The sequence below is a fragment of the Phocoena phocoena genome, chromosome 18, assembly GCF_963924675.1.
Source record: "Phocoena phocoena chromosome 18, mPhoPho1.1, whole genome shotgun sequence".
In the NCBI taxonomy this organism is placed as follows: domain Eukaryota; kingdom Metazoa; phylum Chordata; class Mammalia; order Artiodactyla; family Phocoenidae; genus Phocoena; species Phocoena phocoena.
Window position 1 is genome coordinate 76,591,293 of NC_089236.1, and position 72,089 is coordinate 76,663,381.

Genomic DNA, 72,089 nt, shown 5'->3' on the forward strand with positions numbered 1-72,089 from the left:
TGCTGATGCGGATGGAATCACCAGGACTGCGTTGCAGTGATTAGAATTGAAGCTTGCAGTGGGTCAGCATCCCAGCAAAATGTCTATCTAAACAAAATCAGTTTCTAGATTTGGGGCAGGGAAGGGTCTGTTAAGATGGTAGAACAAAATTGGGCATACAGATGCGTCAGACTTCAGAGGCCATACATCTCACCCCCATCATTTTACTTCTCACATTTAATAAGCAAAATTTCAAATAAATTATTAAAAACGTGTGCAAACTCTGCTTTATTCGTTTTTAAAGACAGAGAGAATTTCATAAGTAACGTTTCCTGCATGGATAGAATTAATCCTTTCTCCCAACATTTTTGAGATGGTCAAATCTGACCAGGTATTATTTGAGTGCCCCTCTGTGTCAATGTGTATTGTCTGTGTCATGCATGTAAAGTAGAAAAATTAGTTGATGTATATGAAATAGACAGATGATCTGACACATATTCATCTTAATGCTAATGAAAATATTCTCGTAAGTATTATAAAGGTAAAGAATAACAAACTAAATTGCAATTTAATTGAAAATAGTATTAAACAGAAATTTCTTAAAAACACACACTTAAATAAACACTCAAGAGAATTAAATCTGAAGGCAGTTACACTACAAATTGAGGACAATTCACAAGTGAAACTGAATTCTTAGCGGATTTTTTTTTTCCAAAACTGACAAAAATTAAGCTCCAGTGAATACATACACACTCCTCATTTGAATATAACTATTAAGAAATAAAAGTCAGCATCGCAGGGACTGACATTATTTTTTGTATAAGAAATGACCAGTGTTGTCTATGTTTAAAATCACACCATTACTTCCTGGTTCAGTTTCACAGAGCAAATAGCACTTGGCCTTCCAACTCAGGTTTCACTATAATTATAATAGCAACTGACTGCATGTATATATTTCTACAGGAAAACAACATGATTTTTTCTGAAATTAATAATTATTTGCATCAAGCCATTTTCCATATTCTGAGCACCTGAGGAAGCCAGTTTTACCTAGGTCTATTTTAGGTACATATGCATTTCTAGAAGAGCTGTTGTCTCCATGCTTGAGTTGTCCAAATCCTTATGAAAGACACTTTTTTCCTCAAAGAAATGGGTAAAGGATAGATTTCTCAAACCAGCCAATTCTTTATAGGATTGTTAAGCCAGAAGTTTAAAATTAAGCTTTCTGAATCTTTTTGAGGTTGTCACTATAAGAAGCAAGCAGTCAGAGTAGATGTTTGTTTTATGCTGTGTTTCATCCATCAGACAAACTCCTGACTTCAGTTCTTTTCAAATATACTCTCCCATGTTCCTGTCTACTCTCTCCTGAATAGATGGGACAGGGAACGTGGGACTCACTTTGTTTATTCACTTTGTTTCAGCTCTGTTGCAGGAGAATGTTTTACACTCCAGTTGAGAAAAAGAAGTGGCTGAAAAGGAGCTGAACCATGGAAGAGAACTGTGGCTCAGGTCCAGCCCTAAATAAACGTGAATGTGGTGAGCTAGTCAGTGACTATGGACGTGCTTGCTATCTGTTGAACAGAATTTCAGTTAAATTATTGTCACACCCTTTCCTTTGCAGGAAACAGATCCTTGATTGATGGAGTAATAACTTCCTTTTGTTCCTCTACTAAGAAATTCGAGAGCACATAAATGCCACTTCGTTTTCTACCTGTCTTCTGAGAAACCGCATCACGTGATGGCTATGGAGGACATCACCTGGCCATGTCCAGTCTGGGCCAGCTGCCCTGCTGCCTTTGGTCGAGGGAGAACTAGCCCTCCTCTGCTGCGGCTGCCCGCTGGTGGTCCAAGACCAGCTCCTGGTTCCAAACTGGCCGCAGGCAGACTGCTCGGTGGCTCTCCCAGGAGAGCAGCTGAAGGCAAAGGTAATTCCCTAAAGCAAGTTATTCCCTCTCTCTTGAGAACTTTTACAGCAGAACACGGAGCGGAGTGGCCTGCCAGAAGGGGAAGAATGTCCACTCACAGAAAGAAGCGGTGGCTGCAGGTGTCCAGGGTGGAAAAGAGAGTAATTGGTTTCTAGCACTGCCTTGAATTCTTTTATTTCTCCATGTATTTAGGTACTAAGAAGGCACACACTTATAATCTGAGAGAGTTTCAATTACTTTCAGTCAGAAAGTAATCCCCAAACTAATCCTTTTGTAAAAAATTGAAATGTTACCTAGTATGTTTTACCGTGATGATCTGGAAACAAGGACTGTCACAAAGGAATTGTATTACAGTAAAGAGTCTGCACGCTTACTTATAGACGACAACTTCCACCTGAGAACAGCTAACTGGGGTGACCACGGGAATCACTAAAACCTTTTTTTAAACAGAAAAAAATTTTAAAGTCATTTTGAAAGGTCTTGGAACTTGCAGATGCAAAGGAAAGAACAACAATCCCAAGAGGTAAAAATGAATAAGGCGGATGACATCGCACTTAGTGAGACAAGGACGAAACAGGCGGTCCTGGGAGGGAGCTCAGAGACACCCGGTCAAGGTGACTGTGTGCTCTTCTCCAGCAGGTGTGTGCAGCTGTGACCAGGGGACAGGTACAAAGACGTCTATCGCAGCACTGTTTGTAAGAATGAAAAAGATTCCATGGCCTGAATAAATGAAGCATTCTGTTCATAAAATGATTGAATGAAATAGATTCCACATGAATGAATGGAATGAATGAAAAATGGGAACATCTTGAAGGTCGCTTGTTCTACATTCCTGTAAGTCTCCTTACAGCTCTCGGGGACAGTTATCACCCCATCCAACAGATGAGGACACAGAATCTCAGGCGGGATTGGTGTCCTTACAGCCACGCCACGTCCAACAATAGAGACTTTTTTTAAAAATTAATTTGTTTTTGGCTGTGTTGTGTCTTAGTTGCAGTGTGCGGGCTTCTCACTGCAGTGGCTTCTCGTTGCAGAGCACGGGCTCTAGGCGCGCGGACTTCATTAGTTGTGGCTCATGGGCTTAGCTGCTCCGCGGCATGTGGGATCTTCCCGGACCAGGGCTCGAACCCGTGTCCCCTGCATTGGCAGGCGGATTCTCAACCACTGAGCCACCAGGGAAGCCCGCAACAATAGAGATTTGAAACTAAATTCTGTCTGGGTCGAGTCGGGTCGTCTTGTATACAGGTTAGATTGGAGCAGAGTCGGCCTAATGTGGACGAGCAGATAAGCTGCTTTAGGGAAAGAGCAGTTAATGACGGGACCCAGGCATCTGGAGCCGAGCTAAGACCGATTCTCCCCCAAATGGTGTCAGACGGAGCAGGGACTTGGAGCTCCAGAGGTGGGGACAGCAGAGGTGGGACAGCTCCTGGGGACTGGCCATCCTGTGGGTGGCTGCCTCTCTAGCAGTGAGTCCCAGGAGGAAGAGGATTACTTAGAGTCCCTTTCAAAATGCATACACCTGCACATAGAGAATCCCCTGCATACCTAATCTAAGTAGGTCCCCAAAATTGAGGCACTTCCTTCTTATTCCATTACTAAGGTGATAGTGGGGACAGTACTCCCCAGCGGACTTTTATGCCTTGTCCAAGGACATTTCATTGTATTTCCCACTTAGAGACTGTTACTAAATCACTCTCCAGCTGACTACAGTTCAATGCTGAAGTACTTAGCTTATCTGACCTTGGCATTCATTAATTTTATCACACCAGCAGGAACTTATTAATATTCTTTTCCCCCTTCCCTACAAAGCCACGTGGCCCCAAGTGGACCCAGTTCTCTCCTAATGCCTGAGGGGGAGTTCCTTAAACACCTTCCTATCTTAAAAGTTGTCTGTAGTGTGCTGGTCCAAACCCCCAACTCCTTGCCGTCAGTAGATTTAAGGGGCCCTTTTGTGCATGAGTGTTCTGAGATGCCATTAAAATTCTTACAAAAACTGAAAGTGAAATGAGGAAGACTGATTGGGCAATCACATAGAAGGGCGAATGCCAGGAAGACCTATCATACAGTAGGGGCAGAGATGCGGCCGGGCAGAGAGAAGAAAATTCAGGAGAACTCTCCGGAGGGCGAGCGCCGGGCTGGGCCATGTAGTCAATGTAGGACATCAACAAACACAGATAACAGGAAATGATCCATTCTCTGTGGTCACTTATTCAAAGGGCCCGAACCTTCAAAGTTCAAGGAGGGAAATGGATGACTCCACAGGGGAGCAGTCACGCCTTTCTCGCCTTAAGACCAGAGACGAAATGAAACTGAAGGAGACAGTCTCCATCCTCCCCCAGAAGGAAAGCCCCTCTGTCCGCTTCTCCAAAGATGGAAAGCTGCTGGCCGTGACCCTGCTGCTGGCCCTGCTGTCCTGCTGCCTCACGGTGCTGTCCTTCTGCCGCCTGGCTTCCCTGCAAGCAGAGCTGGGAAGGCTCCGGGCGGAGCTGCGGGAGCTGCCCGGCGCCCCCCAGGCTGGAGCCGCAGCCCCCAGGGCCGCCCTGGGGGAGGCTGCAGCCGCCACCTCCGCCCTGAAAGTGAGTCTGCGGCAGCCCCAGCCCCATGCTCCCGCACCCAGACGCCCTGGCAATAACGGGGGCCTTTTCTCTTGGCAGGGGAGCTTTGCACTACCAGCTCCAGGAGAAAGCAACTCCAGCCAAAGCAGCAGGAGTAAGCGTGGCCTGCAGGATGCAGAAGAAACAGGTATGTTCGGGGCACAGAAGCGGCTAGGAGTCAGGGATCCCAGTTCACAGGTGAGGAGCAGAGGGGAGCCAGACAGGACGTGGAAACTTGGACACGTGCCAACTTGCCGTCCCAGCCGGGTGTGGCTCCAGGGAAAGCCAAGTCCTGGCCGATGTAATAGGCCGACAGCACGTTTTGTCCTACCGTGAGGAGAGGTATTTATCTGTGCGGCACTTTAAAAAAGGGGAAAGGGGCCCACATTTCCCCTCCAATAGATAGTTCACTCCTACGTCAGGAGCGTCGTCTGGCAGTGCAGGAACAAAGCACCACGTGCCAGTGTAGAATGAGCTTTCGTCAGCGAAGGGCAGCCAGACAGCATCTCCTGGGGGGCGTAGCCGCCGTGAAACCACGTGTAGATCGCCCCGGAGGCAGGTGCATGTTTCTGCTTTATTTGGTGTCTTGCTTTTTTAAAAAAAAGCTTATTGTACACACACACTCACACACACACAGAGATTTTAATGCTTTTCTTTAATGTGTGCTTTTTCCTGGAGCTCCACACACGTTTATAGCCTCCTTGTAATAGTTCCTTAGCGATCGCTACCTTTCTTCCTGCTGCGCATGTCCCACAGAACTGTGTGCGTGCCTGACACCTCAGGTTTGGTGGGGCCTCCCAAGACGTGATTCAGCTCTAGTTCCTTCATCTCAAGGCTGAGAAAGAGCATTTGAATGGCACTTACTAATATTGCAATTTAACAAATCCTTGGTGCTGTTTCCCTTTTATATTGAAGGAACCTTTTCTTGAGCCCCTAGAATGTGCCAGGCAGGCTTGTACTAAGAGGTATCGTCACACCTCCTGTTTCCTTTCATCTTCACGGTGAGTGTGAGTCAGACCCAGCAGGTGTAATTATTTACATGTATTTGTACTTCTGAACAGAAGTGCATGAGAGACAGAATAGGTGTCCTGTCACACCACACACACACACACACACACACACACACACGATGCTCCTTCTGTAAACTTATTTTTCACTAAATGCCTTATTCGTGGAAAAAATTCTTCCTCGTTTTATACAGCTGTAAATTTTGTATCTGGTTATCATATCTTTGTGCCAATTATCAGAAACAAATGGGTTTAAAAATTTTAAAACTGGAAAACACTCATATTTTTACTATGCTTTAACACATCGATTATTTTCATATTTTGCATTTTATCATCTATATTTTTTTTACATAATTGAAAAAATTCAGTATATCTACTGTGGTATATTACACAATAAATGTTTTCCTTGTTTCTAGGTAATTCTCACACATCCATATTTATTTGTTATCATACAATTATTTATCATGATCATTTCCAATTTTTTTGATAGAATGGAACATGCCAAAATTTTTGTGCAGATCTCTTTGTTTCTGAGGCATTTTATGCATATATTCAATATAAATTCCATACATGGAATGTCTGAGCCAAAGGGGATGAACATCTTTAGCACCCTTGCTACCTGTTGCCTTACTGTTTTCAAAATGAACTACAAATGTATGTAATCAGAAATGCAGTGTACAAGTTCTCCACATTCTTACAGCATCTTATCTTTAAAAATATATTTTGACTAGTTTAGTAGTTGTAAAAGAATGCCTCAAATTTAATTTTTTGCTTGCTTACAAATAAGAATTAACTTATTTCTGCATATTTTGATAACTTCTAATTTTATCTTCTAATTTTTATTTATAACTTTCCTCACTTGTCCTATTTTTAAAATAATTTTGAATAAACTCTATATTAGGCATATTGTTTATCAAAATTTTGATGTAAATATTTTCACAATATTTTGCAGGTTTTTAAACTTGTACAGAGATTTTGCATCTGTATATTCAATGTGATACACTTTTAAAATTTTCTGTAATACATCAAAGCTAAAAATATATTTGTTCATAATCTCTTAAGTAGTTTATTCTTTTCTCTGCCATTTTGACTTTTTTTTGTAATTTAGTGTTGTAGTTTGGTATTTAATCCATTAGTCCTGGAGTTTATTTTGGTAGGTCATGTCATACTAACTTCCTTTCTTTGGAACTTCCTTCCTTCCTTCCTTAACTTCCCCTTTCTTCTTTTACTTTTTCCTTCCAAACTATTGCTAAATATCTCGGCCAAGTTCATTAGATGGTTCTTTTTAACTCATTTGCATTGGAATGCTCACTATATTATATTAAGTTCCTCATTTATAGTTGAATCTATTTTGAGACTTTTTTTTTCATTGATTTGTTTCCTATTTGTATTAAATATTTTAAGTAATTTTATAATAAAATGAGCTTCAGTGCCTAGTAGGGTGAGGATGCCTCAATCTTCTTCAACCTTGTCTGCTAGTATTCCCCTGCCTCTATATATTAATATTAAAACGAAACCCTAACTTTTCCATTCCAAAGAGGATGTAGACTCATTACATCAGATTTAAGAAGGAAAGAATTGAGTAAGAAATCAATAACTCCCTGAGTCCCACTTGACCAAAATATGTTCTATTAATATTTTAAAATTTCCTCCCATGTGAGTATTTTTTCATATTTGTGTTACTATGGCATCCAAAAATTGTATACTGACAAAAATTTTCCCCCCCAAATTTGCAATTTTTAGAAAGTCTGGAGAATAGCAGAAAGTTCTAACCAATGAATCAGAATGCACCTGGTTTCCATAGCCCAGATGTCGTCACTATGGTCATTGTCATGGTTTGCCTTAGATTTTTATAAACCCTGATGTAGCATATATATGGTGTTTGTGTGTGTATATATATATATATATATATGTACACACACATATATGTATTGTATATATAGTGTATATATATATATACTCTATAAATATACTTAGTACATATATATCTCTAAATCTCTCTCTACATATATTTATAACATTCATAGATCCCACATGAAGGGTTTGAAGACCAGAACCTTAGTGATAGGTAATATCAGTTATTCCCGGTCAATGAAATTGGCTTGAATGTTGTTTTAGACACTGTCCCTTTGTGCAGGGAAAATTAATTTTGTTTAGCCTTACTCCAAAATTAATGCATATATATATGCCAAGAAAGTTGTCTGAGACTCCATGATTTTCGTTTGTTTTCGGTTTGGTAGGGTCCTTTTTTTGGAATTGAGAAGATTCTATTCAGTTTGAATCTAGCAAGTTTCTTTGGTTTTGGTTTCCATTCTAGTTGTTGTGATTTATTTTAAGTAAAACTCAAAAGCCAGAGTTATCCCTTTGACTTTCAAAGCATTAGTTTCTATTTTATTTATTCATTTTCTATAAACGTTTTTGTTGGAATTTTAGAAAAACTGTAACTCTGAAGAAGAAAATGAATTTTCACACTTTGAATTGATATATTCAAGAATTTTTAATATATTAAATATAGAATTTTAAATTTCACAGTAAGACAGTTTTCCGTATATAGGTTTCACTATTCTTTCATAGTTAAATGAAAAAGGGTTTATTGCTATGAGGAGTCTTAGCATTTTCAAATAGCTTGTTAAACTGCTAAAAAACATCGAATTTGCAGTAAATGATTTAGTATTCGATCTCACGCTTATTTTTAAGCCACATCAGTAGTACACTCAGTGGATCTATACTTAACAGATTTATAATATTATTCTAGACTTTGTCTAAATTACTCTGCTTTCTGTATATACTCCTCAACATCAGGTGGTCATTATTTTATAACTGTGTCAAAAAGGTTCACAGCTGAATATTGCTAAGTAACATACCAGAATGTTACTCGTTCTTATTTTTCTATAAATCCAACCCAGATTTCACCAGGCATCTCAGTTTTTATTGTGTGGATATTCAGTTTGTAAGTAAATTCCAGTATGCCGTGGGCTAGAAAGTCGAACCTCCCCAGCACACAGCAAGCCTAGTTTTTGCATTGGTATTTGATACTCATCCCATGTTACCCAGGAAGGTTGTTTTCTTTTCATTTGTGTATACCCCGTCTGTTCAGCTAAAGAGTAGAGACTTCTGTGGTCTGGTCCTATTTCTCCTTTTGTATATTCATCATGACACTTGCACCCTGTAGGTATTCCATGAATATGTGTTAATCAATTTTGGGCTCAATATCAAATAAGATAGAATGATTTGGCATCATTTTTAGGGGGAAGGGATTTTCCCATATTTCTTCATTTGTCAGGTTTTGATCAAAGGCCATCTTATGAAATTTTTTTAACTTGACCTTTAAAATAACTAATGAACCAAAGAATGAACATGATCATAAGGCTAAAGTCGCAGGGGCAGCCTGGAGACCCCTCGCCTCAGACTCTCTTGGTGCACCAGGTAGAGGCACTGTTTGGGCTCATTGAAAAGTCATAGAGAAGCTCCCATATTCAGCAACTTCTTTCACTATAATTTCCTGGGTTTCTAGCTTAATTTTTAAAAATTTTAATTGACATATTATTTACACACAGAAAAGGGCGTGCATCTTCAGGACACAGGTCAGTGAAATTCGCAAGCTGAACAGCAGTACGTGAAGGGCAGACATCACCATCAGCCTACACACCCATTTAGTCTTTCTTGCAGACCACCCCTGGAGTAAACGTGCTGCTTTTACTTCATTCTAGAATTTGGTGCTGTGGCTCCAGTTTTGTTTTTCTTAATTATGTTGTGTTTCAAATGAAAGTCTCAGTAAGTTTCATGTGTTTCATAAGATAATTTATGATTACAATATAACAAACAAATGTGGGGAAATCCAGGGTTTAAATTGCCAAATGGCTTACAATAGCCAAAAATTCACTTTTAAGCCCATAAGTGTATTTGGAGATAGTCCCAATTAGAAAAAAAAAACAAAAACAAAAACCCTAAAGTGACATGGCTTTGAAAATATTACACATGAAAATTTCTTCACAGATGAAATCATGATGACCCATGTTTTGAACCTGCACTTAACTATAATTCTATTCATTTCAAGAATCTAAAGATAAGCATCTTCAGAGTCCACCAAGAAAGTGAATTCTTCCAAATGCGTTCCTACTGAATTAAAACAGTTTATTAATAAAATTAGGTGACCTTTCATTTTTTCCCTTGTTATTCAGTAGGGAGTTTAAGTTATCAGAAACCCATGTATTTTAGATTATAGAAAGACAAAAATTATTTTTTATTAATAACGTTTATTATACTCATCTCAACTGTAATATTAAAAATAGTGGTGAAAGGGACTTCCCTGGCAGTCCAGGCTTAAGACTCTGTGCTCCCAGTGAAGGGGGTGCAGGTTCTATCCCTGGTCGGGGAACTAAGATCCCCGTGCTGCATGGCACAGCCAAACAGTTAAAACAAAAAACAAAAAACAAAAAAAAAAAGTCATGAAGTGGTGAAAGCGTGAGCATTTCAAAGAAATATAAAAACAAGAGCAGAAAAATTTGCCCATATTTTATCTTTCAAATATTTATTGTAAAATTCTGACCAATCTACTTTATTTTTCTCCATTTTTAAATAAACGTTTTAGTTTGAAATTATTTTAGAATTACAGGAAAGTTGCAATAACAGTGCAGTGAGCTGCCATATATCCCTCATGCCGTTTCCCCTAATGTTAACATCTTATGTTACCATGGTACCTTTGTCACAACTTAGAGACCAACATTAGGATTTAACTGAACTCCCGACTTTATTTGAATTTCACCAGCTTTTCCGCTAAGGTCTTAACTTGCCATGTTCCGGGAGCCGTCCAGGACACCAGAATGCATTTAATAGTTTTTAAAAATCAGAGTTTTGAATATAATGCACATAAGTTAACACCTAATAGTATAACTAAAGTATTTCTCTGGGGTAAACACTTTTGTTGTTAAACATAAAGATATCAATACTATTAATATATTTGAAATATTAATATTTCTTTCTTGAAATCCATAGTGCATTTCCTTTGCAAGAAAAGATGGGGTGTCTGAGGGTCTGTAACATCCAGTAACATCCAGTCTTTGCTTCATCGGCATTTCGGGCTCAGCTGTAACTTACAAGGCTGTAAAGTGAGTGTTAAAAGCATGCAGTGTATAACTCAGCCATCCAATTTGTCCCCAGATGAGGCTAACGGCAGCCTCTTACCCAGCAAGGGTGTGTTCCTTCCTAGAACAGAAACAGCTGGCTGCTGTCATGGTGACCTTTGACCAGAATCTTCCCTGAGTGTTATTTTTCTTTTCCCCTGCTTTAAATAAGGAGAGCCTTCTTTTCAGTGTTGCAAGAGCTGGATTCTGTTCAATTTCCACAAAAGTATTTTAAATGGAAATAGTGACCTGGTAACCAAACCTTTGAACCCTGTTCTTATCAAGTTTAAAGTTTTGGGAAACAGAAGAGCCAGGAAGCGAATCAACCAGTGAAGCCAGAAGCGATATTGTATTTCTTCCAACCTTCCCTGACCTATAGGAGGTCCAAGCGCTGTTCTAGTTGTTGGGTATCGATTAGAAGACAAACAGATAAAAGTTTCCCGTGCATTGGAGATTACATTGCAGTGAGGTGGAAAGCCATAGAAAATAATCAATAAACATAATTAATGAGGAAATTATAATACTAGAAAATGTCAAATACATTGCAAAAGTGAAAAATTTAGGGCAGGGTTAAGAGAACCAGCAGAGTTAAGGGTGAAGAAGGGTAAGAGGACATGTCTGTATTTTAAGTAGGGAGGCCGGGGTAAGTCTTTCTATCTAATCCCTGAAAGCTCAATAATTCTTTATTGTTTCAACATTAACAAAAATTGCAGACATTCTAGGTATTTTAACAATAAATTCATAACGTCGAGGGATGCATTCTCATTAATAGTTCGTAGAAATGGGTGGTATTAGTTTTAACGGTTAATGATGCTTTTTATAGGTCAAGTCCTACTTACAGGATCTGCATTGGGCAGCTGCTCTTTTGTTGTGGTGGGATTTTCTTTGACCTAAATAGACATTTCTCCAGAGAAGGTATACAGATGGCCAGCAAACACATGAAAGGATGCTCAGCATCACTAATCATTAGAGAAAGGCAAATCAGAACTACAATGAGGTATCACCTCACACCTGTCAGAGTGGCCATCATCAAAAAATCTACAAACAATAAATGCTGGAGAGGGTGTGGAGAAAAGGGAACCCTCTTGCACTGTTGGTGGGAATGTAAATTGATACAGCCACTATGGAGAACAGTATGGAGGTTCCTTAAAAAACTACAAATAGAACTACCATATGACCCAGCAATCCCACTACTGGGCATATACCCTGAGAAAACCGTAATTCAAAAAGAGTCATGTACCACAATGTTCATTGCAGCACTATTTACAATAACCAGGACATGGAAGCAAACTAGGTGTCCAGCAACAGATGAGTGGATAAGGAAGATGTGGCACATATATACAATGGAATATTACTCAGCCATAAAAAGCAACGAAATTGAGTTATTTGTAGTGAGGTGGATGGACCTAGAGTCTGTCCTGCAGAGTGAAGTAAGTCAGAAAGAGAAAAACAAATACCGTATGCTAATGCACATATATGGAATCTAAAAAAAAAATGGTTCTCATGAACCTAGGGGCAGGACAGGAATAAAGACGCAGACGTAGAGAGTGGACTTGAGGACACGGGGAAGGGGAAGGGTAAGCTGGGACGAAGTGAGAGAGTGGCATGGACGTATATACACTCCCAAATGTAAAGTAGGTAGCTCGTGGGAAGCAGCCGCATAGCACAGGGAGGTCAGCTCGGTGCTTTGTGACCACCTAGAGGGGTGGGATAGGGAGGGTGGGAGGGAGACGCAAGGGGGAGGGGATATGGGGATATAGGTATACGTATAGCTGGTTCACTTTGTTATACAGCAGAAGCTAACACACCATTGTAAAGCAATTATACTCCAATAAAGATGTTAAAAAAATAAAAATTCCTAAGGACATATCAAAAAAGAACAAAAGTATCCCCATTTCTGAGGAGTTAGAGAAGAAACAGACTTCTCTCAAATTAGAGGAGACACCTACTGTGCAAAGCTCTGAGGTAGTCTCTCCAGAATATGCAGAAAAGGGGAGAGAAATGAAATGAAATTAGCCGAGTACGGTCCGTGTGAAAGCTCTGGGTTAGGCCCTGTGGACCTGTGATTATCATTTGCCCTCTTCGTAACCCTGCAGTGCTGGCATTATTGTCTGCATTTTAGGTGAGAGAATTGAAGCAGGCACAGCCAACCCCTCTTTTCAGAAACCCAGTACTGAGTTGGAGAAGTTTTAAAAAAACTAATGTAAATTTCAAGATAATAAGTAATTAAAAAATAACAATGTCTTTTGCCTTTACAAAACACATGCAAATTATGCCTTCAACTAATTCTCACTATGAAATAGATACTGTTTTTTTCAGTTTACAGATAAGAAAAAATATTTCAAAATTGTGTCAATCTCATGATTAAATAGCTAATTGGTTTAAGAACTAAGGTTGAATTTATTATCTCGACTATAAATTCTGAGCTTTTTTGATCACGTGAGCTATATGTGCCTAATGTTCAAATAAAGCACCAGTTTTGAGAAAAGTTATTGGATCCTGGAGAAGCCTAAATTATTATTAATATTATTACCAGTGAGAAGGATAGCTAGTTACGGAATCACAGGGTGTCAGTAGTGGAGATCACAGACTGAAAGATCATCTAGACCATGGTCGAGAAGAGCTGAGCTGGGTTTTAAAGGTTGAGTAGATGTGGGTAAGAGGAGAGTGTATCCAAGGTATGGTAACAGTAATAAAACAGGAAATAGAAAAAATACAAGAGACCTTATTATAGTAAGCGGCCGTCTCCTTGGGGATTTTTGCAAATGTTGACTGATTGAAGTTCAGGCTTTCCTCTTCTCTCCATCCCTCTCCTCTGACTACCCTGTGTCAGGTAGACAAAGAAATGGAAAATAACTGCTTCATGGTATCTGCTGACACAAGTTGTGAAGCTACACTTCAGCTCATCTTTTTTCTCTTCTATCTACTACCCTAGAGCTTCTTCTGGCAACTAGAGAGTAAGAAATTCTAGAGAAATAGCACACAACCATTTACTTTTAAAAATATTATAGCGTGCTACAGTTCTATGGATGACGTTTCAAAAACTTACTGAGATTATTCGTTATGAAGAATGTTTTCCATAAAACCGTGGACCCAAAGATTTATTGTTACAGAGTTCAGACATCATGGACATAGGTTTTTTTTTTTTTAATGGAACCTATTTTCCCTAAAACATTAATTTAATTTGATTTAACATGTCTTATAAATTTGGATGTAAGGATGGGGTTTTTAAAAATTATTTGGAAAGGTTAGACGTTGGTATGATGTCTTTCTTTTCTAAATTGTTCCACAGATTTTTTTTTTAATGTGCTGCAAATGAGACACTGCAAATTTGTAAATGATGGACCTTAATGTGAAGTGACTCACAGTCTAGGGATGGAAGCAGTTATAGAAACAATTAGTACATATAGTGAAATGTATTTCAATAGATGTACGTACAAAGTGTAATGCTATCAAATATTTAGCTAGAAGGATCAGGGAAAGATTTGATATGTGACCTGAGCCCTGAAGCATGAATGAGGTTTCACCAGTTGGAAAGGTGAGGAATATTTAGCCGTAGGTAATGGCAGATACAAGGTCCTGGAAACATGAAGCCGACCTCCTGTTCTGAGAAGGTGTGTTTAAGTACAGTGGGGGTGGGAGAGGAGGGTCATGAGGCTGTGCAGGTAGACTTGGATTTTGTGTGCAAAGAAATCCTTTGAAGGAATTATAAACATGAAAAGGACAAGATAGGATTTGGGTTTAGGAAGATAATTCTGGAGGAAATGCAAGTGATGGACTAGGAATTGTAGAAAATGGAAGAGGCACAACTAGGTAGACTAAGGTAATTGTGAAGAATGGTGAGGGTAAAGATCTGAATTTAGGCTACGATGCTCTCCATCTTACCATTTCTCTCTGTCTCTCTTTCTCTCTCTCTCTCTCTCTCTCTCTCTCTCTCTCTCTCTCCTTCAGCCAAACTTGCCACCATTCAAAGAAGCCTTCCTCATTGGATCAGACATCTAGGCACTGTATCACTCTTACAGTTGCAATTTTAATTCTGTTTTGGTGCTACTCATTCATGCCTGTTCTTCCCACTAGATTGTAATCTCCATGGGGGTAGGAATTATATCTCCTTTTTTTGGTATCCCTAAGTGCAACATGTGACACAAATCTAGTGCTCAGTAAAATTGTTGAATGGATGAATGAGAGATGAAATCTTAATTGAATGAAAGTTAAAAGTTCAAACCATTAGAACTTGGTTATTAGTTGAATTTCAAGATTGAGGAGGAAGAAATAAGGCATGTTTATAAAGTTTCTAGTTTGGGCAACTCAGAGGACAGTTATATATCCACTAAGAGAGAAAACAGAGAAGGAGTGAGAGGTGAGTGTGTGTGGAGAAGATCAAGAAATAGATTTGAGGCAGATGAAACTTGAGGTATCACTATGGCATTCAGGTGGGAATGTCCAAGTGGGAGTTGAAAATGCAACAGCCAACTGTGCCATTTATTGCTACCTTTCTCCAGATATTCAGGTGTATTTCTATTTTTGGTTTTACCTTCCTTGACTTCAGAGCTGTTTGCACGTTGTGTTATGAAGCCAATGTCCTTCACTGGTAAGTTAGTGATACCCAGTGCCTTCTGAGTATGCGTCATTAATAAAGTGAAATATCCTGGGCTTCCCTGGTGGTGCAGTGGTTGAGAGTCCGCCTGCCGATGCAGGGGACGCGGGTTCGTGCCCCGGTCCAGGAGGATCCCACATGCCGCGGAGCGGCTGGGCCCGTGAGCCATGGCCGCTGAGCCTGCGCATCTAGAGCCTGTGCTCCACAACGGGAGAGGCCACAGCAGTGAGAGGCCCGTGTACCGCAAAAAAAAAAAAAAAAAAAGTGAAATATCCTAAAATAATGCAAAGAAGTCATGACCGAAGAAAAAACATATCCTATGGAGATGATGACAACTATAAAATTGGTAATTTTAAGTTAAAATATTTGATCATTTCCAAAATTAAACAACATTAGATGAAGATGGTATTTTTGGGGTTTTTTTTATCTTTGTTACTTTACTCTTATGAGGCTATCCAGAGGGCTGCCATCTTACATATCCTGCCTTACTTTAGTCATAGAACATGATTATATTATGAGTGGTACATGGCAACGTCCAGTTCACGTCAAGACTCTTTCTGTGCACATATACACATAGAAAATCTTCAATTCAAATATATTTCTTTACTTCTATCCGTTATATTTATTTCTACTTTATCAGCTTCATTCCAAGCCCTCCAAAAATTCAGCACCCCTTCCTCACTTCCCCAAGGCCGTTATAGTGCTGCCATCTTTGTGAATTCCCCAGAATTGAAAACCTGCTTTTAATATTAGTTTTTAATTCTCCTTCAAGCACATATACTCATTAGTCAGAAACTTTTAAATTTTTTTCACAGTTTGTCTTGGGTGCTCCACTTATATAATTGCATTTTAGACCAAATCACCCACATATATTTATTACCAGTCAAGAGCTGAACCTTGGCTTTCATTCTCCCTTTACAGCAGTTCATTCTACACATAGACACATGTTTTGTCTTTCTCAGGCACAACATGTATCAGGCAAGCCTCTCTCAAGATTAAGAACTCCTAATATTTTTTCTATTTTCTAGTAAGTCAAATACAGACTTCTCAACCTAGCTCTCTAGAAATTCTTTCAGAACTCTCTCATTGTTTTTGTAAGTTACCAATAAGTAACTTAATAAATGTTGCCAGTTACACAAACTGCTTATCCCTGATCAAACAATACTTTATAATCCAGTTTCCACCCCTAAAATTTTTTCTTCCCGTTCCAGTAGAAATGTTTATCCTAAAACCATGATTTCTTTGATTTCTTCATAAATCTATGTCCAGCATTAGGTCAATATTTAGATCTGTAAGGGATTTCTCTTAACTAACTATTCCAGCCACTGATGATTTATTCAAAACTAGCTCAAGAAAATTCCAACTCCTACATTTGTCATGACTTCCATGCACTGAATGAAAGCTCTACAGAAATGAAGAGAGGCATCATCTCCAGAGTCCTCATTGTTGAAAAATGTACAATGTAATAAGTAAGGCAACAGAAAAAAGAAGAAAGATAAAAGAAGATGAAGGAAGGGCGTCTCACTCAGACTGAAGAGCTTAGAAGAAGCTTCTCGAATGAGATGAGTGAGAAATTTGGGAGTTAGTGGGTGTAGGTCATATGGACAGGACACGAGTAATGGGAAAAGCTCATGTGGGATGCTTTTCATGGGAACCACGTATAATCTGCAATAATTGCATTATTTATGGTAGTTTCTATTAGATTTAGTTTTGTGGAAATAATGTATAATAAACTGGATTCCAGTTTGAAAAGGTTTGGTTCCAACACAGAAAACAATACAACAGATATTAGCAATTCCATAAACCTATAAATCTCTTTTCCTGATTAAAAGCCACTTTAAAAGGTGGTTTTCAATCTCAATCAGTCCAACCACTATTCTAATTGTGGAGTTGGTTGGATTTTATTATATCAAATACTGAGCAATAGCAAATGACTTTTGTCTAAAAGTTCTTATTTTAGGAATTCTCTTTTGTAAGCTAGTTTTGTCATCAGTATAATGTTTTGTTTTTAGAAATATTTTTCACATGGTTTAATATTATGAGTAAATTTTCTTATGCTGTAAAAATGTACTTAAGATTAATTATCTGTGGTTCTCACATCATTATAGTATGAGATATATATATATTTAGAAATACGTGCCTCCCCATTGACACAGAAATGTTTTAATGTATGCTACTGCCTTGCTTAGTTAAAAAGATAAACCATTCTCAAACTCTTGTATAACTCCCCTCAACTGTAGCAGCAGGAAAGATGTGTGAAAGACATTTGAAAACCAAACACAGTCAATTAATACTACAATTGTTATCAATATTATGTTTCTTATATTAGACTATGCATTCTCAAAACTCTTGTGGTTGGATATCTATGCTATTGGGAGATACAAAAACAGTACTGCTCTCTTGGCCAACCTTTTGTGAGCAATAATCTATAGTCTAAAATCAGATCTATGTTGAATTGGAAAGAGAGTCCTAAAAGACTGAACTGGAGATAAGTTGATAATAGATATGAAATTTCCTTAAAAGGAGGAGTTGAAAGCTGAAGAGGTAAGTAGCACTGATAGGGTTGATGGGACCTGAACAGCATCTAATGAGGGCAGGATGGAAAGTCCTGTTCTTATTTCCAAGAATTTATCTCCTTGAAAAGCCCAGTGACTTTCTCTGGAGTAAGGAAAACTAATGAATAGCACTAGCTTTAGTGAGTATAATTCAAACACTACTCTTTTTTTTTTTTTTTTTTGCGGTACGCGGGCCTCTCACTGTTGTGGCCTCCCCCATTGCAGAGCACAGGCTCCGGACGCACAGGCTCAGCGGCCATGGCTCACGGGCCTAGCCGCTCCACGGCATGTGGGATCTTCCCAGACCGGGACACGAACGCGTGTCCCCTGCTTCGGCAGGCGGACTCTCAACCACTGCGCCACCAGGGAAGCCCCAAACACTACTCCTGAACTGTCATTTTAATATCTCATTTTCTTTTCTGAAGAGTATTTCATGAAATAAAAATTTCTCTCCATAGTGTATTTTCTTCTGAAAGGTAGATTTCTGCTACTGTGTGATAGAATAGACCATAGTTTTTCAATGTGTAGGTTGTGGCCAAGTTTTAGTTGGGCTTTGGAGATTAAAATTCAGATACTTTCATATCAGTTTGGTAGTTTCCAGGCAGCACTCATTAGGTAAACCCCTTTCTGTCTAAATAGAAAAGGTAAGTCTCCTACAGGAGTTTGTGGAAACAGTCAAGGAGAGGGCTAATTGGAATAGTATTTCTAGGGACTTCCCTGGCGGTCCAGAGGTTAAGACTCCGCGTTTCCGCTGCAGGGGTGCAGGGGGCAAGTGTTGGATACCTGGCTGGGGAACTAAGATCCCAGGTGCCTCGTGTGGCCAAAAAAAAAACACCAAAAAACAAGAAATAGTATTTCTAGTATTTCCTTGGGCCCTTTATCAGCTTCACCTGGTCTTCTTGCTCTCCTAATGTCCTTCCCTTGTGTTCCCAGTTTATTTGGTTCGATGCTACTAAGAACAATACCACTAATAATAGCCAAGATTGACTTTGCAATTGTTATGTCCCAAGTACAGTACTAAATGTTTCAGATGTATTATCTCACTTAATCTTTACAATATGCATGCACATGACAAAGGAAAGATGGAAAGTTTGGAAATTTAACTTTGACTTTCCTCAAGATCCTCTTCTTTTTGATTGTGGAGGAAAGATTAGAGCTTTTCATGCCCTGATTGGCCCTTGCATCCCTCACAAAACTTATCATGGTGCCTTGTATGTAGTAATTCCTCAAGAAGTGTTTGTTAGAAAAATAGGTTTAATATGGTGACTCTAGACCTTGTGCTTTTCAGACTTTGGCTGCTTTGGATGTTCTGTGGTTCCTTTCTTTCAACCTGTCCTTATTCACAGCTATTCTGCCTGTTACGATGCTTTTCCATATTTTCTGTGGCAGAGGGTCTGCCATAGTAACTGCAGTAATGAGTCACATTTCCCTGTGGCATAGACACTGCTGCCATTGTTTTCCAGGTCAATAAAAGAACCACAAAGTGGCCAAAATGTTGTGCTCCTATCCAGACCATCACATTAACATAAAAATGTGTTAGAAAAGTCTCGTGGTTATAAAGGAATTGCAGTTTTTAACATTATAGTTCCACCTTTAAATACCAAGGGAAATTTCTTAGCAGGTTTTCATATGTGATCACTGCCTGTAACAGTATTCTTTTTAGGCCTATGCATTTGCACAGCTTCAGAGTATTACATAATTATTACATCTGTTATTCCATGTTTTCCATTAGTGACTTGCAGCAGGAACTCTCCACTGTGTTAATAAGCTCCTAAAGTGTATACATTGCGAAGCGTGTTTTTAAAGCATTACTTCAATGCAGAATAAAATACCTGCTATATAATAAGCGACCTAAACTAATATTTTCTGAATTTAAAGTGGGCATACTTAGGTTCATGTTCCATATTTACCGTAGATCTTTACTGCTTTGTTTCCTTTTCCTACAGGCAGTGTACCTATTTTGCTGTTACCCGAAGGCATTGTCTTTATTTAATAGCGTAGTTACGTATTCTTTGGAATACTCTGTGTAATATTCTATATGTGATGTGTGATGTGAATTGATGCTTCCCAGAAGCTTTACTGGTGATGCAGTGTCAGGGAAATCTTCCATTTTTATCTTAAAAAGACGTTGTAGCTCTCTTTCTAGTCCAAAACATTTTACCAAAAGCCTGACTTTGGCTCCACAGTGAAACAGGCGTGATTAAACTTTGGCCCTGTCACTTTCTATCCCTGGGGACTGGACAGGTTGTTTACACTTTCCATGACGTAGTTTCCAGTATGTAAATCTTGGGATTTCTGTGAAGTTGCCTGGATTTATATTAGCTCAATGCATTTTAGCAATTATTTTTATTTTCAGTAATGTTAATAGTGATAGTTTCAGTACTAGTGAGTTGTCACTTAATGTTAGATTTTTTTAAACAAAAAATCATTTTAGAGTGATCTGATAATTTGGCTTGTGTATTTAAGAGAATTGAAAAACAAATGACAGTGGCTAAACTTGCTTTCTATACAGGCATAAACATTTTAGAGTAAGTTAAGCTAAACTGTTTAGATGATATACTCACTGTATTTCAACAGCACATAGAGTTTTTCTAAAGCTTGAATTTCAAGTACATATTGTATTTCAAGTACGAGTTATAGTAAGAACCTGTGGGCACATTTCCTAAAGTAATTTTAAGAAGAGCATACAGGCAATATAGAAAGTATAACTGATTTGGTGTCACTGGAAGAGTGGGTTTGCAGCTCTGTATTCTTGGTCATCTTTAGTCCCTTACAATTTCTATTCAAGTAACTAAAATGATACATTTTTGCTTTTCAGTCACTCAAGACTGCTTGCAACTGATTGCAGACACTGACACGCCTACCATACGAAAAGGTAATAAAACATTCCCAGGAACGTCTCCACTTGGCATTCAATTCAGTCCAATTACCTGTACATTTCAAGTCTAAAGACTGTATTCAAACTCCATCTCAAATCACCTATCTGCCTCAAAATTTCTTACAATCAGATTTAAAATAATAAATTTATTTACAATGATTGGGGAGTAAATATTTAGACTAATGTAATAACCTAACAAAGAGAATTACCTTAAGGATACTAATACGTACAAATTTTAAATAAGTAGCACATGATAAAGCAAAATCAGTACTAAATCCAATTCAGTATTTTATTATTTAGAAATGATTTTGGCTTCTATGGTACCTCAAGATCCTCTTCACAAATATTCATTCTCTGTTATATTAGGTTGTAGAATATTACAATAGGATGAAGATAAAACTGAACATACATTTTATATTAATTTATCAATAAGTATATGTACAAATAAATATAACATTTTTGTGATAAATCTCCAGTGTGAAATTATTGCTTTATATTTTACATATACTGGTTAAAAACATACAATGTTCCAGTTACTGTGTGGGTATTGGGGCTCAGCAGTGAAACATATATATAGGTCCTCATTTTTATGGAATTTACCTTCTCATGAAGGGAAAACAGAAAAGCAAACAAATGAACGAGTAAAATGTAGAATGATAAAATTAAATGGTATGGAGAAAAATAAAGCAGGCGGGGGGCAAGGGAATATTTGGGTTGTGAACCACAAGGGGGAGTTCAGAAGTGTCAGGAAGTTAAGCTGGGGGCCAGGAGTGGAGACACAAGAAAGATAATGAATTTGGATTGGCCTTTGCAATGATTCCTGGGAACGCTACCTTTCATCTATATTTTTCTATGTGACTTTAATTATCCTAAATGTAACCCAAATAATAAACTATTTGAAATTCTCTTATTATTTATTGTTCTGCATTTTCCAAAGTCATATGTTTGCAACTTTTATTAGGTAGCAAATTGTTCCCTAAGAATTAGAATAGAGCCAGAAGAAGACCCTAAGGACCAATTAAAAAATATAACTTGGAAAAGGTTTGTTTTACACATTTGGCCAAAACCAAAAATGCTATAAATCATGCAAAAAAAAAATGCAGCTGCTACTCCATTGTGAGCTTGAATTTCACAGAGTGTTGTGATCTTCCTGGCGTGGTGGCTGCTCTACATTGATCCTCCTTGGAAGATCTGGCTGCTTATCTGGGCGCTTTGCCATTTGGGCTGATGCGTTGTGATGCCAGTAAACCTTGAACGTGTAAATGTTAGTGTGTGTGGACATTGCAGCAGTACTGCTTTACTGCATCCTATAAGTTTTGCTATGTTGTGTTTTCATTTTTATTTGTCTTAAGATATTTTTTGATTTACCTTTTGATTTCTTTTTTTGACTCCCTGGTTGTTCAGGAGTGTATTGTTTAATTTCCACATATTTGTGAGTTTTTCAAATTTTCTCCTGTTACTGATTTCTGGTTTCATACCATTTTAGTTGGAAAAGATGCTTGATATGATTTCAGTCTTCTTTAATTTGTTAAGATGTATTTTGTGTCCTAACATTTCATCTATCTTAGAGAATTTTCCTTGTGCACTTAAGAATGTATATTTTGCTACACAGTAGGCTAGAATGTTCTCTATATATCTGTTAAGTTCGTTTAGTCTGTAGGGTTGTTCAAGTATGCTATACCCTTATTGATTTTCTTTTGGGTGATCTATCCATTGTTGAAAATGGGGTACTGAATTATCCTATTGTTGTTGTATTGCTGTCTATTTCTTCTTTCAGATCTGTTAATATTTGTTTTACATATTTAGGAGCTCCACTGTTGAGTGCATATATATTTATATTTGTTATATCCCCTTGATGAATTGATCCATTTATCATTACATAATGACCCTCTTTGTCTCATGTGACAGGTTTTGACTTAAAATCTATTTTGTCTGATTTAAGAAAAGCCACTTCTTCTTTCTTGCTTACCATTTGAATGGAATATTGTTTTCCAACCCTTCACTTTCAGTCTATGTGTGTCCTTAAAGCTACAGTGAGTCTATTGTAGGCAACATATGATTGGATTTTGTTCTTTCCAATCCATTCAGCCACTCTGTGTGTTTTGACTGGGGAATTTAATCCATTTACATTTAAAGTAATTATTGATAATGAAGACTTATTATTTCCCTTTTGTTAATTGTTTTCTGGCTGTTTCACAGTTCATTTGTTCCTTTCTTCCTCTCTTAATGTCTTTCTCTGTGTTCTCTGATTATTTTTTGTAGTGGTATGCTTTGAGTCTGTTTATGTTTTTTGTATCTACTACAGGTTTTTATTTCTGCTGACCATGGGGTTTACATAAAACAACCTAGTGATAATAGTCTACTTGAAGCTAATAACAACTTAACTTTGATCTTATCCCAGAACTGCACTTTTACTTCTCCCTCCCCTACACTTTAGCTTGTTAATGTGACAACTTACATCTGCTTATCTTGTGTATGTATTAACACATTATTGTAGTCATAATTCTTTTTTAAAAAATACTTTTGTCTTTTAACTTTTATATTTACTAGAGCTAAAAGTGATTTACAGCTCATTATAGCCATTTCTCTTAGGTTGTTTACTGGAGATTTTTTTTCTTCCTTTGTGTTGTGTTTTCTCGATTCCTCATATTCCTTGTAGATTTGCTTTGTTGTCTGTGCATTTGAAGAAGCAGCTACTTCTCCCCATCTTCTTGGACTGATTTTGACTGGGATACACTTTCACTGTCAGCAGTGCTCAGTGTTAGTCACTCTAAGGCTGGGAGCAAAGCCCCTTTGCGTCCTTCCTTCCCTCCTGAGGTAAAGTATCAGTTCTCTGCTTTTCCACAATCATGACAAAAAAATTTCTGACTATAAGGGGATGCACTCCCCTTTTTTGTTTCTAACTGTTTCAAGGGACCAAGATCTTTGGTTGTTCAGTGCTCAGTATGAGGCAAGATAGAAACCAGTTCCTCAGAAGGCACCCTAGGAGGCCCTGAGGCCTTGTGCACAATCCAACCTCACCATCCCTCCATGCGAGGATCATGGGCTGAGGCAGTCTTCTTGGGGTGGAGCTAAGCCTGTCTGGAGGAGGGACTGATGTGAGTAAATTGAAATTGCTTTTCTTACCTGTATAAATATGACTGCTTCTCAGTTTGTGCTCCTCTAGGCTGCTTCTGCTTCTTAGTTGGATCCTGAATGTCTCTTCACGGTATTTTGATAACAATATTATTGTTAAATCAGCATTTCTGTGGAGGGATGAGAGGTAAGTCTCCCTGCTCTACCATCTAACTGGCATAATTCCTCATTCAGAACCTTAAATATGTCATCCCACTGCCTTTTGATTACATAGTTTCAAGTAAGAAAACAGCTGTTGATCTTATGGAGCATCCCTTGTACTTGAGGAATTGCTTTTCTCTTGCTACTTTCGAAATTCTGTGCTTGCCTTTGTCTTTCAGCTGCTAGCTATAATGCATCTTGGTATGGATCTCTTTAAGTTTATTCTCCTTGAAATTCATTCAGCTTTGTGGATATGTAGATTCATTCTTTCTACAAAGTTGGGAAGAGTTTGGCCATTATTTTTTCAAATATTCTTTGTGCCTTTTTCTCTTCTCCTTCTGGGACTCCTATAATGCATATATTAGTCTGAAGGAGAGTGTCCTATGGGTCCTTTATGCTCTTTTCACTTCCTTTTATTCCTTTTTATTTCTTCTACTCAGACTAGATAATTTCAATTGTCCTATATTCAAGTTTGCCGATTCCATCTTCTGCCTGGTGAAGTCTGCTGTGTAACCTCTCCAGTAAAAATTTTATTTCAGCTATTTTAATTTTTAGCTCCACAAGTTCTTTTTAAAGAAAGAGTTTGGCTCCTTTTACAATAATTTTTATCTCTTAACTGAGAGTGTCTATTTGTTCATACACTTTTCTCCCAGTTTTCTTAAGTTCTCTGTCCATGGTATCCTTTAGCTCTTTAAACATATTTAAGATATGTAATATCTTTGTCTAGTAAGTCCAATATCTGGGCTTCCCCAGGAATGGTTTCTGCCCATTTTCTTCCCTGTGAATGGTCCACAATTTTCTGTTTGTTTGCATGCTTTATATTTTTCTTTGTAAATTGGACAATTTGAATATTACAGTGTGGTAACTCTGGAAATCCCATCCCCAGGGTTTGCTGTTGTTGATTGTTGTGGGCTGCAGTTGTCCATTTGTTTACTGAATTTTCCAAAACCTTTTTTCAAAAAAATAAACTGTACTCCTTGTTCTGTGTGGTCACTGAAATCTTTTTTCTGTTATCTCTGCAGTAATCCTGTTGGGGATTCTTTTATCTCCAATCCTAATCCTGATAGAGATTTACTTTAATGCCAGGAAACAAAACCCAAACCACCACCACCAACAAAAACCAAACTCCCTTTTTTCTGAGCAGATTATCTCTGGGCTGGGGCACTCCTTCCACGTTTAGCTAGGCTACCAGCAACTGTGCCTTAGACTTCCCATCCTGCTTGAGCAAAGAGCAAAGATCGACTAGAGGTGTTAGCTTAGGGTTCTTTCAGGTGTTTTCTGAACATGCATCCTGCTCTGGTCATGCAAAGCCCACTGCAGATTCCTTGGTGTATGTGGTAACCCTTCAAAGCCCTTATTCCTTGAAGTATCTTCCTCCTTAGCCTCATCCTTCTCAGGCTTCTTGTCAGCCTGCTGCTTGCCCTGTCCACTGCTCCTTGTTACAGGTGGCTACAGGTAGTGTATTTCTGTAAAGCTTTTGACTGACACCAGCCTGAGGAGCTGCTCCCATCTAAATGGAAACTCCAGGCAGGTCAAAATCCAGAGTCACAATGTTTTGAGAACAAAGTGAGTATTGCACTTCCTGGCATCAGCAAGACACCAACTGGAACCCAGGCCACCATCTCCATGGCTGCCACTAAGTTGGAGAATGAGGGGTGGTACATGAGTAAGCAGAAATACCACAATACTTTCTTACTGAAATTTACACCTTTTGTTTCATTAAACACTCCCTTGGTTTCTATAAGTTTTTTTACTAGATTTCATATATCCAAAAACATGGATTCTATAAGTTCTTGCAAGTTTAATTGCTGCCTTAGCAAAGGGACTTTTCTTTTTCTTTCTCTTTTTTTGAATTTTATTTTATTTTTTTATACAGCAGGTTCTTATTAATTATCCATTTTATACATATTAGTGTATATATGTCAATCCCAATCTCCCAATTCATCACACCACTACCACCCCCGATGCCACTTCCCCCCTTGGTGTCCATACGTTTGTTCTCTACGTCTGTGTCTCAATTTCTGCCCTTCAAACCAGTTCATCTGTACCATTTTTCTAGGTTCCACATATATGTGTTAATATACAATATTTGTTTTCCTCTTTCTGACTTACTTCACTCTGTATGACACTCTTTAGGTCCATCCATGTCTCTACAAATGACCCAGTTTCGTTCCTTTTTATGGCTGAGTAATATTCCATTGTATATATGTACCACAACTTCTTTATCCATTCGTCTGTTGATGGGCATTTAGGTTGCTTCCATGACCTGGCTATTGTAAATATTGCTGCAGTGAACATTGGGGTGCATGTGTCTTTTTGAATTATGGTTTTCTCAGGGTATATGCCCAGTAGTGGGATTGCTGGGTCACATGGTAATTCTAGTTTTAGTTTTTTAAGAAACCTCCATACTGTTCTCCATAGTGGCTGTATCAATTTACATTCCCACCAACAGTGCAAGACGGTTCCCTTTTCTCCACACCCTCTCCCGCATTTGTTGTTTGTAGATTTTCTGATGATTCCCATTCTAACTGGTGTGAGGTGATACCTCATTGTAGTTTTGATTTGCATTTCTCTAATAATTAGTGATGTTGAGCAGCTTTTCATGTGCTTCTTGGCCATCTGTATGTCTTTTTTGGGAAAATGTCTATTTAGGTCTTCTGCCCATTTTTGGATTGAGTTGTTTGTTTTTTTGATATGGAGCTGCATGAGCTGCTTGTAAATTTTGGAGATTAATCCTTTGTTGATTCATTTGCAAATATTTTCTCCCATTCTGAGGGTTGTCTTTTCGTCTTGTTTATGGTTTCCTTTGCTATGCCAAAGCTTTGAAGTTTCATTAGGTCCCATTTGTTTATTTTTGTTTTTATCTCCATTACTCTAGGAGGTGGATCCAAAAAGATCTTGCTGTGATTTATGTCAAAGAGTGTTCTTCCTATGTTTTCCTCTAAGAGTTTTATAGTGTCCGGTCTTACATTTAGGTCTCTATTCCATCTTGAGTTTATTTTTGTGTATGGTGTTAGGGAGTGTTGTAATTTCATTCTTTTACATGTAGCTGTCCAGTTTTCCCAGCACCACTTATTGAAGGGACTGTCTTTTCTCCATTGTATAGCCTTGCCTCCACAAAGGAACTTATTTTTGAGCTTTGTACTCTGTCATTTTTCATGATGTTACTCTGACATCTATAATTATATCTTTAGATAATATATATTGATTGTCTACTCTGGTCTGTAATAAAATTAAATATGATTTTTCTTTATTTTTTTCTATCATTCCTGTCCTCCACCATCCATTTTTTGGATAGTGGTGTTACATTTCCTAATGCTTATCTACACACTGTTGCAATGTTTATATTGCTATTACTTGATCTCTCAGCTTTATATCCTTTGAGCCCCAGCTGTTACAAATGAGGCAGTTGGTGAATTTACTGTCAACATTTTTTTCTCCACTACTTCTCAGTATTTGCTAGTTATATAATCTCTACATTGTCATGGCATAAAACTGTTCTATTCTTTATCATCAAACCACCCTCTTTATGTGTTTTTACAGTAAATATATTCAATACCCATTGCAAGTCCTTTTGCTATGGTTTCCTCATTCATATCTTAGTTTCCTGAATTTTGTTTTCTACTAGTTTATTCAAAATCGCCACAGGAGAACAATGCTCTCTTAGTGTTTGCATTAATAAAGCTGTTTCCTTGTAGTTTTTATACTTTAAGGACAGATGCCTGGGTATGAAATCCTCAGTTTACCCTTTCTTTACCTGGGTAGCTTGTAGGAATTTCTCCACTGTCTTTTGCCTTTGGCATTATATGCACTTTGAAGAAAACTGAAGTAAGAGAAAATTCCTTCTCATAAGTGGCTTGACTATCTTGTCTAGTTACACAAAGAAGTATATATTTACCTTAAGATTTCAGTACTTATTTTATTATATATCTGAAGGTAGACTATTGTGGTGGGTAGAAAAATATTTCCTCAGACATGTCCACACTGTAATCCCTGAAACCTGTGAGTTTATTACCTCACCTGGCAAAAGGGACTTGGAAGATGTGATTAAGATAAGGAATTTGGGCATATTATCCGGGATTATCCGTGTGGTCCCAGTATAATCACAAAGGTCCTTGTTTGAGAGAGTTAGCAGGGTCAGAGTCGGAGAAGGTGATGTGGCGATGAAAACAGAGTTCAGAATGATGTGATTGCTGTCTGGGAAGAGGAAGGGCCACAAGCCCAGGAAAGCAGGCAGACTGTAGAAGCTGGAAAAGGCAAGGGATAGACATTCCAGCGTCCAGAAAGAACACAGCTTGCCAACACCTTGATTTTTGCCCAGTGAGACTTCTGATGTTTCAGACGGGAGATAATAAATGTGTGTTGTTTTAAGCCACTAAGTTTGTGGTAATTTGTTACAGCTGCAATAAGAAACTAATAAAACTCTGAATCAACTTTCTCTGACACATAATGGGTCTTTTAATTCTGCAGTAGCTCTACGTGGTTGTTCTGCTTGACTTTTTCTTGTTTTTGTTTTGTCTCTCTGGGTTCCAATTATGTATATGCTGGTAATTCATTACCTATCTTTTATATTCTATAGTTTTACAATTTTTCTCAAATTCTTAACTCTTTTTTAAATTTCCATCTCATTTTGTTTTGTGTGAAACCCATTTTCCCTTCTGAAACTTTTACTTTCATTTAAGTGAGCACTTTCCCCCCCTAATTTCCCAAATTCTTTTAGCTAACATTGACATTTCCTGTTTGTTTGTTTGTAGACTTCTGTGTGTGTGTGTGCGGGCCTCGTCACCTTTAGTGAGTTGATTTTGCTGTGACTCTGTGTGAACTTTGCTGTTCCAGGCCATTGACTATTTCCTTTGCTTCTTCTCTTCACTTTTTTTTTTTGTTTTTTTTTTTGCGGTACGCGGGCCTCTCACTGTTGTGGCTTCTCCCGTTGCAGAGCACAGGCTCTGGATGCGCAGGCTCAGCGGCCATGGCTCACGGGCCCAGCCGCTCCGCGGCATGTGGGATCTTCCCGGACCGGGGCACGAACCCATGTCCCCTGCATCGGCAGGCGGACTCCCAACCACTGCGCTACCAGGGAAGCCCTCTCTTCACTTTTATGCTCAGCTTCAGTGTGATCTCAGTTGCTTTGGGCATCCCTTGCAGTTATTTTGGAGAACACACATCTATGTTTCTTTCATGGGATTTACAGGAGGTAATAAAGGAGAGATGTGATTTCCACAGTCATTGATAGTGGAAGTCTCTCGTTTATTCTGTTTTTCAACATAATTATTTCACAGCGGCAATGATGAGATTTAATCTCACAGTAGAATTTGACACTTGATGATTTCCCTCTTTTTGAAACACGTGCTTTTCTTGGTTTGTTTCTCCAACCATGTTCCTAGCTTTTTTGGCCACTGCTTTTTAAACTTCTTTGCAAATTATTCTTAAATTTCTTCAGTATTGATGTTTTTCAGACCTCTGACACAGTCCCATTGTCTTCGTTCTTATTTCTTTGGCATTCCTAAATCCTCATGTGTTGTCACTTAACATGCACGTGTGATGGCTTAAATGTAGATCTTTAGCCCAGATGACTTTTCCGAGATCCAAGCCTATATATACCTCTGTCTACTTAACATCTTTTCCTGAGTATCTTGGTGGCATATCAGCATGAACTCTTTAGAACTTTTCCCCAAGTCTGGTCTTTTTCCAGTGTCTCCTGTTTCAGTAAGTGCTGACCATGTCTTCAGCTGTTCAGTCTGGAATTCTGGGTGTCATTCTTGACAGCTTCCTCGAAGTCAGTACGTTAATCTCAAAACTTTATCAGTGATTCCTCATATATATAATTTGAATGAATCTGTTTTTCTTCATTTTCATTTCACCGTCCTAGTATAAACCACCATCGTCTCTCACCTTGGCTGGTTTCCTGGCCTCCCGTTTTGCGCATTTCTTACCTGGTAACCACACAGAGATGTTTCTAAAACACAGATATAGTCATTTTCCCCCACTGCTCACAGCCCCTACAGGGCTTCTCACTGCCCTTCTGGTAGCTCAACCTGCATGGCTCTGCCTGTCTGGCTTCTGTTCCTTTTGATTTTTCTAGTCCTGCCTCATCTACAGAATCAGGCATATGATTACGTGGATTTCACTGCTAAACTATATTTGTTCAATAAAAAAAAAATCCCTATTTCTTTTTAAAAAATCCCTATTTCTTCAATTGGTTTACTTAATCTATCTTCAAAAAATATTATTAGTATCTTCTCCCTTAAAACTATTTCCAGGAGTTTTAAGATAATAAAATAGAAAATCAGGAACAGTAAGCAAATGTGATAGCTGTGATTGACAGCTGCTCTCAGGAGCGTCTATATTCAATTACTGAGGGAAATAACACTGGAGGTATAAATATCGGGGAGGAAATTTCCTATTCATAAAATAGAATAGAAAACAAATATTAATGAAATAGATCTGATTTTCCTATAAAAATTTCTTGTCCTAAAATTTATCTACAAGTCTTTCATATATATCAGTACAGGAAAGATCTACTCTTTCAAAAGCAGGCATTTTCAGAAATACATGTAAATTATTTTTACATTTAAATACTGGCATTATTTTTATTTAATTTCACATATTAATGTACACAGTAATTTATTAAGTTTTCCGAAACATTTAAATACATCAAGTATTTAAAGCTGAGTGGAGCTGGGACGTTCACACTTTATATACCAAGATATATCAGTATTTTAGCTGTTGACTAGCAAAATTAAGCATTAATACTCCTAGAATTTACCTCCACTGACTGAAATAAAAACACACAATATAAGATCTATGAGTTGGAGTTCATTCAGTGTCTTATTGAGGACTATAGCCCGGGAGACAGCCTCTCAGATAGCTCTGAGAAAGGTTACAAAAAGGCAAGGGAGGAACCTGGATACATCTAATTTTTTTTTTTTCTGGAAAAGAATGTTTAGTTGAACATCAAAAGATTACTGCTAATCACAAAGCATAGACTCTGAGTTTAATGACTTTAGTGCTTTTCTATGTATGAGGAGAAGCTGTAAGAATCTGTGGTCATTGAAATTTTTCCTTTCCAAATTCCTAGATACTATAAGGAGTGATTCACACTAGCTTAGATAAGCGTCCTACAGAAGAGTCACTTAGTACATATTTTCTTGTTAGCATCCATCTGTGGCCTAACTAGCAGGCCAAAAAACCTAAGTGAATTTTAAGATGTAGAAACATAACATTTACGCTTAAGTTGACAATTACTTTAGCTTGTAATTAATTGTTCAGTCTGTTTTCTTAAATTAAAACTTCATGGAGCAGCACATATTGATTGAGTGCATACTGTGTGCTAGGCTCCATTCTTGGCGTCTGAGTTTCCAGCTGTGACTACAGCATAGTCATTGCCTTGGCCTAGTGGAGTGTAATCCGTGTGTGTGTGTGTGTGTGTGTGTGTGTGTGTGTGTGTGTGCGTGTGTGCACGCATGTGCGAGGCTGGGGTTGGGAGAAGAAACATAGACAGTATATAAAGACAAGTAAATGTATACTCTCTCTCTAATAAGAATATTTCCAGCGAGGTATGATGAAATGCCGAAAGCAAAAGAGTAAATAAGAATATAAACCTAATAACTACTTGTTTTTCTTTCTATTATGACAATACAGCAGTGGAATTTGGTAAGACCTGGCTAATTTTATAGATACAAGTATTGTGTAAAGAAATAGAGGATCAATTTCAGGTATGGCAAAAACATTTTTTTACTCAATATCTCTAGTCAGAATATAAACAAGCAGTTTTAGAAATACGTGTTTTACTTCAAGAGTTCATATTACCTCTATAGTGGAGGGTGTTTCATTTCCAAGAGTTTCAGAAACCAGGTAATAAAATGCTTTTAAAAAACAATCGAATGCTAGTGACTAATGGCCTAGCACCCCACCATTTTGAATTATTTTATGTTTAAAGTTGAATTAGTTAACTCAGTAAATATTTGCTGCATCTGCTGTGGGCCAGGTATCATTTTAGGCCCTGGGGAAACAGCAGGGAACCAAACAGAAACAATCCCCAAGCTCAGAGAAATTAGAGTCTATGATGTGTATAGTTTTGAAGGGGAAGGAAAGCCCTTTGTGGTCAGAGTACCAAATAAGTATCACTTCCATGAAAACAATCACGTTCAGTCATCAGCTTACATTTTACAATAATAACAACCATGATATTAATTTTCCCTCATGTTTTCAGAACTCTACCTTAAAGAATGCTTTGGGCACGTGATCTTTATTTAAACAGAACTTAAAACTACCTCATTATAATCTTTTCACTGAAATAATATTTTATTAAAAACAGGTGATGATGAGATTACCTCTGTTATTTGTAAATGAGGAGATCTTTATTCATGGACTGTCATTACCCAGTGTGTGGCACTGGAGAGTTTTCATTTAAGGAAATGGTTTCTCAGAGGCCGTCTTTGTGGACAGCAGATTGCAGGGATCAGACCTGCCTCATGTGTTGGGGGGAGCATTCACTCCTCCTGAGAGATGGAGCCATTCAGGGGAGCACAGGAGAGGAGTGGAGATCTGTGGGGTCCCCTCCTGCTGCTTCCTCTCTCCTCTCTCCACCCACCCCTCCCTCTCAGCTCCCTCCCTCTGTCTGTGGCATGTGATCCTGGAGGGCTACCTTAAGGAATTGTTTCATTGTAACTTGAATTCACAGTATAGTGGCTTTGTTTGACCACTCAGGTTCTTAATTCCTCAGAAATATTCAGAAAATATGTGGTTCTTCTTTTGTATTCTTCCCTTGAGAATCCTATTTGGGGAAAGTTCAAGTAGGATGGTTTTGCCTTGGGGGCACCATTGAAGCGGGCATGCCCACTTAGAAATTGTGTTTATGAACATGAAAGCATTGTCAACTATTGCATCCTAGGGCGCTGCCTTAGGAAAATCCGCAGGGGAACATTTCCTTTATTCTCAATCTAGAACAAGTTGTTCTTTTCTTGAGCTTCTGTCATACCGTCTTGTAGACTTCTGAATTTTATTATTGATTTTGTTTCTCTTTTTGTTATGACCAAGGTGAAGCTTGGGGACACATGTGGTCCAACATTGCCAATTATATGGGAACATTTTTTATATGATTGTAGATGACCCCAGTTTCATTTTACTATTTTTTTCTTATACTGCCATTTCCCTAATCTTCTTTTCCCTTACTTTATGCCATTTTATTTATACCCCAGATTTCCTAGCCCCTAGCCTCAGGGTCCACTGTTTACTCCACTATATGCATAACATGATGGTGGGAGCTCCATGGACCTTAGCTTGTGAATTCACCGGAAAGCAGTGTTTACTCTTTCAGTGGCCATTCCGGTTCAGCCATCTGCACCCCTTTTGCCCATGCATTTCTTTGGCCTCTGTCTTCTCTCCGCCCCTTTATCCAACTCTTGAGAACCGTGGCTCTCCTGCCACTCCCCAAGTGATGTTTGAGGGATAGTGGAGGAGAATTGGTGTATTGAACAGAAACCACTTCAACTTGAACATTACGGATGGTTATCACAACGTTCCTGGACCATTTCCTAGGAGAGGTTGCGTCTCAGTAATTTCTCTCCCTCTCCTTAAGCTCTGTCTTATTGCCATGTTGGGGAGAGGGTGGCTTCCTCTCCATATTCTTTGCTAAACTCTCCACATACAAACTCCCTCCTCTCTGGGAACTGGAGGGGAGCAAAATTTGCTGCCCCAAAATGTGTCTCTTTGACATGAGGATTAATTTAGGCTGATTATTTTTAGCGATTATTTTTAAGAAGACTCGGGAAGTTTTTCTTGTTACCTCTCCCCTTAAGTGCCTAAAAGAATTTGGATAGAGGACTTGTTCCTAGAACAGAGCCATCCTGAGAGACGTCTGCAAAGAATATGGGCTGAGGGTAGCGAGGGAGACTCTGGTAGGGCTTAGTGACCAGAGTCCACTCTGTGTCCCACTGTCTCTGGTGGCCCAGCAGACATTTGTTTTGCCCACTTTGGGGGGTTACTCAGTCTTCCTGGGACTCTCCCATGTATGCATATTATTAAACTTTTGTGTGGTTTTCTCCTGTTGATCTGTCTCGTGTCAGTTTAATTCTTAGACCAGCCAGAAGAACCAAGAAGGGTAGAGGAAAATCTCTTCCTCCCTGACAGAATCAAAGGAAAACCAAAAATTTCTCTTGGTGTGTTATTCAGAGACAGTTTGTCCATGTTTTTGGCCTCAAACTGTCCCATCCAGACCAGCCTATATTTTGAAAATTGCTGAAATACAGAAGAAGTCAAAACCCCAGACATTACATATGAAGTGTTTGCTTTCAAGTTCCTGTATCTGACAATTGCCTGGGTGAGTATGTAAATATGGCTGAGAAACCAGTGGAGGATTGTGATTTCTCTTCTTTTCCCCTTTTTTTAAAAGATGAAATTCTCCTCTAGGTTTCAGACTTAGTTTAGCAGCTAAGTGGAGGTGAAGAACTGCTTTTCTCAGTTTTTTTTTTTCTTATAAATGATTCTCTTCATTGTAGGAGCTTACACATTTGTTCCGTGGCTTCTCAGCTTTAAAAGAGGAAGAGCGCTAGAAGAAAAAGAGAATAAAATATTGGTCAAAGAAACGGGTTACTTCTTTATATACGGTCAGGTAGGTTCCACCCTAATACCGCTGTCACTGTCCAGTGCCTCCCATTTTGTGCTGACTTCTGACAAAGTTCTTTGGTTTGTTTCTCAGGTTTTATACACCGATAACACCTTTGCCATGGGACACCTAATACAGAGGAAAAAAGTCCATGTCTTTGGGGACGAATTGAGTCTGGTGACTTTGTTCCGATGTATTCAAAATATGCCTGAAACACTACCCAATAATTCCTGTTACTCAGCTGGTAAATAATAGTTCTATATACATAGACAGAAAGACATTCCTCAATATACTGTGTGGTACTTACTATCTTGAATGATAAGCTAGTCTGTGTTGATAGAGGCAAAATCATTATTAGTAGGTATATTATTTTTACATACATTTAGAAAGGGCAGTAACTTCACAGCAATCCACACTAGAACGATCGTAAGCGGTGTTTTCTTCAAACTGTAATAACAATGCTGGAATAATACGAGAATGGTGAGCGCGTGCCAGGCACTTTACCTGTGCCCCTTCCTTTAATCGTCCCTGTCGAAGGGAGGTGGGGTCTGAGGCACAGAGAGGAAGCACACATTGTCTTAGACTGCACGGAACTTAGTTTAAACCAGCCGGTCTGACCCCAGTGGGACTCACAGAATCTCTTCTTCACCGCCTGCGGAAGAAGAAGTGCCTTTGGCTGGTCTGAGGGTCAGGTCCAGTGGCCCGGTGGCTTTGCTGGTGTCAGTGGACACCAGGTGGATGCATTTGGGATGTGAAAGTGTAGGAGGGAGGCTGCATTTCAACTCAGAAAAGGGAAAGGGCAGGCTTGCTTCATTGCAGGTCTGTTTGGGCTGTAATTGCCGTCGTAGCCTTCATCTCGTCTTGGGGTAATTTCAAATTAATCGAGGCCAGTATTTGGACAAAAACAAAAAGCCTTCGACACATTTATTTCTCTCTGGTGATTTTGACAAATCCATTCAGGACCCCGAGGAATGTCTTCCCTTCCAGACAGCGTGAATGGCAGTGTGGAACACGGGGTGCAGCTGGGCTGTGCGATTTGAAGTGCTATATTCCAAAGGCGTTTACTGACAAAGGCACGATGAAACATGTGAGAAGGCAAAATAGTTCCCAATAATGGAGACAATTGTCATCCTGGATCCACAGCCATGAATAGCTTTGACAGGGTGATGAGGAAGTTAATGAAATTGGAATTCCCTAATTTTCATAGAGAAATGTTTCCCTGCAGCCAGTGGTAACCAGTATTTTGGTGTTGCAAAATATTTATAAATGGTGAGGTCACTTCAGTCTGTTATATGTATTTACATTAATTAGTACTTAGAGCTTTACAACACACTCTTTCAGATTTTCTAATCATCAGCCCCTCATGGTTACTTTCTCAGCCAGATTTCCTAGGTGCCTTACTTTTTAAGAGTAATTAATTTGACCTTAAAGATATTTCTCAGTGCTAGTAGCTTAGTATTATTTACGAAAAGTGTTTTCTAGGAAATTTCAGGTTTTCAATCTTTATCTGTTCTAGAACGAATTTGTTTAAAACCATTAAAAGCTACACATTGGTGTATACGTGTATAAAGTGCTTCCATAATAATCTGGAAAAAATTTAAATGGTCCATTTGAGGAGCCCAACGAAGCTGAATCTTATTATTTCATTAACAAATTGAATGTGTTTATTGTAGAAAAAGTTAGAGCTGATTGCTATAATCTGGAAGACTTGAACTAGCCAATAACCCAGTGTTGAAATTTTAAATAGAACCTACTTTGAAACGTAGTTGGTTCACACAGACTTTATTTGGAGAGTTACTGTTAATTAATGATCTGTGACCTATAGCCTTTGTCAAATTATTAGATTATCTTCAATCTCTATGATAATGACTAATCCATTCAACAAATAACTTCAATCTTTTTTTTTTCTACTACTTAATGTAGTCATCAAATGCCTTGCCAATCCCAAAAGTGTACACTTTACCCTTAACAATACCTAGAACTATGTTCTTTTGTTTGTTGTCTGTCTTGGTCTATTAACAGAAAACAAGGTCCTTGTAGACAGACTCTTTGGTTATTCTGATCACTGCCCTATGAGGGCCTACGAAGGTGTCTGGTATATCTGAGGTGCTCCGTAAATAAATACCCACTGGCTAGTGCTGCAGGACACCCAGGTGCTTTGGCTTGACAGTGGAATAGAGGTTAAAGTAGATGTGTTCCTGTAAATACATTTTCATGGCATGTTAATGAAACAATGCAACTACTTTTAAAATTGTGAGTTGAATGTATTGACAGTTTAGATGCTATTTCCTTTGTTATTTCGTTGGTTTTATTCTCTGCCCCTCCTCCTCTTTCTTTTTCTTTATCTTTTTTCTTTATCTTTTTCTTTTAAGATGATGTCAAGAATGACCTGATAGTATACTGAGTGTAGTTCCTGAGTTGTGTTTTGTATTCCTGAATCACAGGCTGCATTATTGTAAATTAGGCGCATGAATGAAGATTAGTTGATCAGTTTTGAGACGCTAATTACCTTGTTGCTTTTGATTCTAAAAACAAGTATGGAAACACAAATTATAGAGGGCTAGAAAAGTAATCCAAATGACTTCTCATCCCGTAGTTTGTACTCTAGAGAAAGACTATGTTAGCAGATGTGCTTTGTGAATAAGTAGTGTTTTGTTTTTCACTTTTAAATAATTTATGCATTTTATATGCACATTTGAAAGTATATTTAGGGCTATGCAGTATATATACGTGGGTGTGCTCATTTTTTTGTATTTTTATTTAACATTATTTTTTAAAGATTCCCATGTCAATAAAATGAAGCAAAACCAATTTTTTTTTTTTTTTTTCCGGAACGCGGGCCTCTCACTGTTGCGGCCTCTCCCGTTGTGGAGCACAGGCTCCGGACGCGCAGGCTCAGCGGCCATGGCTCACGGGCCTAGCCGCTCCACAGCATGTGGGATCTTCCCGGACCAGGGCACGAACCTGTGTCCCCTGCATCGGCAGGCAGACTCTCAACCACTGAGCCACCAGGGAAGCCCAAAAACTACTTTTAACTATATAACATTCCATCAAGGGACGTGCTATGAATTCCTAAACTTTTTTCTTATAGTTAGATGTCTGAGTCCTGTTTAGATTCTCCATTTTACGAACAGTAGGTGATACATCCATTTATGTCTGTTATAACTCCTCCTGCTTATTTCTTTTACTTTTTTTGGGGGGGGTGTTTAGGCAAATCATAACTGGTTTAGAAGTCCACTGGTGTAATTTGAAGGGTGAATGCCTACTATTTTTTTCCAAAACAAAGTAGTTGTCTTTAATGTTCTCCTCTCCCCCTCCTTTCCGTGTACAACTGCTTAAAGTTCTTGCAAATCATTCTTTTCCAGGCATAGCAAAGCTGGAGGAAGGAGATGAACTCCAACTGGCCATACCACGCGAAGATGCTAAAATATCCCGGGATGGAGACGGCACGTTTTTCGGTGCACTGAAACTTCTGTGACCTACTTACACACCTTGGTGTGGCTGTTTTCCTCCCTTTCTTTGTACCTCTAAAGAGAAAACACTTAACTGGAAATACCAAAAGGAAAAAAAAAAAGGTAGTTACCATAGCCTGGTTTGCTGAAACTAGACCAAAACAGGAAATTTAACAGACAACCACAGCCAAAGGGTGTCATGTGAATTACAAGAACTAGAGCCCGTTTAAGGAAAAATAGAACTAGAAAGACTTTTCACTATAATGCCATGTTGAACACCTTAGTCATAGTTTCTTACCTTGCAAGAAGCACAGGATTCAAAGGGGCAATAATCATTTCTTCAAAAATGGTATCCCACTGTTTGCTATGGAACAGCGCCCATGGCTGTAGGACATTAAGACATTTGGGGGAAATCTGAGGATTTATCCTCTATTTTTATGTTAAATACCCTTTCTCCATTTTCAGTTAATATTGAGGAAACTAAAAAAAAAAAAAGAAAAAGTATAGAAATCTTGCATCCCATACATGAAAAAGTAACTAAAAGTTTAAATTTAAATATCATTAAACAGTCGGACTCAAAATAGGATATAGGTACTATTTAAGTCTTTTAGGTTTATTTCAAGTTTGCAGTTTTTAGCTCTAATATCATATATTACCTGCTGGAACACTCCTGGACATCTTTCACAGGAGGGAAATAATTCTCTCATGTGTTTACACTTAGGTGTATTTTTTATAGCTAATTTCAGTTACTTCAGAAACTTTTTAATGTAGGGTAATTCCAATTCATGCATATAAGCATTAATTGAAAGAAATAACTGTTTTAACCTAAAAATAAAATCTGCCATAGAAGTTAATAAGTACATTTGTAATAATGTAATATCATTTCCCTTTATTTCCTATCCTTCTATTTTAAACTGCTGATATTGTAGTTCACATATCCCAGCCTTTAAAAAATACTCATGTTATTAGCTTTACAGAAGTTGAGGTTTAACTAAAGTTCTTGGCATCCTGAGTATGTTATATCCCATGTGCTTGTTCCAAAGATTATCACATGCCAGAAGACATTGTCCTAATTTTCATTTTATAAAGACTCATTTTTGAGGATGCTGTAATACTTATCTTTTATAACGTCATGTGTTTTGCTTATATTTTTAAATGTTATCAGTTTAAACAGTTTACTTCATTGTTTAAACAGATGGAAAAACAGACCTTGGTCTACACTAGTTTTCCCCAGTTTACATTAAAATATTTTTAAAGGTATTTTTTTCAAAACAAAATTATTTGTATTTTGTGTCTAAAATTAAACTTTGTTTAAAACTGATTTCTATAGTTTTGGCTTTTTGGTTAAAATAAAATACACTTTGCAGTTTATTCTGTTCTTCAATATTGTAATAAAAAAAGAAGTGATAGGTGAGGTAGAAGTTTCAATAATAGAAGGAAGTCAGAGATTTTCTTAGTGTTGCTGCCAAGTGGATTGCCAAATAAAAAATGTTAGTGCCTTTTGCCTCATTTTTGGATTGTTTGTCTAACACTAGTCATCTTTTGGTTTCTCTCCGTAACACTGAATGTTGTCTTAAAAATTAGGTGCATGCAGGGAACTATAGTCAATATCCTGTGATTAAACCATAATGGAAAAGAATATGGAAAAGAATGTATATATATGTATAACTGAATCACTTTGCTGTACAGAAATGAACACAATATTGTAAATCAACTATGCTTCAGTTAAAAAAAAGACTAAGTAAAATGATAAAAAAAATTAGGTGCATAAATTGTTGAACATGATAAAGTAGTATGTGTTAGGGTATGATATAAAGTATTTGAAGTCATAAATATTTTACATGTTTCAAAAAGGATTTGGTCACCTCAATACTATATATGTAAAGTTATGGATTAAATATTTCTTAGAGCCTAGGTTAAAAAAAAGATAAAACTACATTGTAATAGGCTTGTGCCCTAATCTCTTGTAAATCTACAGCTTGCAACATTTTTCTTTCTCAATGGCTTAGCATATTTTGTCAGCAGATGTAGAATTCAGCCACATAAAATGGTCTTAAATCTTACTTTGCTTTCTGTTCAAACCAGCCTTAAAATGTGAATTTTATCTTCCTCGTCAGTGAAATTGTGAGGAAAATCAGACTTCGGTTGAGTCAAAGTTTATGCAGTTATCAGGAAGTTGAATTAAGTCAGAAAGAGAAAGACAAATACCATATGATATTACTTGTATGTGTAATCTAAAATATGACACAAATGAACCTATCTATGAAACAGAAGCAGAATCAGGGACATAGAAAATAGACTGGTGGTTGCCAAGGAGGAGGGGTGTGGGAGAGGGATGGATTGGGAGTTTGGGAATAGCAGATGCAAACTGGTATATATATAAAATGGATAAACAACAAGGTCCTACTGTAGAGCACAGGGAACTATATTCAGTAACCTGGGATAAACCATAGTGGAAAAGACTATGAAAAAGAATGTAGATATATGTATAACTGAGTCACTTTACTGTACAGCGGTAATTAACATGGTGTTGTAATTCAACTATACTTCAATAAAAAATAAATTAAAAAAGAGATTAGGTAAATATAGAGGTGTGGGGGGATGTGACTGCAACAGTGAGTGAGATTGCCCAAGTTCAGCCTTTGCTATCTTTCCTCCAATTTATTTTAGCAGAAAATGGATGTTATCCTGGGATTTCCTACGAAAGAAAATTTCTAAGGTTTAAGTGTATGGGCCCAGGCCAGATACTCTTCTGTCTTAAATCCGAAGTCAAGATTCGTGATGCTACCTAATCACCCAGTGAGGGCCCTCAATGCATCAGCAGAACATCCTGAGGAAGTAATGTGCTGGCCTCACTGGCGCCTGGAGAAACGCCTCCACTGTCCGATCACCGTGCAGAGAAGCTCCTCCCATGCACTCTGTTATGGGTGCAATGACCTACTGATAGAAGGGCTTAATAAATCCTATTGTCATTCGAAGTCCAAACCAGAAACTATTACTCTGAAGATGTCCCTGCCCTAGGAGACCCGTGCAGCCCCCTGACGTGTTTGGTTTGGCTCCCATGTTGCTTTGCAATTTTTGAGTTGGTTTCTTTTTTTCTTTTTCTTTTTTTGTATTGGAGTATAATTGCTTTACAATGGTGTGTTAGTTTCTGCTTTACAACAAAGTGAATCAGCTATACATATACATATATCCCCATATCTCTTCCCTCTTGCGACTCTCTTCCACCCTCCCTATCCCACGCCTCTAGGTGGACACAAAGCACCGAGCTGATCTCCCTGTGCTATGCAGCTGCTTCCCACTAGCTATCTACCTTACGTTTGTTAGTGTATATATGTCCATGCCTATCTCTCGCTTTGTCACAGCTTACCCTTCCCCCTCCCCATATCCTCAAGTCCATTCTCTAGTAGGTCTGTGTCTTTATTCCTATCTAACCCCTAGGTTCTTAATGACATTTTTTCCCCTTAAGTTCCATATATATGTGTTAGCATACAGTATTTGTCTTTCTCTTTCTGACTTACTTCACTCTGTATGACAGACTCTAGGTCTATTCACCTCATTACAAACAGCTCAACTTCGTTTCTTTTTATGGCTGAGTAATATTCCATTGTATATATGTGCCACATCTTCCTTATCCACTCATCTGTTGATGGACACTTAGGTTGCTTCCATGTCCTGGCTGTTGTAAATAGAGCTGCAATGAACATTTTGGTACATGACTCTTTTTGAATTATGGTTTTCTCAGGGTATATGCCCAGTAGTGGGATTGCTGGGTCGTATGGTAGTTCTATTTGTAGTTTTTTAAGGAACATCCATACTGTTCTGCACAGTGGCTGTATCAATTTACATTCCCACCAGCAGTGCAAGAGTGTTCCCTTTTCTCCACACCCTCTCCAGCATTTATTGTTTCTAGATTTTTTGATGATGGCCATTCTGAGTGGTGTGAGATGATATCTCATTGTAGTTTTGATTTGCATTTCTCTGATGATTAATGACGTTGAGCATTCTTTCATGTGTTTGTTGGCAGTCTGTATATCTTCTTTGGAGAAATGTCTATTTAGGTCTTCTGCCCATTTTTGGATTGGGTTGTTTGTTTTTTTGTTATTGAACTGCATGAGCTGCTTATAAATTTTGGAGATTAATCCTTTGTCAGTTGCTTCATTTGCAAATATTTTCTCCCATTCTGAGGGTTGTCTTTGGTCTTGTTTATGGTTTCCTTTGCTGTGCAAAAGCTCTGAAGTTTCATTAGGTCCCATTTGTTTATTTTTGTTTCCATTTCTTGAGGAGGTGGGTCAAAAAGGATCTTGCTATGATTTATGTCAGAGTGTTCTGCCTGTGTTTTCCTCGAAGAGTTTGATAGTTTCTGGCCTTACATTTAGGTCTTTAATCCATTTTGAGCTTATTTTTGTGTATGGTCTTAGGGAGTGATCTACTCTCATACTTTTACATGTACCTGTCCAGTTTTCCCAGCACCACTTATTGAAGAGGCTGTCCTTTCTCCACTGTACATTCCTGCCTCCTTTATCAAAGATAAGGTGACCATATGTGCGTGGGTTTATCTCTGGGCTTTCTATCCTCTTCCATTGATCTATCTTTCTATTTTTGTGCCAGTACTATACTGTCTTGATAACTGTAGCTTTGTAGTATAGTCTGAAGTCAGGGAGTCTGATTCCTCAAGCTCCGTTTTTCGTTCTCAAGATTACTTTGGCTATTCGGGGTCTTTTGTGTTTCCATACAAATTGTGACATTTTTTGTTCTAGTTCTGTGAAAAATGCCAGTGGTAGTTTGATAGGGATTGCATTGAATCTGTAGATTGCTTTGGGTCGTAGAGTCATTTTCACAATGTTGATTCTTCCAATCCAAGAACATGGTATGTCTCTCCATCTATTTGTATCATCTTTAATTTCTTTCATCAGTGTCTTATAATTGTCTGCATACAGGTCTTTTGTCTCCTTAGGTAGGTTTATTCCTAGGTATTTTATTCTTTTTGTTGCAATGGTAAATGGGAGTGTTTTCTTGATTTCACTTTCAGATTTTTCATCATTAGTGTATAGGAATGCCAGAGATTTCTGTGCATTAATTTTATATCCTGCTACTTTACCAGATTCATTGATTAGCTCTAGTAGTTTTCTGGTAGCATCTTTAGGATTCACTATGTATAGTATCATGTCATCTGCAAACAGTGACAGCTTTACTTCTTCTTTTCCGATTTGGATTCCTTGTATTTCCTTTTCTTCTCTTATTGCTGTGGCTAAAACTTCCAAAACGATGTTGAATAAGAGTGGTGAGAGTGGACAACCTTGTCTTGTTTGTGATCTTAGTGGAAATGCTTTCAGTTTTTAACCACTGAGGATGATGTTGGCTGTGGGTTTGTCATATATGGCCTTTATTATGTTGAGGAACGTTCCCTCTATGCCTACTTTCTGCAGGGTTTTTATCATAAATGGGTGTTGAATTTTGTCAAAAGCTTTCTCTGCATTTATTGAGATGATCATATGATTTTTCTCCTTCAATTTGTTAATATGGTGTATCACGTTGATTGATTTGCATATATTGAAGAATCCTTGCATTCCTGGAATAAACCCCACTTGATCATGGTGTATGATCCGTTTAATGTGCTGTTGGATTTTGTTTGCTAGTATTTTGTTGAGGATTTTTGCATCTATGTTCATCAGTGATATTGGCCTGTGGTTTTCTTTCTTTGTGACATCCTTGTCTGGTTTTGGTATCAGGGTGATGGTGGCCTCATAGAATGAGTTTGGGAGTGTCCTCCCTCTGCTATATTTTGGAAGAGTTTGAGAAGGATAGGTGTTAGCTCTTCTCTAAATGTTTGATAGAATTCGCCTGTGAAGCCATCTGGTCCTGGGCTTTTGTTTGTTGGAAGATTTTAAATCACAGTTTCAATTTCAGTGCTTGTGATTGGTCTGTTCATATTTTCTATTTCTTCGTGATTTCAGTCTTGGCAGGTTGTGCATTTCTAAGAATTTGTCCATTTCTTCCAGGTTGTACATTTTATTGGCATAGAGTTGCTTGTAGTAATCGCTTATGATCTTTTGTATTTCTGCAGTGTCAGAAGTTGTTACTTCTCCTTTTTCATTTCTAATTCTATTGATTTGAGTCTTCTCCCTTTTTTTCTTGATGAGTCTGGTTAATGGTTTGTCGATTTTGTTTATCTTCTCAAAGAACCAGCTTTTAGTTTTATTGATCTTTGCTATCGTTTCCTTCATTTCTTTTTCATTTATTTCTGATCTGATTTTTATGATTTCTTTCCTTCTGCTAACTTTGGGGGTTTTTGTTCTTCTTTCTCTGATTGCTTTAGGTGCAAGGTTAGGTTGTTTATTTGAGATGTTTCCTGTTTCTTAAGGTAGGATTGTATTGCTATAAACTTCCCTCTTAGAACTGCTTTTGCTACGTCCCATAGATTTTGGGTCATCGTGTCCACATTGTCATTTGTTTCTAGGTATTTTTTGATTTCCTCTTTGATTTCTTCAGTGATCACTTCGTTATTAAGTAGTGTATTGTTTAGCCTCCATGTGTTTGTATTTTTTACAGATCTTTTCCTGTAATTGATATCTAGTCTCATAGCGTTGTGGTCCAAAAAGATACTTGATACAATTTCAATTTTCTTAAATTTACCAAGGCTTGATTTGTGACCCAAGATATGATCTATCCTGGAGAATGTTCCATGAGCACTTGAGAAAAATGTGTATTCTGTTGTTTTTGGATGGAATGTCCTATAAATATCAAGTCCCTCTTGTTTAATGTATCATTTAAAGCTTGTGTTTCCTTATTTATTTTCATTTTGGATGATCTGTCCATTGGTGAAAGTGGGGTGTTAAAGTCCCCTACTATGAATGTGTTACTGTCGACCTCCCCTTTTATGGCTGTTAGTGTTTGCCTTATGTATTGAGGTGCTCCTATTTTGGGTGCATAAATAATTACAATTGTTATATCTTCTTCTTGGATAGATCCCTTGATCATTATGTAGTGTCCTTCTTTGTCTCTTCTAATAGTCTTTAAAGTCTATTTTGTCTGATATGAGAATTGCTACTCCAGCTTTCTTTTGGTTTCCATGTGCATGAAATATCTTTTTCCATCCCCTCACTTTCAGTCTGTATGTGTCTCTAGATCTGAAGTGGGTCTCTTGTAGACAGCAAATATATGGGTCTTGTTTTTGTATCCATTCAGCCAATCTGTGTCTTTTGGTGGGAGCATTTAGTCCATTTACATTTAAGGTAATTATTGATATGTTACGTTCCTATTCCCATTTTCTTAATTGTTTTGGATTCGTTATTGTAGGTCTTTTCCTTCTCTCGTGTTTCTTGCCTAGAGAAGTTCCTTTAGCAGTTGTTGTAAAACTGGTTTGGTGGTGTTGAACTCTCTCAGCTTTTGCTTGTCTGCAAAGGTTTTAATTTCTCCATCAAATCTGAATGGGATCCTTGCTGGGTAATCTTGGTTGCAGGTTTTTCTCCTTCATTACTTTAAATATGTCCTGCCAGTCCCTTCTGGCATGCAGAGTTTCTGCTGAAAGATCAGCTGTTAACCTTATGGGGATTCCCTTGTGTGTTATTTGTTGTTTTTCTCTTGCTGCTTTTAATATGTTTTCTTTGTATTTAATTTTTGACAGTTTGATTGATATGTCTTGGCATATTTCTCCTTGGATTTATCCTGTATGGGACTCTCTGTGCTTCCTGGACTTGATTAACTATTTCCTTTCCCATATTAGGGAAGTTTTCAACTATAATCTCTTCAAATATTTTCTCAGTCCCTTTCTTTATCTCTTCTTCTTCTGGAACCCCTATAATTCGAATGTTGGTGCGTTTAGTGTTGTCCCAGAGGTCTCTGAGACTGTCCTCAGTTCTTTTCATTCTTTTTTCTTCATTCTGCTCTGCAGTAGTTATTTCCACTATTTTATCTTCCAGGTCACTTATCCGTTCTTCTGCCTCAATTATTCTGCTATTGATCCCATCTAGAGTATTTTTAATTTCATTTATTGTGTTGTTCATTGTTGTTTGTTTCATCTTTAGTTCTTCTAGGTCCTTGTTAAATGTTTCTTGCATTTTGTCTATTCTATTTCCAAGATTTTGGATCATCTTTACTATCATTATTCTGAATTCTTTTTCAGGTAGACTGCCTATTTCCTCTTAATTTGTTACATCTGGTGGGTTTTTATCTTGCTCCTTCATCTGCTGTGTGTTTTTCTGTCTTCTCATTTTGCTTATCTTACTGTGTTTGGGATCTCCTTTTTGCAGGCTGCAGGTTCGTAGTTCCCGTTCTTTTTGGTGTCTGTCCCCAGTGGCTAAGGTTGGTTCAGTGGGTTGTGTAGGCTTCCTGGTGGAGGGGACTAGTGCCTGTGTTCTGGTGGCTGAGGCTGGATCTTGTCTTTCTGGTGGGCAGGTCCACGTCTGGTGGTGTGTTTTGGGGTGTCATGGCCTTATGATTTTAGGCAGCCTCTCTGCTAATGGGTGGGGTTGTGTTCCTGTCTTGCTAGTTGTTTGGCATAGGATGTCCAGCACTGTAGCTTGCTGGTCGTTGAGTGAAGCTGGCTGCTGGTGTTGAGATGGAGATCTCTGGGAGATTTTCGCCATTTGATATTATGTCGAGCTGGGAGGTCTCTTGTGGACCAGTGTCCTGAAGCTGGCTCTCCCACCTCAGAGGCACAGCACTGACTCATGGCTGCAGCACCAAGAGCCTTTCATCCACATGGCTCAGAATAAAAGGTAGAAAAAGTAGAAAGAAAGAATTAGTAGGAGTAGAAAAAAAGAAAGAAAGGAGGGAGGGAGGAAGGAAGGAAGGAGGGAAGAAAAAAAGAAAGATAAAATAAAATAAAGTAGGATAAAATATAATAAAGTTATTAAAATAAAAAATATTTATTAAGAGAAAAAAATTAAAAAACGGACAGATAGAACCCTAGGACAAATGGTGGAAGCAAAGCTATACAGACAAAATCTCACACAGAAGCATACACATACACACTCACAAAAAGAGGAAAAGGGGAAAAAATCATAAATCTTGCTCTCAAAGTCCACCTCCTTAATTTGGGATGATTCATTGTCCATTCAGGTATTCCAGAGATGCAGGTACATCAGGTTGATTGTGGAGCTTTAATCCGCTGCTCCTGAGGCTGCTGGGAGAGATTTCCCTTTCTCTTCTTTGTTCGCACAGCTCCCGGGGCTCAGCTTTGGATTTGGCCCCGCCTCTGCGTGTAGGTCGCCAGAGAGCGTCTGATCTTCGCTCAGACAGGACGGGGTTAAAGGAGCCGCTGATTCGGGGAGGGAGGGGCACAGCGTGCGGGGCGGGCCTGCGGCGGCAGAGGCGGGCGTGACGTCGCGCCGGCGAGACGTTGCGCCGGCCTGAGGCGCGCCGTGCGTTCTCCCGGGGGAGTTGTCCCTGGATCCCGGGACCCTGGCAGTGGCCGGCTCACAGGCTCCCCGGAAGGGGCGTGTGGAGAGTGACCTGTGCTTGCACACAGGCTTTCTGGTGGCGGCAGCGGCAGCCTTAGCGTCTCATGCTCGTCTCTGGGGTCCGCGCTTTTAGCCGTGGCTCGCGCCTGTCTCTGGAGCTCCTGTAAGCAGCGCTCTGAATCCCCTCTCCTCGCGCACCAGGAAACAAAGAGGTAGGAAAAAGTCTCTTGCGTCTTCGGCAGGTCCAGACTTTTCCCGGACTCCCTCCCGGCTAGCCGTGGTGCACTAACCCCCTGCAGGCTGTGTTCGCGCCGCCAACCCCAGTCCTCTCCCTGCGCTCCGACCGAAGCCCGAGCCTCAGCTCCCAGCCCCGCCCGCCCCGGCGGGGGAGCAGACAAGCCTCTCGGGCTGGTGAGTGCTGGTCGGCACCGATCCTCTGTGCGGGAGTCTCTCCGCTTTGTCCCCCGCACCCCTGTTGCTGCGCTCTCCTCCGCGGCGCCGAAGCTTCCCCACGTCCGCCACCCGCAGTCTCCGCCCGTGAAGGGGCTTCCTAGTGTATTGAAACCTCTCCTCCTTCACGGCTCCCTCCACTGGTGCAGGTCCCGGCCCTATTCTTGTCTCTGTTTACTCTTTTGCCCTACCCAGGTGGGTGGGGGGTTTCTTGCCTGTTGGGAGGTCTGAGGTCTTCTGCCAGCGTTAAGTAGGTGTTCTGTAGGAGTTGTTCCACGTGTAGATGTATTTCTGGTGCATCTGTGGGGAGGAAGGTGATCTCCATGTCTTACTCTTCCGCCATCTTCCCGGAAGCTCTCCACCACTCAGCAGCCTGAGTTGGTTTCTAAGATTCATTACATGAAACAGGACACTCATTTCTTTCAGAAATACAGACGTTTTATTTTACAACCTTGGAGGGTGATAATATAATATACGTACAATAATACTCAGAATCTTCAGGGCCCGGTTTGGTGATGCCTTTTTACAAAGTGGACCCTTCCTGAGGCCACTTCCGCAATCTCAGCACAGGACATCGCCAGCACACCGAAGCCTGTCACCTCCTCCCTGACTTTAAGTAATCGCCATTCTGACTTCTGTCTTAAAGGAAGAGTTTTACCATTTGAACTTTATACAAATGGCACCTTACGGGATGTCATCTTTTGAACATCTGCTCACCGCTTTGTGAAATCTTTCCACACTGTTTCCTGTAGGAAGTGTTCATTCTCTTTCTTTGCTGAATAGAATTTCACTTTGTGAATGTATCACAATGTATTTGTCCATTTTACTATTGAAAGACCTTTGGGCTATTTTTAGTTTGGGGCTATTATGAGTTGTGTTTCTGTGAATATTCTCTGAAAATATTTTGGGGATCCTATGTACATATTTCCGCTGGATCTATACCTAGGAGTGGAATTGTTACGACATAGACTATGCATATGTCCGGCTTCAGTTAATACTGCTAAAAAGATGTCTGAATGATAATTTCCAGAACATCACACAGAACCAGGCTATTCAAGGCCACAGTTGACAGGGCTAATTTTTCTCTGCCCACTGCAGCCAGACACGTGCTCTCTGCTTTGCTGCAGACCCCTGGGACTGTCTTTGCCCCCCTGTTATCTGTCTGGCCTGTGCTAGGATCCTGGGGATTATAAAGAGAGTTTACTCTGGATATGTGTGGGCTCATTCACTTTTCTAAATTAATTTTGTAAATGGGCATACATCTAATTAACTTTCACAGATTCATCATGGTTAAAGGGGGTCCAAGATCTCTAGGTGTCCATCAAATCAGCTTCTCCTCTCTGGTTTCCCTTCTCCTGTGGAGGACGGGAGGGCCCCAGGGGCTGGCATGGGGCCCTCAGCAACTCCAAACACTGGGGATGTCCCTGCTCAGCCATGCCCGGGCCATCAAGAAGCGAATGCAATTTTCTTTTAAGCTCCGTTTGAGGGTGTCTTTGATTTCCTCCTCACCTTCCCCATCGCTAAGTTGACTAAGTCTTTTGTTACTTAAAAAAAAAGGAAATAATGTTTAAGATCATTGAAAAAATAAAGATAATAAAATTGTAGAAGGATGTTAATAACAGTTACGAGTATCAATTTGTTGTTTATTTAGATTTATTTTGCAATCTTATGCTAGCATGAACCTCACCAAAAGTTAAGATCATGTATTTAGAGTATGCCATACTTTTCCTGAATACTTAATCCTGTGCACCTGAAAAGATTTTAGGCATTTGTTTAGTTTTTGTTTTATCTTGTGTTTCTAGACCCCGCTGCGATCACACACTGTATTTAAAACTAATCACAAAGGTGGGAACTAATGGGCTAAGATGGAGTGGGTAGCTCTGTGTGAGGGACTGTTAGGTTTGGTGTTATGATATGGAACTGTCAACTTAGATCTCCCGACGTCTAGTTAATTTGTCACTTTAAAGGACTAAACAAACAAGACCAACAACACAAAACTATGATATATCTGGAGTACAAGTTGATTAATTTTTCTGGGTCTTATTTTTTCCATCTGTTTAGCAACGATTTTTTTTCACAAATGAATGGGAAAACTCACAAAATCCATTTTAGACCACTTAGAGGGAAACACTGCTTATATTTTTACCTGTAGGCATGTATTTATAGTGGTAGAATATATTCTATGAGAACTTTTTGCATGAAACATTTTATTGTGTGTATATATATATATAAAACTTCGATAGTGACTCTAGACCTTGTGCTTTTCAGACTTTGGCTGCTTTGGATGTTCTGTGGTTCCTTTCTTTCAAGCTGTCCTTATTCACAGCTATTCTGCCTGTTACGATGCTTTTCCATATTTTCTGTGGCAGAAGGTCTGCCATAGTAACTGCAGTAATGAGTCACATTTCCCTGTGGCATAGACACCGCTGCCATTGTTTTCCAGGTCAATAAAAGAACCACAAAGTGGCCAAAATGTTGTGCTCCTATCCAGACCATCAGATTAACATAAAAATGTGTTAGAAAAGTCTCGTGGTTATAAAGGAATTGCAGTTTTTAACATTATAGTTCCACCTTTAAATACCAAGGGAAATTTCTTAGCAGGTTTTCATATGTGATCACTGCCTGTAACAGTATTCTTTTTAGGCCTATGCGTTTGCACAGCTTCAGAATATTACATAATTATTACATCTGTTATTCCATGTTTTCCGTTAATAGCAATTGGCGTATAGGTACTAAGTACTTTTGCTTAAAAGACACCCCCATCCTCAAACACACACATAAGAGGAGGGATTTGAACCAGAATTCGAAAGAAGAAAATAGACATGCACTATTCGGTTTTGTTTTAGAAAAAATATGAAAGTTAAATTGGAAGGAAATTGAGAAATCTAGTTTTATTCTTTTGTTTTAAGATCTCTTGAATAGACCAGAAATAAAGAAGCCGAACCAGAGAGAAAGCAGCCCCCTGGGACTGGGAACACCTCTCCTGCCCTTCTTCAGCCCCATGGGAGCCTCCTTCTGTCCAGTAGTGCAAATGGAAAAGGAAACACACAGCTCTGACCACATCCTGCCCGGAGGCTACGTGTTTCCAGGATTTAAGAGGCAGGTGGGGTGAGAGCTTCAGTGTGGAAGCGGAAGGTCGCCCGAAATTTAACTTGATGGAAGGAGTGAAAGGAACCAGGATTCAGGAGATCTGGGAGGAGTGGCAAGAAAGCAGAATAAGGGGGAGTTTATGAGAAAGAAAACGTCCATGGGAAAGAGTCTTTCCGGGGCCGGGGGCTGTCCTATGGGAGCAGCCTACAGGTCTGAGCTGGGGCAAGTAGGGAGATGGGGGCGTGGTCTGCTCACATCCCTCAGGACCGCCCCTACCTAGCCTCTCTCTTAAGTGCTGAGAAAGGATTGATCCTCTTAAGGGGTCTTGTCAGGGAAGAGCATAGTGCTGGGGTCCCTGGTCCCCCAGTGGAATAGGAGCCACACTCAATATGAACAGGACTGTGTGGGTAGAGAGTCACTTGGAAATGAAAACAGCCCACTTTCTCCTTCTGCATTTCAGAGAAGCCTATTGCATAATACATGACAATTTGACTCCCTTGGAAGTGAAGAAAAATTATTATTTTTTGTAAGCGTTAACTTCAGAGTTGACAGGGCTACTCTAAAAATCATAGTAAAAGTGAACAAGACATTTCTAAACAGCTTCCCGCCTGCGGAGGACTCTGCTCTACCACTTTGGAAGGTTGTCATCCAGCCTCGGAGGAAACACCTCCAGAGAAGACAGCCTGCTTTAGTGCTGAAATCGCATCTCCTTCGGGAAACTAGGATGCGGTCTGTGCTTTCAGAGGTCCCTCTCCCCACATCCCAAGAGAGGAAATTCAGCACTTAGCAGAAGTTCTTTTTAACCCCCATTATCTGAGTGGATACGTCCAGCCATTTGGAAGAGTTTGCAAAGCTACAAGAATTTTCATTTGTGAAAATTAAAACTAATTGGAGTTCTAGCTGTTGCTTGAGTCTTATCTCAGGGAATGGGTGGTCCACTTGGGTCTCATGTAGGAGGAAGCCTGCTTTTTTGCACATGAGGTGAAAGAGCCCCCGGATTTCCCACTGTCACCTAATAGTGAGAAATGTGGAAAAGGTCAAGGAAGGAAGTGTCAAGAAACTACAAATTTCTGTACAAGAGAAAAAAATGAAAAAGAAAGCCCCTGCCCCCAAAAGAAGTCAAAAGAGACAGAGAGGAAGAGCAAGGAAGGAAGGAAGGGAGGAAGGAAAGAAGGAAGAAAGGGAGGAAGGGAGGGAGGGAGGAGAAAAGGAGGGAGAGAGGAGGGAAGAAACTTTTTCAATATTTAAAGAGGCATAACATGCTAGAGGGTAAAACTAGAATCAATGGATGGAACTTACAGAATGTTTTCTTTTTTTAATTTAATTTTTATTTTATATTAGAGTACAGTTGATTCACAGTGTTGTGTTAGTTGCAGGTTTGCAGCAAAGTGATTCAGTTATACATATAGATATACACATTATTTTTCAGATTCTTTTCCCTTACAGATTATTACAAGATATTGAGTAGAGTTCCTTGTGCTATACGGTAGGTCCTTGTTGATTATCTATTTTATATATAATAGTGTGTATATGTTAATCCCAAACTTTTAATTTATCCCTCCTGGAATTTTTTCTTTTTTAAACAACTTTTTTAAGGTACAAATGACATACTATAAAATTTACCTGTTTAAAATACATTTGAAGAGTTGTGCAGAAAGTGACCAAATTTAATTTAAAGCCTGAGGAACTTGAAATTATAGTCTCAGGAAGGAAAGGGAGAGGCTTAGAGAAAGATCTAAAAAGAAGAAGAAAAAGAATTTTCTGAGAAAAGATTTTGCGCATCCTCCTATATTAAAATGGATTTAGATTTACAGAAGGTTACAAAGATAGTACAGTGTTCTGTACCTCCTCACCCAGCTTCCCGTAGAGTGTCATACATACATGACATTGCCACAACCAAGAAACAAACACTAGTACGTTACTGTTAACTGAACTCCATACTTTATTAGGATTTTATTGGCTTTTCTTCTGCTGTCCTCTTGCTTTCCTGGATCCAACCCAGGGCACTTCATTGCATTTAGTTGTCACACTGTCTTCGCCTCCTCTGATCTGTGACTGTTTCTCAGACTGTCCTTGTTTGCATGGCCCTGGCAGCTTTGAGGGTGTTTTGTAGGATGACCCTCAGTTTGGGTTTGCCTGATATTTTTCTCATGGTTAGGATGGAGTCATTATGCCTTTTGGGAAGGAACACCAAAGAAGTGCCCTTCTCATCACATCAAATCAGACAGAATCACCTGGCTAGGTAGTGTTTGCCAAATTCCCAAGAGATCCCTTGGAAATTCATGTTTCTCCTTACTTTGGAAACACAGCAGTGTCTTACCTTTGCCTTGTAGAGATGTTGTACCCACGTACAACCACCAGAGGGAAACCTAGAACAACTAAAGTAAATTGTCTTTTTTTTTTACAGTCTTTATTGAATTTGTTACAATATTGCTTCTGTTTTTTGTTTTGGTTTTTTAGCCGAAAGGCACGTAGGATCTTAGTTCCCCAACCAGTGATCCAACCCGAACTCCCTGCATTGGAAGGCGAAGTCTTAACCACTGGACCGCCAGGGAAGTCCCAAATGGTCTTTTTTTTTTTTTTTAACATCTTCATTGGAGTATAATTGCTTTACATTGTTGTGTTAGTTGCTGCTGTATAACTAAGTGAGTCAGCTATATGTATACATATATCCCCATATCCCCTCCCTCTTGCGTCTCCCTCCCTCCCACCCTCCCTATCCCACCCCTCCAGGCGGTCACAAAGCACCCAGCTGATCTCCCTGTGCTATGCGGCTGCCTCCCACTAGCTATCTGTTTTACATGTGGTAGTGTATATATGTCCATGCCACTCTCTCACTTCGTCCCAGCTCACCCTTCCCCCTCCCTGTGTCCTCAAGTCCATTCTCTACGTCTGCATCTTTATTCCTGTCCTGCCCCTAGGTTCTTCAGAACCATTTTTTTTTTAAGATTCCATATATATGTGTTAGCATACGGTATTTGTTTTCCTCTTTCTGATTTACTTCACTCTGGGTGACAGACTCTAGGTCCATCCACCACACTACAAATAACTCACTCCAAATGGTTTGTTTTTAAATACAACTAAGTGGGTAGAGAAATACTGAAAATGATAAAACCAGGAACTGGACAAGTGTTAAAAGACCAACCAGACCCTTTTAGTGATTCCTCAATCACATCCAACTCCTAATGAAAGCTTTGCAATGTCACAGTTTCTACTCTGTCCTGTGTGACGCAGACTGATTCCTGTGGGGTTGTTCTAACTGGTTGGCAAACCTGGAAAATGTGGCCAATGTCTAGAGTCCACACAAGTTAGGGGCAGAAGGATGGCAGGAAGAACCTGGAGAAAGGAAATTTGGAGGACAGTTTCCTTCCTAAGTTTTCATAGAAATCTCTTCCCATCTCTGACTTTTTAACCAGGAAATGGTGAGCAGTATGTTTTAATACCTATATATAATGCATACTGTCTACCTCTGTTTAATTTAAAAAATCATTTATATATATAACCGCACTAAGCCAATTTGTACACACTATCTAATTTTTAATTAAAAAAATTAATAGACAATATTTTAGAGCAGTTTTGTGTTGGCAGAAAAATTGAACAGAGAGAGCCTGTCCACCTAATCATCACCACCTCAACTCCCCATGTTAGTAACATATTGTATTTATGTGGTAAATTTGCTATAATCAATGAACCCACATTGATACACAATTATTAACTAAAGTTCTACAGTTTACATTAGGGTTCTTGGTATTGGACAGTCTATGGGTTTTGACAGATGCTTAAAGCCGTGTATCCACCATCTCAGGATCATATAGAGTACTTCCACTGCCCTAAAAGTCCCCTGTGCTCCCCCATTCATCCCTCCACTCCCTTCACGCCCCACCCTGAGGCTCTGGTAACCACTCAGCTCTTTTACTGTCTGCATAGTTCTACCTTTTCCAGAATGTCATAGAGTTGGAATCACACAGTGTATAGTCTTTTTTTTTAATGTTTATTTTTTTAATTCAAGTACAGTTGATTTGTAACATTGTGTTAGTTGTTTCAGGTGTCCAGCACAGTGATTCAGTTTCCGATTCTTTTCCCCTAGAGGTTATTACAAAATATTGAGTATAGTTCCCTGTGCTATACAGCAGGTCCTTGTTGGTTATCTATTTTATATATAGTAGTGTGTATATGTTAATCCCAAACTCCTAATTTATCCTCCCCCTTTCCCGTTTGGTATCCATAAGTTGTCTGGCTTCTTTCACTTGCAATATGACTTAAGATTCCTCTATGTCTTTTTGTAGCTTGACGCTTGTTTCCTTTTACTGCTGAATAATCCTCCATTGTATGAATGATTGGCAGTTGTTAATCTGTTCACCTATGAAAGGACATCTGAGTTGCTCCCAATTTTTTTCTTTTTTTAAAGAAGATGTTGGGGGTAGTAGGAGTTTAGTAATTCATTTATTTATTTTTGCTGCGTTGGGTCTTTGTTTCTGTGCGAGGGCTTTCTCTAGTTGCGGCGAGCGGGGGCCACTCTTCATCGCAGTACGCGGGCCTCTCACTATTGCGGTCTCTCTTTTTGCGGAGCACAGGCTCCAGACGCGCCGGCTCAGTAGTTGTGGCTCACGGGTCCAGCCGCTCCGCAGCATGTGGGATCCTCCCAGACCAGGGCTCAAACCCGTGTCCCCTGCATTAGCAGGGAGATTCTCAACCACTGCGCCACCAGGGAAGCCCGCTCCCAATTTTTGATAATTATGAATGAAGCTGCTATAAACATTTGTGCACAGAATTTTGCGTGGACGTACATTTTCAAATCACTAGGGTAAAAGTCAAGGAGAACAACTGCAGGAACGTATGGTAAGACTATGCTTAGCTTTGTAAGAAGCTACCAAAGTGTCTTCCAAAGGGGCTGCAGCATTTTGCCTTCTTACCAGCAGTGAATGAGAGTTCCTATTGCTCTGCGTCCTTGCCGGCATTTGGCGAGGGTCTCACTGTCAGTGTTCCAGATTTTAGCCGTTTAATAGGTGAGCAGAGTTGCCTCCTTGTTTTAACTTGTAGTTCCCTCCTGACACGTGATGTTGAGCACCTTTTCAGGTTTCTTTGCCATCTGCAGATCTTCTTTGCCGAGGGGTCTCTTCAGACCTTTTGGCCACTTTTCAACTGGTGTGTGTTTTCTTACTGTTGAGTTGTAAGAGTTCTTTGTCTGTTTTTTGTAGAAGTCCTTTGTCAGATGTGTGTTCTGTGAAGGTCCCCTTCTAGTCTGTCGTTTTTCTTTCTGTTCCCATAAATCTAATTTAGTTTTCGCCACAACCGTGGAATTGCAGGTGCTATTATTCTCTCTCTTTCATAGACGAGGAGCTGGGGCCATATCTCATGCAAGGTCTCAGAAACTAGAGTATGTGCATCTGGACTGTGACCCCTGATGGGGACAGGGTCTGCAGAGCCAACTGCTTCTTCACTTTTGTATTCAGTGTTTATTAGCTTTACACCCCTTTGTGCTCCACTGAGGTCAGTAGTGATGCTGAGACCCTGATATTGGTCCACTTTCCATTTATGTTGCCCTAGATACTGGTGCCTACTTGGACATGCAGTGAGCTAGCAATAGTCAGTGTTTGAGAATAGACTTTGAAATACTGTAAAATCAAATCCAGCTTCCAAAAAGTTGCATTCAGACCAACAGCGGGGGTTTTTTCAATGTCAGAGAACAATGCAATGGTTTCTTGAAAGAGCAGGGAAAAATCCGCTATAACTTAACCCAGGGGATTTTCGTTTGGTCCTTGGTAGAAGTGAAAATGAAGCTTCAGAAGTCAGGCCGTGGGGTCAACTATCCTTACTTTTAATCACTTTGGCCTGGAAATTTCCCAGCAGAGGGCTAGACTATCCACTTCATCCAAACAGATGCATAGGAGAAAAGGTGGATGAGTAACACTGTGGGTATATTGTCACCTCTACCAATCTTTCTTAAAAAAGAAAGAGAGAGAGAGAGGGAGAGGACTTGGGAGATGAGATAGGGGAGGGCGGTGGAGGGCAGCACGACTGGTACCTTCACGCTTTTTTTTTTTTTTTTTTTGCGGTACGCGGGTCTCTCACTGTTGTGGCCTCTCCCGTTGAGGAGCACAGGCTCCGGACGCGCAGGCTCAGGGGCCATGGCTCACGGGCCCAGCCGCTCCGCGGCATGTGGGATCTTCCCGGACCGGGGCACGAACCCGTGTCCCCTGCATCGGCAGGCGGACTCTCAACCACTGCCCCACCAGGGAAGCCCTGAACATACAAGTTTGAATTAATAATTGCAGAGCAGTATACATACGTCTCTAAAATGGCAGTTGGGGTGGAATCATGTCCATTTTGCTTGATTAATTAAAAATTGAATACCAGTATGTACTTGTCTAGGAATTTACTTTCTTTGCCATGAAGATTTTGCATTTCTCTCCGTTTGGGAGTTGCTTAAGCCTTTTTCTGAAATGACACAGAACTTCATTTTTACCTGTTTGGTGTATCTTATTAAATTACCCTGAAAAGCAGTATAGAGTTGTGACAGGATCATGGGGTCCTTGGAATCCGATGAACTGGTTTGAATTGCAACTGTGTTAATTTTAGATATGTGTTCTTGAGTAAGCCCTTAACTTTTCCAAGTCTCAGTTTTTTGATCTGTAAAACAGGGATAGGAATCTTTACAAGGTTGATGTGGGAACCAGAGATAAGTTTATAAAACTTGTAAGCTCACTCAGTAGCTCAGTTCCTGCCCATGGCAGGTGTGGTAATGATCTCCATCCCATGTGTGCCTTTATTACCAGGCTGATGCTGAGCAGGGCAAAGGATGTCTCTGTCTTACCCACTTTTCTATCCCCCATCACTTAGCCCAGTGTTTTGCTCATAAAAGATATCAGCTTACATTTCTTAATTGAGAAATAAATTAAGGAATGTATTCACGATAGCCAAGACATGTAAATAACCTAAATGTACATTGACAGATGAATGGATGAAGAAGATGTGGTACATATATACAATGGAATACTACTCAGCCATAAAAAAGAATGAAATAATGCCATTTGCAGCAACATGGTTGGACTTGGAGATTATCAGACTAAGTGAAATAAGTCAGACAGAGAAAGACAAATACCATATGATATCACTTATATGTGGAATCTAAAATATGACACAAATGAACTTACAAAATGGAAACAGACTCACAGACACAGAGAACAGACCTGTGGTTGCTGAGGGGGAGGGAGAGTGGGGGAGGGTTAGATTGGGAGTTTGGGATTAGCAGATGTAAACTATTCGATATAGAATGGATAAACAACAAGGTCCTACTGTAGAGCACAGGGAACTCTATTCAGTATCCTGTGATAACCATAATGGAAAAGACTGTGAAAAAGAATGTATATATGTGTGCTCTTAAGTCACTTTGCTGTACAGCAGAAATGAACACAATATTGTAAATCAACTCTACCTCAATAAAATAAATTTAAAAAAATTATTAAGGGCATGAAGCGCCTCATAACCCCTAACATAAGAAAATCTGGAAATCGGTGTCACGTCTACTTTCTTGCGCCTACATCCATTTCTTTCCATATATTATGCCACTTTGTCAAGAGATGGAGGCCCTTTCATTGTGCATCATCGATGGTCTTACTGAGAGAAGTAAAACATTTTTGCATCTCCAGTAGATAGAGAAAGTGGAAATGCCCACAGAGAATTTCCTGAGGGTGCTGTATTGCTTCCTGTGTACACAACGCCTGCTGCGTCCACACAGCAGTTCAGTAGCACTTGTGGTCAATAGCTAGTAATAGAAATGACTCTGGCCAAGTCGCAATTCAGTTAGCAAAGATTTGATGTAAAGTTGATACTGTTTGGGTTCCTTGGATTTAAACGCCATAGAAAAAGGCTAACTGGAAAAGTAATACAACTGTCTGCATGTTTTAATGGAGAAACTGAGGGCATTTGCACCTGGCTTAGTTTTCCCTCTTTAGTCCAAGCATCGTCTCCTTTGGAGATTTCTGATAATGATGGGAATTAACTGTTAGGGTGAGAGTCAGAGAGCTTCTGTTGGCAGGAGTCTATCTTTCTCCTAAAATGGACCAAGTCTCTACCAGACAAAGCCCTGGAAGGAAAAACTATAAAGACCGGACATGTACAAAAACTACCTGGAGGCCATGGGGGTGAGGAGAAGCCAGCAGACTCCGGGGGGAGAGCACACTTGCTTGAACCGGGAGGTGGAACTGTACATGGAGGTTTCTCTGGGGGGCTGTGGAGCACATGTGGAAAACTCCAGAAGGATTTCTAGGAAATCAGAAATGAGCTGGTAAAACATGACTGTTGAGGAATGTGGGGAATCCTGGAAGGAAGGAGTCTGAGAATGGATGTCCAAAATCTACCTCCCCATCTCTCTCTCTTTTTTTTTTTTTTTTTTTTTTTTTCCCCACTGCTTGGCTTGCGGGATCCCAGTTCCCTCACCAGGGATTGAACGTGTGCCCCTTGCACTGGGAGCAGAGAGTCCTAACCACTGGGCCGCCAGGGAAGCCCCTCTCATCTCTAATCAACAGATGCAAAGCACAAACGCTGAGGACAAAATATCTGAACTGAGACCCAAACTAACTGCTGAAGAAATCCAGTTTGTAGCCCAAACTCAGCTAACATGATTTTCTACAATTACTGACATTCACCTACCTATATACCTAAAATTATATATGCCGTTTTATATAAACACTATCTTAGTAAAAAAGAAACAATGAAGGTAAACTAGAAAAGCCTGATTTAACTGTAATTGAGAATTTTGTCTCTTTTGTGGGCTATTTTCAGCTAATTTAATCCTTTTTTTTTTTTTAACAAGTAGCTTCAAAAGAAAAATGCCCTACCAATTTATCTTTTTAGATTTTCATTGCAGTTTTTTTTGGTGGATTCATAATTTATGAAACCAATTTTATTTCTCTCTATATGTATTTTTTCACTTATTTACTGTTAACATTGTTTTTTCTGGAAAAAATTTAAACTGTACTTATGCTCTTAAATTTTGGTTTGATTACCTTCAGTGTCTTGTACTGGCATATACGCAATCATTTATCTCATTACTTAAAGAATTAAACTTTTTCTGAGACAGATATACATCTGTTGAAAATGGACATAGTCTGGTGATGCGTAATTGCCATATACTTTTGCGGGGGTATCAGTGGTTTCTAACAATTAGAGGCAGGTACCTCTCTGCACCCCGGCAAGAGAGAGTATTGTGTTTTGCCTATAGTCACATGGTCAGTTCTCTGTCCTTTTCGGTACTTCACTAAGTACATTTAAAAATTTTTTTAATTTCATTTTTTATTGAAGTGTAGTTGATTTACAATGTTGTGTTAGTGTCAGGTGTATAGCCCAGTACTTTGCAAGGAAAGTTTCCTCAGATGCAAATTCAGCAATGTTCTGAAGGTGGATGTACCACATTTTTGAAGCTCTTGGTCACATGATTGACTAGGACGTTAAACCTTTGGCACCTTTTTGGAAAGTTAAGCTACTTTACTCTCCAGGTTTTTCTATATGATCATGTAAAAGTTGAAGTGCCCCAAACAACTTTTGCAGCCATGCAGGGTGAACACCGCTCATTCCTCCCATGAACTATTATTTACTACATCTCTTATGTAGATTCACAGTCCTGCAGTGCAGAATGGAGCTGGCATCACAGGAAGAGTTGCGTAGCCCCCTGGAGGCTGGAATACCAACGAGGGTCTTCGAGTTGCCCACCCGGAGTTTGTTTCCTGATTCCTCCTTGTTGACCCCCATCGCTCCCTTACGAACGAAAGGCAACTTGCACACACACATGTGCATCCTTCCGTCTGTACTGAAGTATATAAAGGAAATGATAGATGACATAACAACACTATCAGGTGAAATTCCCTGAGAACGGTGTTTTCAGGCACTTCAGATTTGATAGAAGGCTGGCAGCTTGGGTCTGGAGCAAACTGAAGAAGAAGAGGCGAGGTGGCCACAGGCAACACTGGAGGGGAAGGGGTCACATTGACAGCAGGCTCCCGGAGGCGACCAGCAAGCACTGAAGATGCAGGGTGGCAGAGGCAGTGAGGCTGCTGCCAGAGAAGCAAACGTGGAAGGTGTAGGGCAAATAAAAAGTGAAAAGAAGAGGCATCATTCTACCTGTTAGAGATCAGGGAGATCTCCCTTTTCTTAGAACATTTTCTTTAAAAAACTTGAAAGTTCTTTCTCTGTCTCTTCAAAGTATTTGTAAATCTTTCCAAAAGCTAAACTTAGGTTTCCCAGCCCGGGAAAGTCTTTCTCAAGGACCTGGGAGCCATCTCCTTGAGACGTAACATCAAGGAAGGTAAGGGCTCCATCTCCTGCCGTAGAGAGATCGGTGTTTGTTCTTCCTTTGTATAAAGTCAATTAACCAACACGGATGGTCACCCCAATTACCGGGTAGATTTAGGATGAATTACATGGGACAAATGTTTCCGTCAAGTCCCGTTACTTGAGGACTAGTTACCGTTTATCCTGAGAACGTGTATCTAATGGGTCGCGTCCGCTTGGTGACAAACCTCTTAGCAGACTACCTGCTACGTGCATCACATTCTGGTTTAATGCTTATTCAACAATAAAACTATTTTCTTTCTCTCCTGACTTTATGGAGAGGATTTCCGGGTTGGAAGATTATTCTGTTTTGAAGTATATTTCTCCACTAAAGGCTAACACTTGGGGAAAGTCTTCACGATTTCTTTGCTGTTTTCATGGCAGCACGATGATGACAAGGTGTTCTCCTCAAACATTTTCTCTTTGTTTATAGGAATAGTATTTATTTTCTATCAGGTGAGCATATTGTAATGTGGTTGCCCCTTCATCTCTCATCAATCTAATTCTCTTCCCTGGCTGAGGCCCAAGGTCATTTGGTCCATCCCCCTGTGCTCATAGGTTGGTCAATACTGTTTAGCCAAGTGTCAGCTGGGCCCCAGGATAATTTAGTCAAATAATAATGTTAGAGGTAATGATTAACACACAATATTCCTTGAACGGTGATACTCTCGGTGCCTCACTGGAGTTTTGCACCTCTTTCTGTCTTTCAGTATTTCCATCGAATTTTTAGATCTTTACCAATAGCTTCAATTTCTTTTTTTTTATAATTTTTCTCATTGATTTAGTTCTGCTTGTAATGCATTGAAGTAGAAAAATAACTGTTCCCCCTGCAAAGGACGTATCACAACATTAAAGCCCTAGAGCTAATCACCAGAAAGACTTCACAATTCTCCGTGTGTGGGGAGCTGGACTTCTCCATATTTCTGCTACTGCAGAGAGTGCACTGCAGTAATGGAAGAATATAAATTTTAAAAGAGCACATTAGGAATGTGAACTAAGATATTGCCTGTCATATCAGGAAACAAAGGGTGTTGCAGCCATGACGCCATCACGTGACAGGTGCCCGGATGGTGAGCCCTGAGGGAACTCCGGATGGAGACAAAAGGTCTGCCCACTGGCAAGTCCATCTAGCAGTCAGCTGCTGCAGCCACAGGATGAGAGAGCACAGGGTACTGGCCCCAGAGAGCTGAGGTGCACATCAAAGGAATGATTTCAGTGAGCCCAGACTCTTGCATCTTCCCATTCATAGCAAAGTGCTAACTTCCTTAACTTGAGATATCTGGTTTTCTTGCGTTAACAGTAATATTTTGATGTCCTGAGTTCCTTGTCTTTTTATTTATGTATTTTTTTGGCCGTGCCACCAGGCACGTGGGATCTTATTCTCTCTTCCCTGCAGTGATAGTGCAGGGTCCCAACCAATGGACCGCTAGGAAAGTCCCTGACTTCTTGTCTTTTGTTGCCCAAAACTCCTATATATCCTGGCTCCCTCCCCTCCCCCCTTGCCTCTTTGGAACAGTTTCTCACAGTTATCTGAGATGCTGTGTCCCTGGCTGAAGTCCTCAGATTTGTCCACCGAATGAAACATAATTCTCAACTTTCAGGCTGTGCATTTTTTTCAGTTGACAGGAAGGAATGAAATGGAAATCTTTCTCTCCAAAATTCTTAGATATCTAAGAAATCATCGTGCGAAGCACCGTGCTAAAAGACAAGCGCATCGTTGGAAGAATACTCATTTGCAATTAGGCTTTTAAGCAGAACTTTCGGTTACTTTCGGCTCCATCACCGTGAGCCAGATTGCTTTGGCCAAATTGCCTTCAGCCTAATCATATGCGATTTCTTAACACAGGGCCTTGTGTAGCTGCTACCAATTAATTGGAGTGATCTTAAAGGGTTCTTTTTCATTAGTGAGATTGTCTTTAGGGATAAATGAATCATTTGCTTGGAGTTTGTAAGAAAAGAAATCAGGACTGAGAAACAGTTTCCAAATTGCAAGACACTCCCGGTATTTTGTTGCTTGCTTGAAAAGTGTAAGCCTTTAGCAGCACCTAAACAACCAATAGGGCGTTTACATAGACACTAGTGTTAGTAAAGTGTTAATGCCAGAACTTTAAATTCCTGCATTATAAAATGATATTAAAGATGCCTTCTTCTGAGAAGAGGGAAGAGACAATAAAAGGGAAGTCGTGATTTACTGAGGCTAATCTTGAACTATGATGATCTTCGATAATTACCTCTCATTTAATTTAAATCTTCAGAGAAATACATTTCTTCCTCAAGTATCGGCCTTAAATTTCACTGGCTGATCATCTCACAGCTAAAAAAAAAATAATACTTTTCCAGGTGGCTTACTTTATAAGAGGGAACAGTTGAAGGCACGAGAAAATTTGGCTTCAGTCCCGTCCTGGTCCTTGATTTTGAATCCAAAAAGCTGCTCTGTGTCTCAGCAGTGATGACCACTAGATGGGATGCAGCAACAATGCCCGCTTCTCCGTTTCTTCAGTGGCTAATAATAGCAAGCATTTCTTCTCAGCAGCTGCAAAAACTGTACACTCAAATGCTCACATAACTGATCAACTGTCTTTTGAAAATGAGAGATCGATCATTTAATTGTCATTGAGTCCAGCCTCCTGTTTTACCAGTTCTGTGTTTGGATAGCCCTTTGCCCAATCCCTGCCCTGTCCTCTAGGTGCTGCCTGAGAAACAGCAGGAAGTGACCACAGTGCGAGGTAACCAGTGATGGCAGGACGCGGGTGGCGTGGGAGTGCTGGTAATTTGGGAAATCAGCACCAGGAGGGCCTAGAGTAATAATATCCAGATATTTTACCTACAGGCCAAAGAAGGGACGCAAAGCTCAATGCTGATGTCTTGTCCTTGTTGCCAAGGAGATAAAAGGGAAAATGGAAATGGAGGCGTGCAGGAAGAAACTGACATTTTTGGTTGACGTTGCAGAATCAGAATGGAACACTTTGCTGCTAAGATGTCTAAGAACTGTCATAAAAGATACGGCGTGCCCTTGGGATAAACTAACAGTTCATACTTACGGGTTCTGGAATGCCCAAAAGATAAAATCTTGACTATTTTGTATAAACTGGACTTCACAAAAAATTTTATCCCTGATTTTTTTTTAATGTGTTGGTGTTGGAACATAACTTTGTGAATATAACTGCTTGAGAATTGCTCCTTTTCCACCATGAGCAGACTAATATAAATGGACTAAGCTTGGTCATTTGCCATTGTTAAAAATATCTGTTGCGTTTTATGTTTGGTGAGCCAGTCTTCTGAAGCCTGACTTTCCTAGAAGTCTTTGTGAAAAAACGCTTCCTCGCTTTTTAAAGTGATTCTGCTTCTGAGTCTTCCTTTGACAAGACATACAGTGTGTCCAAAGATAAAGAAGAAATCTTGCTTTTATAAATAACTTTGAGATCTTGACTAATCCACAGAATAGACGGTATTTCCATTGACCTATGTAAGTCTTTTCACTACTTTTTCCAACCAAATAGTTGGAACCACAGCCTATAATTATGTAATATCTTCACTGTGGAGCATTTTGCCAGTTGACCTCAATATCCATCCTCTCCTTCCTTCATAGCAACAGAAGTTTTCACCAGGTTAATTTCTTCTCAGAATAAATATTATGTTAATTAGCATCTCACACAAGAGATGGATGGGGCCATTTAACTTAATTCTGGCCAAAAGAATGTAAGCAAAAGGACTTGGGAAAACGTTCTTAACAGGTAACTTGCTTATGCTCTTTGCCACTTTCTCCTTTGTCCAGTACTACTTCCTGCTAGCCGGAATATAGTCCTTATGGCTGGTGCTGCAGCAATAGTTTTGGTCCATGAGGTGAATTTAGGGAAAACATCCATGCCAAGCGGAGAAAAAATAGCTTGCCAAGCTGAGAATGTTATTGGGCAGTAAACCAGCTATTTACGTAATATCCTTAGATTATACAAGAAATAATCAATTTCTGTCTTGTATAAGTCGCTATTATTTTGGATCTTTTATGGGTTGAATTGTGTCTTCCCTTCAAATTCACATGTTGACGTTCTAACCCCTAGTACCTCAGGATGTGATCTTATTTGGAGATACAGTCTTTACTAAGATAATTAAGTGAAAATGAGGTCAGTAGGGTTGGCCCTAATCTAGTAAGGTTGGTGTCCTTACAGAAAGGGGAAATTTGGAAACAGATATATTCACAGGGAGAATGGAATGCGAAGAGACACAGGAAGAAGATGGCCATTTACAAACCAAGGGGAGAGGAGTGAAAAAGAGCGTCCCTTACAGCCCTGGGACTCTGTGGAACAGACTCTGTGGACACCATCCTGGACGTCCAGGTTCCAGGCTATGAGACAGTAAAGGTCTGCTGTTTAAGTCTACAGTCTGTGGGACTTCGTTCTGCCAGCCCCAGAAAACTAAGACAGGGTCTGAGAACCAAGGAGGATTTTGTCAGAGAAAGAGAAATCACTCTCAGTGTTTCAAGTTTAAAGGATTTAATATAGGGAATTGAGATTGTGGAAACTGCTAGAATGCCTGGGAGAGTGAGGCTTGATCACTTGGCTCAGGTAGTGTTTTATCAGATTTCTCCACTGCAAAATTATTGGTTTTTTAATCTCCTTGTTACTGTATACTTTGGAAGGAGATCACTGTTCAGCCAATACCTAAGGAATGGAAGTTATGCTTCACCTTTTGAGGGTAGAGTATCTACCCAAATTATTTGAAATTCTTCTTCATGGAAGATTTGTTTCTTCTCTAATATTTATTAATTTATTCAATTTTTTATTTATAGCATATGGACTTATGGATGTTTACTCTATACTTTGGGTTATAATCCAATACTACTTTATCGCTCACATTTTTTCGGCTTTGGCTACTGGAGGTTCTTTCAGTAGGTTTCTTGTAGGCCTTTGACATGTCCCCATCGCTGTGGGATTTCTTTACTTTCTGTTCATTGTGGGGTTTTCTTTCAATAAAAAGTGTCTGGTTAAGGGGAAACTTATCTAGAATTGCACTTGGGATCTTTACTATCCTTACTGATCTTTGGCCCACCAGCTACCTCTTGCACCAAGAGTGTGTTTCAATCTATCCCGTGTCTTCCATAGTTTCTGTCTTATGAATGAATTGTGTTATTTAGAGCCTAGTTATTCATACCTCCTATATCTTAGTATAAAGTATTTAAAATAATGAAATGGCATTTAATTCATTTCATTTGCCATTTTTTTTTTTTTTTTTTTTGCGGTACGCGGGCCTCTCACTGTTGTGGCCTCTCCCATTGCGGAGCAACAGGCTCCGGACACGCAGGCTCAGTGGCCATGGCTCACGGACCCAGCCGCTCCGCGGCATGTGGGATCCTCCCACACCGGGGCACGAACCCGTGTCCCCTGCATCGGCAGGCGGACTCTCAACCACTGCGCCACCAGGGAAGCCCTCATTTGCCATTTTTAATTCACATTCTGTTGTCTGCTCTCAGGATCAGCACCCTGATATTCTGTTGTTTCCACTGGCCTCGTGCAGGCGGACTCTCAACCACTGCGCCACCAGGGAAGCCCTCATTTGCCATTTTTAATTCACATTCTGTTGTCTGCTCTCAGGATCAGCACCCTGATATTCTGTTGTTTCCACTGGCCTCGTGCAGGCGGACTCTCAACCACTGCGCCACCAGGGAAGCCCTCATTTGCCATTTTTAATTCAAATTCTGTTGTCTGCTCTCAGGATCAGCACCCTGATATTCTGTTGTCTCCACTGGCCTCGTGTATTTGCTTATCATCTAGTGTGGCTTTGCTGAATTGCTTTGTTTTGAGTGTGTCTCTTGCTTTGTGAACCAAATTTAAAATATTGATATGACTGATGTGATTAGTTTCAGCTCTGTCACGTCATTTTTGTTGAATTTGTTGTGCTTTCCATTAATATTGTTTTGCTGCAGGCATAATATTTATTTGGTGCTATTTGTTCTTCTTGGTGATCTAAATAGTGTTCTGAAGGATGTGTAAAGTGGTTCAGAGTTAAGCGGCTGCCTGTCCCTCGGTTCCCTAGAAGTTCCCCACCAATATTTCCTTTCAACATGTATTTTTCTTTTCTTACTCTCAAGAATGCTATAAAAAGGTAGAATAGCTTTGAGATGTCTGAAATGGCTACTTTGGTTTGTCATACCCTTTTTGTAAAATAATTAACAGGACCTTTAATAAAGAAATTTAAATGTATCTGACATTTTCAAAAAGCCAGTGATGATAAAGAGAATTGTCTACAGCACAAGTCAATTCTCTAAATATTAATATGTAAATTTAATTAAATTTACAATTTAAATTCCAGTGGAATTTACCCAATCTGGAATTGGATAAAATGATCTTGAAATTCATACGGAAGTGCAAATCTTTGGAGATAGCCAAGAAAACTCTTTTTAAAACCTATTTGGCAGATGTCAACGAATACTATAAAGCCAGTAGAATCGACTCAGTACAGTGTTGGAATACAGATAGATAAATAGATTAGTTTAACAAAGTGGTAAACCAAATAATTTTAACCAAAGAGAATCGAGAAATACAGTCCAGTATACATGCGATAAAATATTAGACATAAGTGGTGTTTTAGTCCGGAGAGAAGAGTGTGGCTTATTTAACAGACAGTGTTGGTACAACTGCTCATCCACGTAAGAGAATATTTGAGGGGATGCGAGCTGAGTCCCACCAGTGACCCCACGTGTCGGTGTTTGTGGCCAGAAGGGAACGGTGAGGGGCTAAGGCTGGTGAGTGAGAAGTCTTTTAGACCGTGCAGGTCTTTACACGTCACCTAAGGAGGGAAATTCAACCTTGTAGGAGAAGTGGGGAATCAGTTTTTCTATTAAGCAGAAGGAAGGCAGTTATGTACACGTGCTATAGGACAAAGTGGGCAAACGTGTGAAGGATGTTGGAGGGGAGAAAATGAGAGTGTTGGAGGTGGCTAGGAAAAGAGGGCATGGAAGCCCAGAAGTGGAAAGACAGAGGCTTGTAAAAAGCAGGGGAAGAAAGAGCTCTGATAACTGGGCCGGCCGACCCCGTCATACTTGGCCTGCTTTACCATTTGCTTCCCCATGGAATTCCCTTGCCATGTACATTTCAAATAGATTCCTGGTCTCGTGTTCTATCTCTCCGGCTCTATGGTTACAGTGATCCAGAGGGTGTATGATCTGTGTTTAGCCAATAGTTTCTCTAACACCATGGCCCTGCTTTGTCAGTTCCTGGAACCCCCTTTCATTATCCTGACCTCCCATCCTCTTTGCTAACCTGGGTTACAGCCTTCAGGTCTCCAGTAAAGTACTCACTCAAGGGAAAACTAAAATCTTGTGGTTCAAAACCCAACTGGAGTGTTCCCAAGCACAAGGGAAGGCGCACAATCGAAATATATGTCAAGAAGCAGTGGCACCAGCTGGCGGGGCTGAGCTTCTATCTGCAGCTTGTAGCAGCTGTCAGTTGTCTGAAGAGACAGGTGGAGCCCAGCTGGGACACAGCGGACCCACAGCTGTTTGACTAGGGTGGCTGAGGTGTAGATCTTTTAGAAAACAAAGCCTAGATTAGGTTTGAAGTCCCCTCAAACCGCATAATGCAAAAAGTCGTTGTGAAAACACGGGACATAAAGATGAAAGCAAGAGTGAACATAAATGTCTTCATGTCTTCATGTTACGTGAGGATTTCTGCTTTGTGTTTTACAATCTATACCATGACTGTTGCGTTGAAAGATTTGGGAAGCAGTGTCTTTTCTTTCTTCTTAGGCTTTTTGCCACTACTGTTTTCTGTTATTATTATTATTATTATATATTATCCTGACATTAGTTTATTCAGTAAATACTTTGTGCGAGGTATTCGAATAAGAGTATTTATTCTTCATTCTCAAGTCGTTTTATTCTCAGAACAATTTAATTTTATCAGCAAGATTAACTAATTTTTCCTGTCACACAACCAGAAAGTGAAAAACTTGTCTTTTAATTCAAGTGTACACAAATACACTTGAGTTAAATATGCTCTTTCTACATTATATTTCCAAAAAAATATGCTCTTTCTACATTATATTTCCTCTTGATTAGGCAAAAGCAACTAGTTCGAATAGAGAAAAGTCAGAATCATTTTGGTAACTCTTTTTACCTTTCATGCAAATTGCTTTTGTGCCTGCAGTCTTAATGGAGTAAATTAACCAGCCACTTTGATGTGAGCACTGAATCTGAAGAGGGTGAAACTGTTTTTCAGCATTTTTCCTTGTAGTCTTACTGACAGGGTTTAGAATCTGATAGTTATGAGATGATTATTTAGGATAAGTTTCTTAAATTTGCTGAACCTTGGTTTACTCATCTATAAAATGGGTTGTTCCAGACATTAAATATGAATATATATAAACACGTCTAGAGAATAATACTAAATAAGTGACAATCTCCTTCCTCTCTATCATGCATCTCCTCTCAGCTCTATAGTGTCCTTAGACCCCTAAAAGTTTATACGTCATATTGTAAATAATGCTCTTGTGGTAAGGATGGCATTTGACCAAAGAAATAAATATGCGATAATTGAATTTTATTATTACAGTAAACAAGGAAAAATGATAAGTTGTAAGATCTTCTTGGAACATTCTCAAATCTTAGCAAATTGGTGTCTGTTTCTTTAAAAAGTACTGTGAAAATATACGTTTTGGCCAGTATCCATTGACAAAGTTAGGCACTGTAAAAAGGGAAGGAGCGTTTGAAAGGGAAAGAACAGGACGTGCACACAGATAGGTTACGACAAATATTTTCCATATCAAAGCATACAAAAATTAAAAATGGTAAAAGAATAGTGAAGAAGTGAGAAATAAACCATTAAATGAACCATTTTGATAGAAAGCTTTGAATATTGCTAATGTTTAATATTGTCATTTTAGTCTCTTAAGGTCACAGTGTTAATGAAAATTTCTAAATCCATTTGGTTTGATATAAATCCACTGGTCACCGTGGATTATCTCAGCCAGAGAAGCAAAGGGTGGAGTGAGAATAAAGGATGACCTTCAATATGAAGGTGCGGGAGCTGGCTGCTCTCACCGTTCAAAGACAGCAGAACAAGAAGAGATCCAGAGAATGCAGTATTCAGGTTCTGTTTTTTCTGAAAGCCACACGTGAACATTGCAATTGTGAGCCAAGGGAAATTGTGCAATTCTTCCTCTAGAGATTCTGGCATGGCTCTGCCAAAAAGTAATGCATGACCCTACTATCACAGTTGCTCCTCTGGCCCTTCGGGGATATAATTCTTTATTTCAAGAGCCCAAGCTGCGTTCTGCTGTGTTTCAAAGACTCTGGAATTCTATGACTGCCATGGGAAAAAGAATGTCATTGTGTTTTGGCAATTTGTCAGATTCAAAATAGAATTCAAAGTCTTTGTCAAGTTCACCTTTTTCTTAGATAATCCTCTGAGAGCTGCTGTATGCAAAGTTGAAGCAGAGCGCTGGATGCGTGGAACCGCTCCGTGGTGACTGAGAGCTCTCTCAGCTGAGCAAGGTACTTAGGTCCTAAGTGATACACACGCGTATTCAAAACTACCTCATGTCAAAGAAGACAAACTGTTGGAAGGATCTGGCATATTTTGAACTTTGTTTGGCATACAGGAAATAGGGGAGCAAAAACGTCCTGTCATTGAGTCTCGGTAATTGAAGAATCACTGAGTTGAAGCCTGAATAGAAAGAAAGACAGGAAGATGAAGTCAGCTTTTCTGTCCATCAGTATGACATTGACAGTGTAGCCCTTGAATGAAAAATTGTAACTAAGGCTGACAGATACACTGGTGAGGTCTGCTCTCTTGCTTCGTCCTGATGGGTTTATCTTTGGGGGCACATCAGCTTTACTTAAAATATTCAATGGAAAGTTGAGATGCAATAGTTTATTCTAAAAGCTTCACATGTCTCATTCCATCAACAATCGTTGTTGAGTACGTGCGAGATAGATGTCAGACTCACAGAGTTCAAGATGAAAACGACCTGGACCCTCTTTTCAAGGAAGACTCAGTCATCCTTTGGGGATGCTGGGTTCCAGCCCCCCAGAATGGAACTTCTGCACTTGTAAAATTTTAATCAGCAACTAGGTTGCGATTCCTGTTGTGCTATTTGACTCTCACACATGTTTATATTAAATCCTGTTCTGCTACAGATGAAACCAGAGAAGGGGTCATGGAGAAGGCAATATTCATCCAAGGAGGGGGGTGATGAGCCCTCGCCCGGGCAATCAACACTCATTATTAATATTCCACTCACCTCGCGAGCAACAGAGTAAGATGCTCACGGGAAGGTCACCCGACACTGTCTTCAGCCCTTTGAGGAGCAGTTGAGCCTGAGGCTCTGGGCAGTGAGGAGCATCGTGTACCTCCTTCTTTTGTAAGGCTGCTGTGTCAGTCACAGGGCTGTCGCCATGTGTGCATATGTCTGGTGTCCATCTCAGGGAAGGTGCTGTTTTGGCTTCTTTGACACTCCTCTTCTGTTTCTACTGTGGTAATAACAGATGAATGGATAACAAGAATCTACCCTCCTAACAAAATTTTAAGTGGAGGATATAGTGTTGTTAACTTCAAGCCCAATGTCCTATCTCTGGTCTCTAGCACTTCTTTATCGTCTTGTATAACTGAAACTCTACGTCCCTTAAACAGCAATTCCTCATCTCCGCCCCTCCGCAGGCCCTGAATGCCACCATTCAACTTTCTACTTATCAGAGGTATTGAAAATAGTCAAACTCATGGGAGCGCCAGATATTTTGGAAACATAACAGATCATGACTCAGACGTGAAAAGGGACATACAGTCTATGTGTCTTTAGGCTACTGAGTTAACTGATCACATGAGTGGATTC

The 72,089-nt window shown here is 39.5% G+C and overlaps 1 protein-coding gene across 3 annotated transcripts; it reads left to right on the top strand.

The window, feature by feature from the left end:
- Positions 1 to 3,977: 3,977 nt before the first annotated feature.
- TNFSF13B (TNF superfamily member 13b) lies at positions 3,978 to 38,468 on the top strand. Of its 3 annotated transcripts, none has more exons than XM_065896085.1 (6): positions 3,978 to 4,480; positions 4,559 to 4,646; positions 20,599 to 20,655; positions 34,434 to 34,546; positions 34,634 to 34,784; positions 37,906 to 38,468. In XM_065896085.1, exons 1-6 carry the CDS (start codon positions 4,151 to 4,153, stop codon positions 38,016 to 38,018), a joined length of 852 nt encoding a protein of 283 aa, XP_065752157.1. In that variant the 5' UTR covers positions 3,978 to 4,150; the 3' UTR covers positions 38,019 to 38,468. The 3 variants fall into 3 exon arrangements, with proteins under 3 accessions (XP_065752157.1, XP_065752159.1, XP_065752158.1); XM_065896087.1 differs by having other exon boundaries at positions 4,145 to 4,330; positions 37,906 to 38,101; XM_065896086.1 differs by lacking the exon at positions 20,599 to 20,655 and having other exon boundaries at positions 4,151 to 4,480; positions 37,906 to 38,101.
- Positions 38,469 to 72,089: the final 33,621 nt, after the last annotated feature.

Excerpts from the sequence above, each read along its gene's own strand:
- TNFSF13B (XM_065896085.1), top strand. The coding sequence starts at position 4,151 with ATGGATGACTCCACAGGGGAGCAGTCACGCCTTTCTCGCCTTAAGACC. Across the intron at positions 34,547-34,633 it reads ACTTCTTTATATACGGTCAG|GTTTTATACACCGATAACAC; the intron begins GTAGGTTCCACC and ends TTTGTTTCTCAG. Across the intron at positions 34,785-37,905 it reads TAATTCCTGTTACTCAGCTG|GCATAGCAAAGCTGGAGGAA; the intron begins GTAAATAATAGT and ends ATTCTTTTCCAG.